This window comes from Nelumbo nucifera, chromosome 6 (genome assembly GCF_055504915.1).
Source record: "Nelumbo nucifera cultivar China Antique chromosome 6, China Antique-T2T, whole genome shotgun sequence".
NCBI classification, from domain to species: domain Eukaryota; kingdom Viridiplantae; phylum Streptophyta; class Magnoliopsida; order Proteales; family Nelumbonaceae; genus Nelumbo; species Nelumbo nucifera.
Window position 1 is genome coordinate 40,721,908 of NC_142654.1, and position 72,089 is coordinate 40,793,996.

The 72,089-nt window shown below is 38.3% G+C and overlaps 1 protein-coding gene and 1 pseudogene across 14 annotated transcripts; both read right to left on the reverse strand.

Moving 5' to 3' along the window:
• Window positions 1–7,070: 7,070 nt before the first annotated feature.
• LOC148790794 (ABC transporter G family member 10-like) lies at window positions 7,071–24,308 on the reverse strand (annotated as a pseudogene).
• A 1,725-nt stretch (window positions 24,309–26,033) lies between these two features.
• On the reverse strand, window positions 26,034–50,774 carry LOC104610643 (putative E3 ubiquitin-protein ligase RHB1A). 14 transcript variants are annotated; one of them, XR_016077663.1, is made up of 7 exons: window positions 50,595–50,773; window positions 47,577–47,733; window positions 44,479–44,655; window positions 27,237–27,663; window positions 26,891–27,000; window positions 26,637–26,745; window positions 26,034–26,419 (listed from the first exon to the last, which is right to left on the reverse strand). XR_016077663.1 is itself a non-coding variant. In XM_088890311.1 (7 exons), exons 3-7 carry the CDS (start codon window positions 47,643–47,645, stop codon window positions 26,713–26,715), a joined length of 816 nt encoding a protein of 271 aa, XP_088746437.1. In that variant the 5' UTR covers window positions 47,646–47,733; window positions 49,343–49,683; window positions 50,595–50,774; the 3' UTR covers window positions 26,034–26,712. The 14 variants fall into 14 exon arrangements, 10 of the variants coding, with proteins under 10 accessions (XP_088746437.1, XP_088746439.1, XP_088746438.1 ...); XR_016077662.1 differs by having other exon boundaries at window positions 26,612–26,745; window positions 50,595–50,772; XM_088890311.1 differs by adding an exon at window positions 49,343–49,683 and having other exon boundaries at window positions 26,034–26,745; window positions 50,595–50,774.
• Between the last annotated feature and the right edge of the window lie 21,315 nt (window positions 50,775–72,089).

The window sequence follows — 72,089 nt, forward strand, 5'->3', positions numbered from 1 at the left end:
ATAAAAAAGTGTAAATGACTTAAATATACCCCGGGTTTTTAGAAATTGTCTTAAATATACCCTGAAGTTTAAAAATAGACTTAATATATCTCATAGCCTTATCTCACTAGACGTAAACATACCCTTTATTAGTAAAACATCACATGCAAACTTATAGCAAATCTTTAAAATCCTATTTTCCCTCTTATATTCTTCCATGTGATTCTCCCCATGATATTACTCATTATATTCTTGTTTTGATGAGATAAGAGAGGAAGAAAGCGGAAGAGTAGACGGAGATAGAAAAAAAGAAGGAATAATTGGATTAGATTAGACAATTGTGATTATATGCCATTGAGTTTTTGTTCAAGGTCATTGAGACAACAAAAAGATAATTTGTGCTATGGTAAACAAGTTCCCATTAGAAAATGATCTACCATTACCAATCTAGATAATATCCTTTGGAACCTTAGTTAATGTTGAATATAAATGAAAACAACAATGGTTGGTTTTCTCTAAACAAATTAAGCAAAATCAATTTCTTTATTTGTGTGTTTTGTGGCACCTCTTAGAGTCATTTGAAATGACTAAGCATTTTGGGTTAGGTTTAGGTCACCAACAGGTAAGTCATCCTTTATCTAACATGATCAAATCAATTTCTAGATGATAGATTGGAGTATCTCATATTGTTAGACACTATCTACCCTCAACTCCAATCAAACTGATGTAATTTGATATTTGTTAATGAATAAAATCAAAACATTATTATTTCATGTGTGTTTGGAATGTTTAAGTGATTTACTCCTTAAGCTGGAGATTTATGAGACTTATGTGTTAGTTTAAAATGTTCTTAACCATTTGATAAACTTGGGAAGTTTTATCTTTCCAAGGCTAACACTATGGTAATGTCAAATTGGTGGAGGAATTTGTGTCAACTACTAGGGTTAGACCTAAGGTACAATTAGTTGGTTTTATTGAAACACTAAACATTGACCGTTTTTAGTTATGCCCTTGACTATGGAGATATATTGACAAAGTTGGAAAGTTGCACATAACCCTAAATGTGATAATGATATTACACTAAACATGGACTGTTTTTAGTTATGCACTTGACCTTGGAGACAGATGAGCAAAATTGGAAAGTTGCACATAACCCTAAACTTGATAATGATACTGCACTAAATGTTGGATTGAACTGTTTTTTATGTACCAACCAATGAGATCATCTAAGGGTAAAATACCTGGGTATGTTGAAATATTTGGAAGATCACTTGAGTGGATGATCTTTGTGATGAGATCATCCACTTTGTTAGACAATTATACACATTCAATATCAAATTAAATAAAATCATCTTTTCACTTAAGTGGCTCAATGGTCAAGTGAGACCATGGTCCTTGAAGACATGAATTCTTGGCTTCAAATCTTTATATTCTCAAAGTATTTTGGGATTTATTTTAAGGCAAGTTTAGTCCAACAAAGCCAATCAAGACTGATTTCATCAAGGTAAAAAAAGGCTAGTTTCATCAAGACCAATCAAGGTTGATTCTTTATGTAAATTTAGGTAGGGTAAGCTCCAAACCCTAGAACTATCTTGAGTTGGGTTCTATTCCAAGAATTTGGAACCAGACCCTACCCAATAACAAATTAGGCAAGGTCAGTTCCATTCGATTTTGGTAGAACTGATCCATTTGATCACCTTTAATTGTAATGTGGACATGAGATCTCTCTCTCTCTCTCTCTCTCTCTCTCCGCTTCTCATCTTTCTCATTAACTCTTCCAATTATCTTTCCTCATTAGTCATGCCATTAACACTCTCTCCTTCAATAAGTAATATCACTAATTCTCTCTTCTCTCAATTACTGCATTAAATTTCCTAAAATTCATTAATTCTATCAATATCTATATCTATTTCAATTTAATCATAATTTTATATCCATTAGATATATTTACCTTGATTTATAATTAATAATAAAAATTAAATTAAATCAAAATATAATTTAAAATGTAACTCGATTATTTAATTACAATTTATAACCCATTTAATATTCAATGGTATATTATTGTACTCTCAATAATCAACTTTCATTTAAAGATAGTTTTTAAGTTAATTAATCAAATAAGTTCCATTTCAAAATAAATATTATTTACTTGACTTAAGAATAAAATTATTAATATTTGAAATAGAAAATTGCATTTTATTATAATTATAACCCATTTAAATTCCATTCAAAACTTAACATTATAATTTAGAACCCATTTATTATGCTTCCATTTCATTATAATTATTTATAAAATATATAGTTTTTAACACATTTATTTTTTTTCAAAGATGATAAAATTAACAAGATTTAATTATAAAATAAAATAACTAAACAAAAATATCTCATGTTAAAATTATTCAATAATAAAATTTTAAATTAATTAGTACAAATAAAATATCATAAAATTTGTAATACATTTACATATAATTATTAACACATTTATATTTCTGAAATATGATATAATTATCAACAAGATTTAATTAAATAAATAATTAAATAAAAATATCTCATGTTAAAATTATTCAATAATAAAATTTTAAATAAATTAGTACAAATAAAATATCCTAAAAATCGTAATTCAATTAGGTTTCACTTGAAAAAAATAAAAATTCATGAGAAAAAGTATAATTATTTAGTACATTACTTAAATGACATAAAAGACTAATTATTTTGTTATTATTGGTAAAAATAAGTTTTTAGTAGAACAAAAATGAATAAATTAAAAAATAATAAAAATAATAAAAATAATTTTTACTAATAGAATTGATGAAATTAATAAAACTTTAATTTTTTAAAATTAATAAAACCCTTTATCTTAATAGATTAATAAAAATAGTAAAATAAATTAAAATGTAATATGCATTCAAATTTTATTTAAAATTAATACAAAATTAATTAACACTAATAAAGTAAATAAATTTATGAAAAAGTAATATAAATAATAAAAAGTTATTAATTTTAATTTATTTATTTGATTTAAATGTCATACATGTTGTTAAATCTAAACATTGATAAAATTATGGATGGGTTGGATTTGGGTTGACTCGGCCTTCTTGGAATGTTATAGAAATTGAATTTAAGAAATGAATTGACACTGTTGGAATAGAACCAAAGGACCAAGAGTTCATGGATGATTGGGGAGAGAGATTGAACTTGGGTTAATCATGGATTGGATTAGCTAGGTCTATACCCAACCCATTTGGTTCTAGGCCTAAAGCATAAGCCTTAGGCCAAGCTTGATTATGGACCTATGACTTTTATGTATAAAATATTAAATATGTATGCTGTTTTATATTATGTATGTCATACAATATATCTATGAAAATTTTATAGTTTTTATAATACAAATATTATATACTATATGTATTATAGGTATCAAATTAAAATAATTATATATAAAATACAAAATCATATACATAATTATAAATAATATATACATAAATATGTGCGGGCCATGCTTGCTGTAATGGACTCAAGCCCATCTAAAAAATTTGTGGGGTTAGGCTGAAAAATGATCAGCCCTAGGATGAAGGAAATGAGTGTTTTGCTAAAACAAATAAGAAAACCTAGAACAAGAGGAATGTTTTAGAATTGTCAGTTCATCTTGCTTTAGTTTGTTCATTTTTTGGCCAATAAAAATTATTATAATTTTTATTTAATTATATTTTAAAATTTAACTTATTTATTTTTTAATTAATTAATTGCTAAATTAACTAATAATGTCATAGGGCCAGCTAGACATGATAAAAAAAACGTTTGAATTAAACTTAGATAGTCTTGGTGATCAATTGAAAATGTCATAAAGGTCCTTCATTTTCAATTTGGTTTAACAAAGACCGTGCATCGCAGGGGTCCCTATTTGTGTTTACATACGTAAAAACTAGTAAATGTACATGTGCGTTGCATGTGGCAATTTTAGATAATAATAATAATAATAATAATAGTAATAATAATAATAATAGTAATAGTAATAATAATAATAATAGTAATAGTAGTAATAATAATAATAATAATAATAATAATAATAATAATAATAAATCAGATATATGTCTAGATTTTATTAATTTCTTGTATAATTTTTTAAATTTTTATCTATTTTTAAAATTTTATTATTTAATTATAATATCATGAGCTGTCCCATTTAACATAACACAGAAAATGGATTTATTTTTATGTAAAATAAAAAATATTTACTCCATTTTCATTACCAATAAAAAATAATTCTTTTTTATATAATGTGATGATGTATAATATCAAGGACGACTCTTAATTTTTCTATAAACTTTTTCTTTTTTTTCATAGATTTTAGTGTTTCTATCTATTTTTAATTTTGTATTATTTAATCGTGACATCATAAGTTAACCTAGGCTATTGAATTCATGAACCATTTTGTGAATGGAAAACATTTTCCTTTTCAAGACAATTTAACCTTTTGTATTCCATTTCCACCATTAAAAATAATTCTCATTTGTCACACTTATTTTATTTAATATGATGGCTATATAATATTAGAGATGTGCCAAATTTTCTATTAATTGTTTTTGTATTTCTATATTTTAAATTTTATTATTCAATTATAACATCATGGGTTAAACCATTTGACTTGGATAATTGACCCATTTGGTTTTAAATTTTGTATTTTATTACATTATTAATAAAAGCAAATATTGTTTATCACACTTACTTTTTTTTAATATGAGAATTAATATATAATGTTAGAGATGTGTCTATACTTTTCTATTTTATATATTTTCTATAAACTTTTTTGTATTTTTTTAGAAAAATATTATTTTACTATGACATCATGGATTAATCCATTGATCTGAATGGTTGAACCATTGATCCACCACAAGGAGAAAAATGGTCTCGTTTATGGATTAGTTTTAAACATTGCATTCAATCTCTATTATTAATAAAAATACTTCTTATTTATCATACCTGTTTTTGTTTAATATACAAATATATAATATTAAAGATGTGCCTACAATTTTTTAATTATGTATTTTTATCTATTTGAAATTTATAATATTTAATTATGGTATATTGGGTTCACTTGTTTGACCCACATGATATAACTATTTGTCTACCACCTAGAAAAACCAATTGTGTTTTTAGTTTTTTCTTTAATATAAGTTTTATATTATAAATATCAGTAACCTCCCTTAACATTTCATAAATACCAATACTTCCCTTCTCTTTTCAAAATGGAATAATAGTTGACATTGTTGTTCATTGGACCAAAACCTCCCTTTTAGGGTTACGTGTAAGTAGTGTTTTATAAACTGATCTAGAGGTTGAACCATTTTTGCCTCTAGGTCATAGGTTTGACCGTCTAGGTTGAATGGGTTAGATTGTGTCACATCTACAATACATAAATCATACACATATAAGTGACAACTAATTTTTTCCTTCTATTTATTAATGACCAAACTCTATCTCGTTCACTATTAGAACTAAAGGTTTTAGTAGTAGAGGTTGTATAAATTCTCCTATATCCTAATAATGAGAATTCATATATAATGTACATTTCAAATAATAAAATCATTAGCTTCATCTTATTCTATTCCAATTTCACTTTTAATATTTTCATAAAATTCAAGTAAAACATCATCTAAACCATTTTTATAATCTTAACTAAATATATATTTTAAATTTATATTGTAGCTAAATATATATTTTAAATAAAACTTCCATTACATTAATAATATTTTGAAATTTTAAATTATTTTTATATATTTTTAAAAAACATTGACTAATTATAAATAAATAATTAATTGAAATACAAGAAATTGGGTAATAAACACCAAAAATGCATTAATTGTATCATAAAAAATTTGTAAAAAAATATTTTATACAAACTACAATTTTCCAATCTCATTAGTTATAAAATCATGGGACATTTTCTCATTATAAAAATTAGTAAGGATGTGTTTATATGAAATACAACTTTTTAACATAGAATAAATGGAATTCCACCTATGCTGAATATCTAATACAAAATTTCTATATTTTAGACCATATTTTTACATAAATATCTAAGTTCTTATTTTCTAGTACTTGAACTTCTAATATACATAATACAATTTCTAATTTTAGAAATATGAGAAATAATATTTAAAGCATCTTGTATACATAAATTTAAGATGTTTCATGCACATTTATTATGAAATAATTTACCACTTAAACATAGTTTTGATTGAGATTTTAAAATATTTATTATTGAATTATCATTATTAGCATTATCAAAACTAATAAAAAAACTTTAATTTTTAATTTCATAAGTATGTAAAATATTTAATATAATAGAAACAATTGTTAAGCCAATATATGGCCATTCAAGTCTTGTAAAACTTTTTTTTTTTTTTTATAAAAGCCAATTTTCATCAATAAAATGCCCCATAACACAGATATAACTTATATTGTATTTAAAAGTCCAAATATCAAATATAAGTGCAGTTTTATAATTAAGAATTGACAAAGTAGAAATTAAATTTTGTTTATAAAAATAAAAATTTTTTTTAAAGCATCTATTCTAATTGTATTTTTAAAAACTTTTAAACTAAGGATTTACTCATTGTTGTAAAAATCTTTCTAGCCTTGGATCTTAAGCTAACAAAAACAGTTGTTCAACATGTACAATATAGTTGATTCTTGTTTCATTTTTCTTGAGAATATTCAAAATTACCAAAAATTCATGCCCAATTTTTAATTGATTTTAATTATCTTCATTTTTTAGATAATTGGTTGTATGTTTAGCTAAAATTCCAATACCATCACTGTTGTTATAACTAAAAGGGAAAATTCCTGATAGGTACCTTGTACTTTAGGCTGAATGTCAATTTAGTACCCGTACTTTAAATTGTGACAATCTAGTACCCAAACTTTCAATTTGGAACAATTTGGTACCCGACGTTAGATTTCCGTTGGTTAGAGGATAAAAAGTCTTAAATACCCCCAATGCTATTTTGATCGATTAAAATTATTAAAATAACCCATCGAGCAATGCAAGTAGGAACCACTGTTCTTGCATTTATAGAGAACCAACTCCCTCATGTCGATGGTGTCAGGCGAATGTGCCTCCAGGAAAGTTGATTTCGACGTACACGACGCCGGAAAATTATTGCGCTGCCATTTTTGGAGGGGAGGAGAGCACTGAAACATGCCACAAATGAATTCAACATCAAAATCACCATCCAAACCACCAGACAGAAGTATAGAAACCCATCAATTTCTCTTCTCAAACCCAGTAGCCAATATACGGGAACACTGTAAAGAAGAGCAAAAAATAGAAGAAAGGGGAGGAATACCAGGGTGTTGGCTACTACGTAGGACGAGACTCTGTAAGCTCCTCTAGAGGTCTCTCTCATCAAAATTCTTCTCTCCGATAAGAAAATCAGTAGCCCTTTTGTTGTTGAAGAGAGCAAGAAAGTGAGATTGAAAGCGAAGAACCCGAGTCACGTCTGCCACCTGACCCGAGTGGTGTCATTGTTAACATTCATGAAAATTGTTCCTAGTACAACTCCGGCCACTAAGGCTTGGATCATTCGGGCTGCAAAAAGTTGTTTGGTTCTGAATTTGTTGTTGCAGAATCTCTGGCTTAGAATTAAGATCTCTCGAAATCCAGAATTTGGGTAGAAAAGATGCTTTTCTTCGATAAAATCAGATGTTGAAGTTGTTGCCAACCGCTTTTCTTGTTACCCGTCTTCTTCATGATGATTTCCAATAGCTTTATCCTCAATCGACAATTGGCCTTCAAGAGTCGACGAGGTTTTTATACCCAGAGTATAACCCAGAGACCTTGCACTGCTCACCGCCTTAGATCCCACGAGCTGAATCCCCGCCAATCCTTGAATCCTTCACATGAATGATCCAACCCCAACTCTTTCAACAGCTCTCTCACTCTCGCTGTAGCCACACTACGCCCACCACATCCCCTCAGACAGGCACTGTACATGACTGTCTCTTCGACTGTTAGCAACGGGAAGAGCGCGTCGTGCTGGGTGACGTAGCCCGACACTCTTCGAAAATGTGCAACATCCATGGGCTGATCATTAATAAGAACCTGACGGGAAATTCTACCCAGTGGAATCATCCTGGCAAGATTTCCATCGGAAGCAGTGCCGTTTTTTATCGAACTAAGAAGGGTTTTTCGTTCATTCAACCCAGAACGAAAACAATAAGGGATTAGGGAAATAAGAAGGTTTTTCTAATAAAGGGTATTTTTGGTATTTTGAAAATTTTAACCCGCATGTGAGTTTCTAACTGACGAAAATCTAACATCGGTTACCAAATTCTTGCAAATTAAAAGTTTAGGTACCAAATTGTCCCAAATTGAAAGTTTGGGTACTAGATTGTCCCGATTTAAAGTACGAGTACTAAATTGACACTCAACCTAAAGTACATGGTACTTATCGGGGATTTTTTCCCTAACTAAAATCACCTTTACATTTTAGGCAAATTGGGGTGGCTTCAACAGTAGCATTAGCCATAGAACCACTAGCACCCATATGGATGTTATCGTATTGTGATAGTGCACCTTTGAAGCTAAACATATTGGAAAAGGGATTTTGAGAGAATCAGCCATATTTTTAAAATTTATAGTATTAAAATCCTAAAAAAATGAAAACTAATTGCAACTTATCTGATCTATTAGTTTGGAGTCCCAACTTGATTTCAATTGATAAAACTTTTAAGTCTCCCAAATTGCAAACTTGAGATACTTGAGCAAACATTCTTTTTGTTACTATTTGAATAAAGTTGAGATTTAAGGACTAGAGAGATAGGGAATAAGAGAATATGAGAGTGTATGAGAGAGTACACAAGTATGTGAATATACGAGAGTATGAGAATTATGTGATGAGAATAAAGGAGGGTAAGAGTATTTATAGAAGTTAGAATTAATTCAAATAACCAAAATACCCTAAAAACTAACTATTGTATAGTTGTTGGAAGGGGTAATTTGATCTTTCATAAAGTTAATTATCACTTTACCAAAATGCCCTCCAAATTATCACTTGCGTACATCTATGTGGGCAGCCCACGAGAAGGCATAGGGATTATGGATATCGACACAATCACACAACCACACAATCACTCAATCCCAGCCCCAGCCACAGCTATCCTCGGGCGGTAGACAGGACTCGTAACAAGGAGGTTGTCAATTGTCATTACTCGGCATTGGTCCAACTAACCAGCTAACTTGCAAGTAATAGGCCATGCTTTGTGTAAATTGTTCAGTGTTCACACGCATAAACCCGTGGATAGGGTTTAAGGTTCAATCGAATGACGACATGATAATTGAAGCACATTGATCTAATTACAGCTGATGTATTTTTTTAATTTATGTATTTTTATCTATTTGAAATTTTTAGTATTTAATTATGGTATATTGGGTTCATTTGTTTGACCCACATGATATAACTATTTATCTATCACCTAGAAAAATCAATTGTGTTTTGAGTTTTTTCTTTAATATAAGTTTTATATTATAAATATCAGTAACCTCCCTTAACATTTATCATAAATACTAATACTTCCCTTTTCTTTTCAAAATGGATTAATAGTTGATATTGTTGTTCATTGGACCAAAACCTCACTTCTTTTAGGATTACGTGTAAATAGTGTTTTAAAAACTGATCTAGAGGTTGAACCATTTTTGCCTCTAGGTCACAGGTTTGACCGTCTAGGTTGAATGGGTTTGACCGTGTCACATCTACGATACATAAATCATACATATATGTGTGTGTGTGTGTGTGTGTGTTCTACATGTAATACATGTATTACTTTATATTTAATTTACGTTTTTTATTCAGTTTTTAATTTTTTTATTTGTAAAAAATATTAAAAATTACAATTTGAATCCAAAAAGTGTTTTTTTTTTTTAAATAGTGGGACAAGGCACCTATGTCTCCTTAGGATGCATATCTCGAAAAGTTTCCCAAAATAAAAAAAAATCACCTCAATTAGAAATCGGACAATGGAGTGCAAAGTTATGGCCTCCCAAATTTTGCATATGCATTTTGTGTGCAACTCTTGACTCGGTCAACAGGTCAAACAAGTCAATGGTCCAACCGTCTGGGTCAGACATTTTTCTTACCAAGTCAACAATTTTTTACCATCCACATGGTTTTACTAAAACCAAATCCTGAATCTTGGTCTGGTGACGGTTCGTGTAGTTCAATTGGCTAGGTCAACTACAGATTGAAAACACTACGTGTAAGATCCACTTGCATGCTATTTCATGTTTGGTTAAATATTTTCAAAACCCAATTTTAGCCCTTTAGCTACTTATGCCAATTTCATTAAACAAAGATCTGCCACCAAAGAAATTCACTTTTTTTGCAGGTAGAGAAGACTTGTTTGATTTTGTTTGACCACCAAAAAATTTGATATTAAACTGAGTTCATAGCAATACCCAACCTAAGGATGTTGCCATTTAAGCAACTGGAGTCATTGACATTGGTTGTATTTGGTACCATTACCACTTCTATTTGCAACATTCTGTGTTGATCATCACAAATTTTTGAGAAATTGTCTTATCACATCACATCAAACAACCATTTTCACTAAAAAAATATAAGCATTGGATTAGGTGTTGGCATTTATAATGGAAACACCAAATTTGATGTTTAATAGCAATGGTACTCAATGTTATATTGATAACTCAATGTATTTGTGGTGCAAAAAATATATTCTCACAAAATTTGTATTGACCAATATAAAATATTGCAAGTAGAAGTGGCAATAGTACCAAACAAAACCCTAGTCATCAACTACTAGATCACAATGGCAAACCAGGGCCGCTACATACTAATAAAGTAATAATACCCAACCAGACCCCACTGCCATTCAAGTTAACGAGAACTCATATTTCATTCATTTAGCTTTAGTTTTTTGGCTTTTATAAGCCATTAACACCTAAATCTTCCTCTCCTTGTCTCACTAACCCACTAACCATCGACAACATTTCCTCCATCTCATCCAACTTCCAAATTGAATTGTTGAAACTTCCAACTATAGCTTTAATCTAGCCCAAAATGGTTATAACGGTTTTGAGATTAAAGTGGTGACAAGAGATTTATCCCTTCTCTTCTCATAATAATGAAGGGCCATCGATTTATAAGGTTTTACTTTCTTGCCCATAATTGATGAGAAGTTGTACAAGTAGAGATTGATTGAGGAGCACTGAAATGGCTATTAGTTGCTCATAGACCTTGATAAGGGATTCATTATGCACGTTTAATAGTTTGAAGAGAAACTCTACTCTTTTTGGGTTGCAAGAATCGATAGATGACAAACTACAAAGCATGTTAAGGGGAGGAGATGTGGATGACAATGGGGGTTTTTAATCAAATGGTGGAGTTCTATGTCTTCATTTTTAGATTAAGATTTGATTTGATAAGAATATCTCTGTCTTTCGGTTCTTTTATTTTCCCCCTCTTTACATTGCTCTGTTTTTTCTTTTCTTCATTTGTTCTTTTAATTGGTGTGGGCACTTAGAAGAGTAAAAAAATAAAAATAAAAACATTTGTTTATATTATTTTATTGATGAATAAAAAATTCGCATGCGATTCTTTATACCATCTCTCTCTCTATCTCTCTCTAGTTTTATTCCATTCTATTTTGGCCTACTTATTCTTGATCATGTGGGACTAAGGGAGCTCAGATTTGTAATGACATTAGCTCCAAGTTATATTAGTTAAATGGGTGAAGTAGATGAAGTGAAATTATAAGAGGACACAATGGGTTTTGTAAGAGATCTGAAGGTGAGATGGTAAAGTGGTGAACTGATGAAAGGATGTTTGTTCCTTTGTTACAAATGTTGGAAAAATTACTCAAATCATCGGCCATTAAAGCTTTTATTTAGCTTGTGATTGGGGTGTGGCTAACTTCCTTATCTGCAATGTAGTGTATCGTTTTTACACCTTTTACTTTCTTAGCAGACTCCATAGCTTATCTCTCACGGTCATGTTCATCGTTTACCTGTCAAAAATCAAACAAAACGATTTGCTTTACTATGTTTCTACCTACAACAAATTTTGATTTAGTCGGAGAGGAGAGAAAGGAAAAGGGGTTGGTGGAGAGAGAAGACATAGGGAGGATTTAGGTTGGTAATTAATTTTCAAGGTCCACTCACTATTAGATCAGTTTAGATGGTTTATAACTATCAAAACCAATTCATAATCATTCCAACAATCAATCTGACAAAAGAGAGAGAAGGGAAGTATTAGTCCATTAAACGTAATCCCCACATTGATTTTATAAGGTTATATTTGTTTTTTAAATTATTGAAAATAGAAGGGAAGGATTAGTATTTAACACAAAACTTATGGGAGGTTTAAGTTTTTTACTTAAATTTAAGATTTAATGAGAGAGAATGAAAATTAATGACTTAAACATGAGACTTAATTAAGGAATAAAATGTACTAAAAAGTAATATTCAAATTATAATTTCTACCCTCACAATAAGAATGACCAAATTCAAGAAGAGGGGCATTTTATTCCAATACATATGGGTCGTGATGCCATGCACGGCATGAACTATAAATACGAGTCAAAGAATATGTGTGAAAAAGAAGAGAAAATCTTGATTCCATGCCTCTTTTTCCATCAGCGATGTAACCTTTTTCGGTTGAATATGCCAACCTGCTCCGTTGAGAGGAGCTGCTCTGTCTATGCCAAAAGAGCATGCACCAACTTCAAATCATTCTTCCGGCCCAAATCTGATAAACTCTTGTACAGACATCATTAATAACTTTCCCTTTACCCCTCTCTTCCAAAGTGCTGGTTGCAGAATTCAATTCCGTATTAATGCTGGAACAAATCAGCTAATACACCAACGGATCAGCCCTCGATTGGTTACAGACCTTGCAATGTCATCGCAAAGCATTCTTCTGGGTCTTGCAGAATGCTCATGTCTCGCAAAGCACATTTCCCCAAGAGGGAGATGATTGACCAACATCGTCAAATTGTGGTCATCTCACTGTATCTACTACCTTCACACTGTCTCAATCATACCAACCATTTTGACCAAAAGCTAAGGATATCCCCTTGGAATTTTGATTCATTCCCCCACCTGTTACTTACTGTTCCAACTGCACTGAAGTTATATCAGTGTTATAACCCACATTTTTGACATACCACTAAAGTTATATTTGACATACCACTGAGTCGAAGGGGGAGGTTCACTATAGTGAATGACTACTGATAGGGAGGGTGGCGGGTGGTGACAGTGGCTAAACTAAGCTGCTGTAGATTGTAGGACTTTTCATTATGGCCTCATTCGCTTTTTGGTAAGTTATTTATTCAGGTAAATGCAATTACCTAGGTTATTCATGTTCTTTTATTTCCTAGGTAAATAAGGCAATGACCATTTTAGCAATAGAAATCCATTATTAAAAGGGGTATTTTTGCCCCAGTGTTGATAACTTTTCTCTTATGTAGAAAAGTTATTTATCCACCTAGGAGATAGGTATCACTTAACCTAGGAAAATAAACTTTCCCTGATCCCCACATAAAACTGAAAAAAGAACATGTGAATCTTGGTCAATAAGAATCGAAATTTCACTGGACAACTTTCTCCCCTCTCCAAATCCAAAAAAAGAACGCCCCCAAAGTTCAGCCACTTCACAGCCATTTTCAAATGACCCCTAAGTGAACTAAGAGTCCATCCACCTATAGTGAAATGTAGGAAAATATACGAACTGCAAATACAAACGATGCCTGTAGTGCTAAGGCCTTGTTTGTCCTTGTAGAATATTGCAGCTGATTGCACCATGAATATATGAACAAATTGCAGAAATAAAAGATAAAGGACTCAGTTTTCAGTAGAGGTGCAACGGTGCAATTTAAGCTGGCCAAACAAGTTCCTCTCCTGCTGCTCAGGTTGGGCTTTAGGCTGGGATCTTGGGTTTCTCTGCGTGACCACACTTATTTTTGCTACATTGAAGCTCGCAGCTGATCTGAACCCTTCATTAGCTAGGGGAACCTCTATTGGTCATATTTGCAGTCTACATCAGCCATGTACCCATCTTTATATGTGAATTTACCCAAATTTAAAAGTTGTGTATAAAGAAAGGGAATCATTTTGCCATGTCACAGGGTATTTTGATATGAAGTTTATTCCATGAATATAGTTAGGGTGAAGAGAAGAATCTGGTGACTCCTTTTTCTGCCTTGCCACGTGGAAAGTTTTCTAGGGCATATTGGTTATGCTAGCAGCTGCGTGGTCTAGTGTAGGAGCCGACATGACCCATGAAAGTACGAAACTACTGTCTACGGGGTTCACAACTTCAGTTTGGGGGAGATCACATTGGCGCCCCTACCACGCAAATCTCAGCGTGCATTGGGAATATCTTCTATACTTATCATAGGGAAATGTTACTAATACACAGGTGGAAGGTGCTTTGGGGTGCCAATCACATCTCAACTTAGGGCAACAAATCCACTTACTCATTTTTGTAAGTATGGGAGATGTTTCAGAGGGTAAATTCCTTATTACTATACTGTATTTTAGGCTTAGTGCCACTTTGGTCCCTAAACTTCAAAATGCAACAAGTCAGTACCCAAACTTTTAAAATGTGCCAATCCAATACTTGTCATTAACCAGCCCGTTAATCATCCATTAAGTGACATTTGAAAAGACACAAATGCCCTTTGGGTGTCATCTAATTTTCTTTATCAACCATCCATATGTTGATAAAAAATGAAGTCTCAAATCCTTGCCTCTTATTCAAGAAAGTTGGAGTTACGTCTTAGTGGACATTTTGGTGACCCCACTTTCTTGAACAGAAGAGGCAAGGATTTGGGACTGTTCACTTTTTGTCAACGTTTGAATGATAGATAAAGAGAATTAGATGACACTTGAAGTGTATTTGTGTTTTTTCAAAGGGCAGTTAACAATTAATTAATGGGATAGTTAATGGTAGGTATTAGATTGATATATTTTGAAAGTTTTGGTGTTAAATTGTCGCGTTTTAAAGTTTGAGGATCAAAGTGACACTAGACCCAAAATACAGGGTACTAATCTGGAATTTTCCCTATTTCCAATGTACGAACATGCTGTGAGGTCAGTGTGAGACGCAATATGTGAGAAAAAGATCCGGACTCATTTTTCTCTAACCACATATAAAAAAAAGTTTCGTCCCTGAAGGCGTATTGATTACTCACAATTAAGAATTTTTAATTGAAAAGAGAAAATTTGAGGAGTCATTATTAAAGGATTAGAGCCTATGACAATTGACAAATGTGGTGGGTCTTGGTGTTCACATGTAGTGGTGGCAAACTGGCAATTGGGCGAGTTGGGTTGGGTTTGGTTTGGGTTGAGTTTCAACCCAATCCATTTAACCCGCCAACTCGTTAATGACCTAATTATGTAAAATTAAATGGGTTGGGTTCAACCCAAATCCGCTTTAACCCAATCCAATCCTCTCAAACCCATTAATCTTATATTTATGTACTTAAAAAAAAAACTAACTCTATTTTAATAAATAAGTTGGTCATAGCTTAGTGGTAATAGTAGTTGCTATTTACACAAGTGGGAAGGTTCAAATCACATTACAGGCATTATTTTTACACAAGCAGCAAAGCCATTTAACTATTTTCGGGCTTCGGATTTGACAAACCACTTTGGTTCAAACCGATCAGACCAACTTGAACTATCTAATTGGATTGTCTTTGAACTAATCACATCAAGAGTGGTTGAACCATTTAGATCTGGCCAGTCTGGTCGGACCAAGTCCTGACTGAACTGGTTCGGACCGGTTGGGACCACACCAGATCGGGCTGGTTCAGCTTAGTCAGGCTAGACCTAGTTGGTCCGGTTCACTTTGATCGGACCGGATCGAGCCGGATTCGGGTCGGTCCCATGTCAGAGGCTCCAAAGGGTCTAGGTCAGCTAGCATTGTTGACCCGTGCCGGATTCGCTTCAGGTTGTATGGATACGCGCCGAATTGATGATCCAAACCGAGCAAAGCAAGTGGGGTGGTTTAGGGTTTGGACTTCACCCGTGCGACCTACTCCGGATTTGGATCAACCCGAATCAGCTTTGTGTCGGGTTGGGCCGGGCTGTGTGAATAATGGTTGGACCGGATGACCCAAACTGGGCAAAGCAAGCGATATCGAGCCATCCCGTTTGACGTCTATTTCAAATTTGAGTTGACCCAGATCGGTATATGTTGGATCGGATGCGTTGAACTAATCCGTACTTGGGTGAAATTGATTTGGATTTATGTTAGGTGAAGTGTGTCGATTCAAGACAAAACTAAATTTAGTCAACAATTAATAGAAAATTAATGCATTAATTATAAATCATTTAATTCAAATGAAGAAAATAAAAAAAAAGGCTAAGGAATTAATATTTATGTTTGTAATGGTTAACCCAACAGTTATCCCCAACCCAACCCAATCCAACCCAATCCATTTAAATGGGTGGATTGGGTGATGGGTTGATCACATAACCCGCCAAGTAAATGGGCGGATTGGGCAGATTAGATTCTGAGTGAGTTGGGCGGGTGGATGAAAAATTGTCTCCTCTATTCACATGTGGTGCAATCATGTTTCTTTGTTTTATTGAAAGTATTATACGAAAATGCTGCCACCATGGTCACAGATGATGTAATCTCTGGGTTGTGGACCTGGAAAATGAACATCTTTGTGACCTAGAGGAAATTGTGTAAGGAGCTTTCTCAACTGACCCAATTGGCTTCCTAAATAGGTGCAGTGGGAAAGATCCTCCCCTTAAGACCACCCCACCAATAGGAATCTTGTGGCTAATCCAGATGATGCGTATTAGATAATGGATTCATTCATGAGTGCACATGTTATTGTTGGAAGAACAAATATGGTTGTGGGGTTAATTGTAGAACAGAAGATAAATGGAGGAAGGACAAAGTACAAACTGAAAAGCTATGGACTATGGTTGGTGAAGAGTATGCTTTCATTTGGGGACAAATATCTACCAAATAAATCTTAAATGTATATCTCAACCCAAAAAAATCATAATTGACTTATACAACAAAAATTGAGGAAAATTTTCTATTAGTACCTTGTACTTTAGGCCTACTACCACTTTTGTTCCCCAAATCTTAAAATGTGATAATTCAGTATTCGAACTATCAAAATATGCCAATCCAGTACCTTCTGTTAATCAACTGTTAAGTGGCATTTAAAAGCATAAACGCCTTACGAGTGACATCTAATTATCTTTATTAATCATCCAAACATTGACAAAAAATGAACAGTCTCAAATCCTTGCCTCTTCTATTCAAGAAAATTGACACTTGAAGGGCATTTATGGCTTTTCAAATGCCACTTTACGGCTGGTTAACGATAGGTATTAGATTGACATGTTTTGAAAGTTTAGATACTGAATGGTCGTGTTTTATTGTTCGAGGACCAAAATGGCACTAAGCCCAAAGTACAGGTACTAATCAGGTTTTATATATATATATATATATATATTTATGTTTATATAAAAATTAGAGTAAAATATAAAACCTCCCTGAATTTTCTAACAATCATATAAACCTCCCTTGCAAAAGTATACAGTAAGTAATCTCCCTTCCATTATCTTTTTAGACAGAAAACCTAATGCAATGCTTTTATTTTTTTAAATGCCAAATTTGCCCTTAGAATTATCATTGATACTCGAACCAACTTTTTTAAATGCCAATTTTATCTGTTTTGTGGCTTAGCATAAACCTGGCGGTGAAAGCATGGAGGCAATACATTGCAATTCAAGGAGGGTAGAGTTTGAATAGAGAGTAGTGGGCAGGAAATCTAGTTTGACATTCCATCTATATTAGTGGTTCTAGCAATCCATGCCCCACCATGATTTTCTCTATGGATAACCAACATTTATAAGCAAACAAAAGGCCCTAAACCCTGAGAAAAGATGGTAGTTAGTCTTGAAAATAGAAAACAACTCTGCCAAAACTATAAACATATATAGATATTTGTAAGAGAATGGTCCCTCACTCCCTCGGATCGTTGACAACTAGAAACTCTAGAAAATGAGCTAATACCCCAATTGCGTTTAAATCAGTTGTTCCTGCCCCCCCATTTCAACTTTCATGTCTCTCATTTGCAGGGGCATGTGTTTCCTCTTTTACAGTTAAACCACTGCCAGGGTTTTGGACAAATAACGTGATTTTGTGTTAATGTAGTGGACACAAATGCCTACCGGCAAGGTTCAAAGTATCAATATGTATCATGTCGATGGTTTCTCGATATTCTCTTTTAGGGGTTGTATCGGGTCAGACACTGATTCAGAGGATAGTCGGGCCTTAAATCGATCCCTCTGAATCAGTTTCGAAAAAAAAAAAATAAATAAAACCTAAAAAAAATACCAATACAGGCCGATACGTATTGGTCTGTGTTGACGATACTTTGAACCTTGCCTACCGGCTACCACATGATGTTTATAGATTGCAAAAATCGATTGCATCATGTTGTGTTTTTTTACTGAAATAAGTAGTTTTGTTTTTAAAATGTCAAATCCAACCTCTGCCAAGTCAGCAAAATTTGATGACATGGCACTTGCTTTTATTGTAAAAATAAATAAATCATACATGATGAGCACTAGTACACTAGAGCTACTAAATTATCCGATCACCCACATAAATAAACAAAGCGTTATCTAACCCTAAATTGGCCAAGAATGGGAAACCTTCATGCCTTTTAATTAGTTTTAGCATGCCGAGAATTTTCCTTCAAACCAAATGTAGCCTCAAAAGGAAATTTTATAAACAACAGTTATAGCTCCAATGCAATCAGCTTAAGCTCCACAGAATTCTGTACCATTTATAAAAATGGGGATGGTAACAATTGTTTAGTCAAAAATCCTGATTTTACTTTCCCTTTTTACCCTCTACTATTTTTCTTTTTTCAGTATTTAACTATCATGAGGTCATATGCTGTCCATCAAAGTTTTTCCAACATAAAAAAATGAGAATGCAAACTATTAACATGGTTGTAAATTCTATAACCAATTACACACATGACACATAAGGACTGCTAAATGGTGGTTGGAGATCTCATAACCAATAATTTATCATTATTTATGTTTTTGCTGAAATCATATATCAATCAATTAATTCTATAAATTCACCCTGATGTTTAGAATAAAAATTAAAAATTCATGAACCTCACTTAGGATTAACATAGTGCATGTGAAATCATCTAAACACCAAAACTTGAGAAGAATACAAAAGACACCTCTTATTGAATTAATATTAATTTTAGTTAGATAATAAGAATCCTATTATGGGCTTAATATTAATTTAGGGTTTGTTTGGATACTTTTTCTAGCTATGGGTGAAAGATAGCAGTAGACTCAATAAGAAGGATTCAATTATATATTATAGTCATGTTATGGTTTTCTAGAAAGGGATTTCACATTCAGAAATATATATTCTCCAAAGAAGGAATCATAATTAAAATTATATGAATGTTTAATTTTGATCGAAAGTGAAATATAGAAAAGAAAAGCAAGAACTACTTACGGGAAGAAACTTTCATATGCTTTTGGAAGAAAATAAAATAATTTAAAAATCTTAAAAGCAGGACCTAGCCCTCTCCCTCTCCTTACCACGGTAGCAAAATCATCGGTGAAGAGGAAGATAACCAACTACTAAGAAGACGAAGGTGCGAATGGTGTGGCTGGATGGTTTTGGAGCAAAAAGCAAGATTAAATTTTGATCTGTTGTTTAGTTGCCCAAAAGAATAAAAGTTCGGATCTGTTTTATGATCCATTGTTAAAAAAATCAAATCATTTTATTAAACTGATGATATCCTAGAAAATGAATACCATGCCTAACCAGTGGTGTAAATCGGAAAGGCATAAACCATTTCATCACCTAAACCCAAAAGGTCTAAGTTATAATCTATTAAGAACATTCATCATTAACATGATGGTCTTGAAGATAAAAACAAACTAATCAAAGGCATTTTCGTTTGAGTGAGGGAAATAGATAAATGGAAAAGTGAAGATCATAACTAATCTTTGGAGGGAGAGGAATGGTGATGAGTGTTTTGAGGAAGAGGACAAAAGATATTCCAAAGACCATAGCTACTACAATTCAAAAGCCTAGACATTGTATTAAAAATGGTTAGGTAGAATAAAGAAATGTTTTTGGCCCTCTAATAGTATCAACTTAAATATAGATGGGGGAAGTTTTCATGAGATTAAAAGTTCCATAGTACCCCAATCAAATGTGAAAATATTATATTCACTAAAAAAGTCTAAATATTATTATACTAAAGTGTCTCCATCTTGTTACCAAAACCATTGATTAGAAGTTTTCTTTTTTTCTTATGTTTCACAGGGCTACACAAATGGGGGTAGCCCATCCCCCATTCCCTTAACCCCCTAACCCCCGGTGGCAGTGGGATATGATCATCAACAATTGAGACAATTGACAAGGTATAGAATGTCAAATGCCAATATGGGTTTGGATTAGATTGTAGCTACTAAAGACCTAACTCCAAGTCCTTCCCAAATTGAGGTCAATACCATATTTTCATCCCAAATTAGAATTTTGTTATCATACTTGATTTGCATTAGTGCATTTAATTATTGATTTTTGCATTTATTTTCACCCGTGCATCGCACGGGCTTTTCAAGTAGTAATAGTGAAAGAAGAGAACCGTCAATAATGACCATAAAATAAGCATCATGCAAATAATAACAATCAAGAAGTAGAAAATGTTTTGAAAAAGGATTAGTTTAACAAAGGATTTATAGCTCTAACAATCCTTGTAATTTGCGAAAAGGCCACTTTCACCCTTTTATATATATCCTTCTTCTTCCTCCCATTCTGTCTCCTCCGCTATAACCACCTAACTAAAAAATCAATAGAAATCACAACTCCACAGATCAAGCCCACATTACATTTAGAGGTCTAATGTGGGCTATGTCGGGCTGGCATAGCTCACTTTTGCGGGCTATTTGTGCTATAGCAAGTCGTGTTGTGTTGATACACAGGCCTGAGCGGGCCATGCCTGCCTGGCCCAGAACCCCTCAAAATACAAAATAGACAACAAATTGAATAGAAAAATTTAGAAGTTTTCTTTCATTTGAATTTAATGAATACAAAGTAAAAAAATAAACTGAAAAAAAAACTACAATGGAATTTAAATAAAATATAAAAATAATATAATAAAATTGAAAATAAAAATTTACAATGGTATTGAAAAAATTGCAAATAACTTTTAAATAAAATTGAAAAACAAAATTCACAATAATTTTAAATATGCTATACAATTAATGAGTATACAAAAAATATTGATTTCATTATTTTCTTCAACATCAACCATACAAGTCCTACCTCCTTCATTTCCTTAATCTTGATTTATATCATTTGCTTCTAGTGAAACATCAAGTGAAGTGTTATGTCCTCCCTGATCTTTTAGTTTGTCTTTAGCATCAAGGATTGGGTAATTTTTTTCATGCACATTCATTCAATCAGGCTAAAGTATGAAAATTATTTAATTCATCAGAGTTGAGTGCATTTATTAAATTAGTAAAATTAGCTTATAAATAAAAATTGAGTTTAATAAATGAACTTGATGACAAAGTGACAAATAATTTTTAACTTCTATTTATTAATGACCAAACTCTATCTCTTTCACTAGTAGAACTAGAGGTTTTAGTAGTAGAGGTTGTATTAATTCTCCTATATCCTAATAATGAAGATTCATATATAATGTACATTTCAAATAATAAAATCATTAACTTCATCTTATTCTATTCCAATTTCACTTTTAACATTTTCATAAGATTCAAGTAAAACATCATCTAAACCATTTTTATAATCTTAGCTAAATATATATTTTAAATTTATATTGTAGATAAATATATATTTTAAATTTAACTTCCATTACATCAATAATATTTTGAAAATTTAAATTATTTTATATAATTTTTAAAAAACATTGACTAATTATAAATAAATAATTAATTAAAATACAAGAATTTGGGTAATAAACACCAAAAAATGCATTAATTGTATCATAAAAAATTTGTATAAAAACATTTTATACAAACTACAATTTTCCAATCTCATTAGTTATAATATCATGGGACATTTACTCATTATAAAAATTAGTAAGGATGTGTTTATATGAAATACAACTTTTTAACATAGAATAAATGGAATTCCACCTATGCTGAATATCTAATACAAAATTTCTATATTTTAGACCATGTTTTTATATAAATATTTAAGTTCTTATTTTGTAGTACTTGAACTTCTAATATAGATAATACAATTTCTAATTTTAGAAATATGAGAAATAATATTTAAAGCATCTTGTATACATAAATTTATGATGTTTCATGCACATTTAATATGAAATAATTTACCATTTAAACATAGTTTTGATTGAGATTTTAAAATATTTATTATTGAATTATCATTACTAGCATTACCAAAACTAATAAAAAAACTTTAATTTTTAATTTCATAAGTATGTAAAATATTTAATATAATAGAAACAATTGTTTAGCCAATATATGGCCATTCAAGTCTTGTAAATTTTTTTTTTTATAAAAGTCAATTTTCATCAATAAAATGCCTCATAACACATATATAACTTAAATTGTATTTAAAAGTCCAAATATCAAATATAAGTGCAATTTTATAATTAAGAATTGACAAAGTAGAAACTACAATTTTGTTTATATAAATAATTTTTTTTAATGCATCTATTCTAATTGTATTTTTAAAAACTTTTAAACTAAGGATTTACTCATTGTTGTAAAAATCTTTCTAGCCTAGGATCTTAAGCTAATAAAAGTAGTTGTTCAACATGTACAATATAGTTGATTTTTGTTTCATTTTTCTGGAGAATATTCAAAATTACCAAAAATTCATGCTCAATTTGTAATTGATTTTAATTATCTTCATTTTTTAGATAATTGGTTGCATGTTTAGCTAAAATTTCAATACCATCACTGTTGTTATAACTAAAAGGGAAAATTCCCAATAGGTAGCCTGTACTTTAGGCCGAGTGCCAATTTAGTACCCGTACTTTAAATCATGACGATCTAGTACCCAAACTTTAAATTTGGGACAATTTGGTACCCGATGTTAGATTTCCGTCGGTTAGAGGATAAAAAGTCTTAAATACCCCCATTGCTATTTCGATCAATTAAAATTATTAAAATAACCCATCGAGCAAGCAAGTAGGAACCACTGTTCTTGCATTTACAAAGAACCAGCTCCCTCACGCCGGTGGTGTCTGGCGAATGTGTTGCTGGGAAAGTTGATTTTGACGTACACGACGTTGAAAAATTACTGCGCCGTCGAGAATCCGAGAAGCAGTGCCATTTTTGGAGGGGAGGAGAGCACTGAAACATGCCACAAATGAATTCGACATCAACACCACCATCCAAACCACCAGACAGAAGTATAGAAACCCATCGATTTCTCTTCTCAAACCCACTAGCCAATATAAGGGAACGCTGTAGAGAAGAGCAAACAATAGAAGAAAGGGGAGGAATACCAGGGTGTTGGTTGCTACGTAGGACGAGACTCTGTAAGCTCCTCTAGAGGTCTCTCTCATCAAAATTCTTCTATCCGATAAGAAAATCGGTAGCCCTTTTTGTGGTTGAAGAGAGCAAGAAAGTGAGATTGAAAGAGAAGAACCTGAGTCACGTCTGCAACCTGACCCGGTTGGTGTCATTGTTATTCATGAAATTTGTTCCCAGCACAACTCCGACCACTAAGGCTTGGATCATTTGGGCCGCAAAAAGTTGCTTGGTTCTGAATATGTTGCTGCAGAATCTCTGGCTTAGAATTAAGATCTCTTGAATTGAGAATTTGGGTAGAAAAGATGCTTTTCTTCGATAAAATCAGATGTTGAAGTTGTCGTCAACCGCTTTTCTTGTTGCTTGTCTTCTTCATGATGATTTTCAGTAGCTTTATCCTCAATCGACAATTGGCCTTCAAGAGTCAACGAGGTTTGTATACCCAGAGTCTCTATAACCCAGAGACCTTGCACTGCTCACCGCCTAAGATCCCACGAGCTGAATCCCCGCCAATCCTTGAATCCTTCACATGATCCAACTTCAGCTCTTTCTGTAGCTCTCTCACTCTCGCTGCAGCCACACTACGCCCACCACATCCCATCAGACAGGCGTTGTACATGAGTGTTTCTTTGACTGTTAGCAGAGGGAAGAGTGCATCGTGCTGGGTGACATAGCCCGACACTCTTCGAAAATGTGCAGCATCCATGGGATGATCATTAACAAGAACCTGACGGGAAATTCTACGCAGTGGAAACATCTTGGCAAGATTTCCGTCGAAAGCGGTGTCGTTTTTTATCGAACTAAGAAGGGTTTTTCATTCGTTCAACCCAGAACGAAGACAACAGGGGATTAGGGAAATAAGAAGGTTTTTTTAATAAAGGGTATTTTTGGTATTTTGAAAATTTTAACCCACATGTGAGTTTCTAACTGACGGAAATCTAATGTTGGGTACCAAATTCTTGCAAATTAAAAGTTCAAGTACCAAATTGTCCCAAATTGAAAGTTCGGGTACTAGATTGTCACGATTTAAAGTACATGTACTAAATTGGCACTCAACCTAAAGTACATGGTACTTATTGGGAATTTTTCCTAGCTAAAATTACCTTTACATTTCATGCAAATTGGGGTGGCTTCAACAGTAGCATTAGCCATAGAACCACTAGCACCCATATGGATGTTATCGTATTGTGATAGTACACCTTTGAAACTAGACATATTGGAAAAGGGATTTTGAGAGAATCAGCCATATTTTTTAAATTTATAGTATTTAAAATACTAAAACAATGAAAACCAATTGCAACTTATCCGATCTATTAGTTTGGAGTCCCAACTTTATTTCAATTGATAAAACTTTTAAGTCTCCCAAATTGGAAACTTGAGATACTTGAGCAAACATTCTTTTTGTTACTATTTGAATAAAGTTGAGAATTAAGGACTAGAGAGATAGGGAATAAGAGAATATGAGAGTGTATGAGAGAGTGCACAAGTATGTGAATATACGAGAGTATGAGAATTATGTGATGAGAATAAAGGAGGGTAAGAGTATTTATAGGAATTAGAATTAATTCAAATAACCAAAATACTCTAAAAACTAACCATTGTATAGTTGTTGGAAGGGATATTTTGATCTTTCATAAAGTTAATTATCACTTTTACCAAAATGCCCTCCAAACTGGTTATATAACTATTCAGGGACATTATGGTTATTTTTCCTCCTCCAAAGCAAAAATACACAAATACCCCCCAAGCCAATTATTTATGGCTATTGGGGGTAATGTCAAAAAACAAAAAAAAAAAGCAAACAATAGTTATTGAAGGTCCCTACCGAATATATTCTTACATTCTTAGTGGTGTAGCCCACAGCCACAGGCCTCAAAACCCAAGCCTTATGTGGCCTGGGGGTATGGGACGGGCTGTGGCACAACCCAATTGATATAGTAACCAGGCCGTGCCCGACATGGCCCATATTGTGCTGGGTCGGCCCACTTCAAAGCCCTAGGTACAATGGAAAATTTTGATCCTTGCGTACATCTATGTGGGCAGCCCACGAGAAGGCATAGGGATTATGGATATCGACACAACCACACAATCACTCAATCCCAGCGCCAGCCGCAGCTATCCCCGGGCAGTAGACAGGACTCGTAACAAGCAGGAGGTTGTCAATTGTCATTACTCGGCATTGGTCCAACTATCCAGCTAACTTGCAAGTAATAGGCCATGCTTTGTGTAAATTGCTCAGTGTTCACACGCATAAACCCGTGGATAGGGTTTAAGGTCAAGGCATTCAATCGAATGACGACATGATAATTGAAGCACATTGATCTAATTACAGCTGATGAATAATTGAAAAAAGGGAGTTTGGTGAACTCCACCAGGTGCTGTTCTAATTGAACAACTTGGTGCCCTACACAGCCGCTAAACGTTTTAATCCAAACATACAGTGACAGGTGACAACCAGCCAGACCATACCTTGTTACATTCATTTGCAGAAATTGTAGTCTATATTATAGAACCCAATATTCAAACAAAAAAAATACCTTTTCTTATTGATCATTCTATACTTCATTCACTGATCGAATACCCACCAAACCCCAGACAATACCAAGTTAGAAAAGAAAAAATGAAAAAGAAAATAGAAAGACAGTAACCATATACAATTTACAGATCCAATGCAAAAGAACAGTTCGTCCAAGCACCTGGATTTGCAGATTAAAAGAGATGCTGTACAAAAAGGGGATACTACGCTACTAAATCAAATGGTGAACAAGAAAAATCCAGAGTTTACCATTTCTTTTTCCTTCAAAAAACAATGCTTCAAACAGCTCCCTCCAATGCATGTGCAATCTGCATCATCCTCCTGCTTTTAATCTGCCCAACCCACCAGAAACCTCACAATTATCACAGGGGAAAATGAGCCATGTGTTGTGTTACGTCAGTCCCTTAAATTTGATTACTCAAAAACAACCAAGAAAAGTGTGAGGCATTTGGAATAGACACAATTCTCCCATAGAAATGACAATGACCAATATAAAGCTGAATCTGCAGTTCTGAATGACTCACTAATAAACAGAGAAACCCCTTGTACCTCCACAGTCCTTTCCTGGTAAACTTCCGTGTCAAACAGCTGAAAAATTCATTCTCCCCTCACATTGCTGCTCTTACTATGCATTAACAGTATGATTGAATATCATTTCCTGCACCACAACAGAAGCACAACCTTTTCATGGATGGAAAAAAGGATAACAAACTGACAAAGCATATCCCTGTATACAATCATGTTACTGACAGCATCACATTGTCATATTATCACCCATAAATTAGATGTTATACAAGGCAAACCTGATCACACACAGGGCAGGTATCACTTCTTTCCATCCATTCAAGAATGCAAGCAAGGTGAAAATGATGTTCGCACTTTGTGATTATTCTTGGATTTTGTTCATCATATTCTGCAGAGAGGAAACATTAAAAGGTTTATTAATATGATTGAGTTCCGATACAGTAGAATAATCTGAGATCACCCATGGTAGAATGAAACTGCAATTGATGGTTTTTGCAGTTAAAGCAATAACTAACTCAGAGAGTCCATAAAATTCTTTCACCAATTGTCATCTGGAAATTATCAAGAAGATTTCCAAAATTCACTATACCTTCTGATCAAAAATTAAAAAAAAAAAATGTATACCTTCAAGACATGTGGGGCAAACGTCTTCTTCTTCAGTTGCTGAAATGATAGCTTCACTCAACTTTGAAAGTTCAACATCCGACTCCTTTGGAGATGAAGGCAAAGACTTGGTTTCACCTTTACAATCTGATTCCTTTAGACTTTCACATGCAACCAAAGTTTCAGCACCACTGCTGATTAACATTTCTTGGACAGTCTCCGAATTTGTTGTCTGCAATTCACTCTTGTTGGCACTACTTTCTTGAGTGGATGGTGGAGTTTCCGGACGTCCCAAATCAACATCGTATGGCAGAGGTGCAGGAGGCGGACAATAAGTATCAGGGCTTGATGTTTGTAGGTTTGCATTAACTAGGACTCCTGTAGAGAGTGCAGGAGTTGCACCTTGATGGACAGTTAAGGATTCACGTTCTTCCAAAGCTTGTGGGCACTGCAGAAAGGGGTTGGTAACTGTAAATAAATCTTGAGGCAAGAAAAATCTCACGAACTAGCTCTAGTTTAATACCAACATGCCACTGAGAACATTTACAACAAAATGCCATCAAGTGGTTACATGAAAGAGGCAGTGCCAAAAGAAAACACATTTACAAATTTTACAGGCTTATATGTTTCAAATTTTACAGGCTCATTCCTTGGACAGCGAGCTCTCTACTTCTCCACCTATATTCTTTACCCCTAATCACCAAATCACCTTATTTCACCTTGCAAAGCCTGCCACTAGATCTAAAGTTGTAGGCATAGTTTGCAAGGCGCCAAGGTGATGCTAGGCGATAGTGGGGCACCTTGTCACCTTGTCGCCTAGTTGCCTAGGAGATGAATTTTTTTTAAGTAAAAAACATATATCCTAGGGTAGTTCCCTAGGTTCCATAACCATATGTCCTTAACAATTATCCATAATTTTCATAAGAAAATTATAAACTCCATAAGCATAGAAAATCAACATACTCATGAGAAGAAAAAGAAAGAAGGAAAGAAAATTAAAAAATATATATATATATATAGGGGCTGAACCCCTATTTTTGTTATAGGAAAAGGAGAAAAGAAAAGGTGGAAAAACCCCTATTTTTGTTATAAGAAAAGGAGAAAAGAAAATGTGTTGATTAGACAAAACTTTAAGTTCTTCCTTATTTATTGGTTCAGGTTTTGAAGTCTTTGAAGGTTCAATACAACATTTAGCAATGTTTGTGTTGATTAAACCCTAACAGATAAAAAATAATAAAAAGAAATTAGTATATAAACACACAAAATTAATATTTTTAATAATGTCTATTTATAATTATAATATTAAATAATCAAGAACATAAAAGTATTTTATAACACAATGTACAAAACTGCTTGGCGATTAGGCGAGGTAAGCCTCCAAGGGCACCTTCTCGCCTAGGCATCGCCTTGACAATTATGGTTGTAGGACCTCCTATCTATTACTATGGTACGTATATACTTGTACGGTTGTATCTGATACCTTTCCAGGCAAGTCCTTTGCCTAGGTAACACACATCAGAAGAACAACATAATTAGTTGCAATTAACTAATTAGTCCATGAATCCAGGAAAATCAACTTGGCTTTGTCAAAACCATCACACATGTTACAAATTTAGATTTTGTACTGTGGGGCTGATGTTAATAAAACAACTAATTACTGGGACACAAGAAACTACATTTAATAAGAAACCCAGTATCTGTTTCAGACCTGTTTAGGGGTTAGTTCATACAATTCTTGGATAAATGGGGTAGTATCCTTTGGGATGAAGATCTTTTGCTGTAATTCCTTTTTCATTGTCTTTAGTAGCCTTGTATGTTTCTGATGAGGAAGTTTCTCCCTCCTCAGCTTTTCTTTATATTGATGAAATTATTGTACCACCCACCTTTTATAAAAAGGAAACTCAATCTCATGGACTACTGATATTAAGATATCTTTTTATCATATCTGTGTGAATAAAGATTCTTTAGATGCTCTTTCTGATATGAAGCTCAAAAGGATGACTGGATGGTAAATTGGTGATCAATTAGTTGCCATGGGCCAACAGAGCAAAGGGAGACTAGGAAGAGATAAGGATCTGGTTGGGAAAGAAATGTTAGTTTGTTCTGATCATGATGATCCTCCAACATGCATGGGAACATATATTTATGGGCATTCCGATCCTCTTTGTCCCATCCCCATTGAAACACATAGCATGGACAGGTAAAGCTGACAATCTCTGCAACAATTCTTTTTTTTTTATTGTTATTTTTGAAAAGCAAATGAAATTGTATTAGAGGGAGAGCTTCCCTGAAAACAAAAAATCTGCAACAATTCTGATACAAGCCTCGAGGTAGTCAGCTTTTTCTCCACAAACACCACCTTCTGCAGGAGCCTAAGTTTCTAAGGACTAGGGAAAGAAGAGTTCAGAATCATTCTTTAACCAATTAGTTGATGACACTGCATTACCTCATTCATGAATGATCCTTATGCCAAGAAGTTATCCTTTGGGGAGTGCTACATCACCTCTATGTGCACCTCCCTTAATACCACCTGTACACACTCCATTAGGGTATATGTCGGTTTCTCCCAGAATGCTTCCCTGTCTACCAAACTTTTGTCCCAATATGTGGTGCTATAAAACGGATCATCTGATTCTGTGTGTGTGTGTGTGTGTGAGTCTATGATAGATCCCAACTTATTATTATCTTGACTTTTCCTGCCCACCCCCACCCCCCCCAAAGAAAAAAAAAAAAAAAAGAAAAAGAAAAACAGCATTCATAATTTCATAACACCACAAGGTACTGCTTTCTTCTTCTTGTTCCTACTTGGAGAAACTGGAAACAAGCAGATTAGAAAAAGGAAACTCCAGAAAGATAATAACAATTTGAAACAGTATGTTATTGTCTTATTGATAAAAAAAAAAAAAAAAATTGAAACAGTATGGTGAGGGCCATCTATCAATACTGTCAGCCAACCTTACAAACAAAAAAGAAAGCCCTTTGAATGGAAGGAAGTTCAAAGACTCAATTCAACACTATCAACACTATGAAACCAAAAAACATAAGATCAAAGACACAGATGTATGGCTAACAATGATATACTTTTTTTTTCTACTGAAAGCACTTCAATGTGTTTATAATGTAGTGAAGGCAGTGGGTTGGACTATGTGAAGGAGAGAGGGGCATTGTGCAATGTGTAGCAGAAAATGAAAGATATCTAGAGGTAATGGAAGCAAGAGAAGATGTGGTGGAGGCAAAAGAGAACTCATTGTCAGGTGCCCCAGGTACTGACCATGATAACATTAATGTATTGTTTCCAATGAGCCCCATTTATTTGATTATTTCCTACAAGAAAAATGCAGTCGTTGAAATAATATTAAGAAAAGTGGACTGCATTATTAAAAATAAAGGTGCTTAAAGCACAAATAAGAAATAATTTGGTCTTTTAAAGTTTTTATTGGCATATGTTAGAAAGAAGAAGGAAAGGAGCTACGTGCAAGGCCTGTTAGAGAAGACTATTGGCCCTACACCCTTCTCTTTTTCTATTATAATATAGATATGATTCCACCTAAATTTCTGGTTCTCTTGGATTGGTTAGAAAACAAGTCTAAATGATCCAGTAATCTTTCCATGTGGCACATGGTTGGGATCAAAAGGGTCACACATGATGGGGGAAGTTTAGTCGAAAAGGCCTTGCCTTGCCCATCATATGTCCTCTTCTTGTAGGCCATATTGAAATTGAAAATTTGAAACTCTTGATAGCTTATATAACTTGGGAAAAGCTCACTGCGAGTTGGGATACAGAGTTCAGAGACTATGAATATGTGGGCAATCCAATGATATGGATTATCCACATCATTCTTCCACATGGGAGAAGCAGGTTTGCCTATCTAGAAAAGAAGCCCAAGTCGTGTGTGTTAATTGATTGATAATTGATGAAGGAAGATTTGGCCCGACCTCGCAAATCACGCCACGTGGCAAAAAACAAGTAGCTCGGCACTTAAAACAGTGTACCGAGGGTACAAACACCAACGGGAAGAGACCAGCGGTCCGAACTCCCCTCGAGGAGACCAACTCCCTAAGAGGAGCCCGAACTCCCTACAAGGGGCCCGAACTCCCTACAAGGGGCCCGAACTCCCTACTTAGAGCTCGAACTCCCTACGAGGAGCCCGAACTCTCCCTTTGGCCCCGAGCCACGCAAAACAGTGACCCGAACTGGCCCGTCTCATGACAGTTCGGGACACCCCCCCCTCCTATCCGAACTCAAGACTTCGCCTTACACACCGCTCCAAGCACTTCGCCTCCAGAGCATTGAACTGGACGAACCACACCATACCTGACACCAAAGGAGTCCGTATCCAGGGGCGGCGCACCTGACTGACTTAGGATCTGATGCTTGACGGCCGCACTTCAACGGCCACCTGCCACCGCCATCTCCAATTACAGAGACAGCTCCGACAAAAAGAGCAGTGACGGTCCTGCCCCAGCAGAGGCAATGACGCCCGAACTGGCAGAAGCACGGAAGTAATCATTCCCGACCTGACAGAAGTCTAAGAGTGAGTGCGCGAGGTGGTTATAAAAGGCTCTCCACTCCCCCAAAGAGGAGGTATGCAAACTTTGCGCTATCTGGTTTTATCTTGCCTTTGAAGGATTCTAACTTGAGCTTCGGAGCCTTTACACCGGGTTCCCCCCAGAGTTTCCTCATCTCCCTTGTTTCAGGTTCCCTGCTACTCAGTTCAGAGGCAAGGTCGTTGACAGCTAAGACCGGCCGGATTGCGCATCATCAATTGGCGCCGTCTGTGGGAACACGCTTCAAAAAGCCTCCCTCCAAACCCTCATAACCTCTTTTCTTCAAAAAACCCAACACTCATGGCTTCTTACAGCAACGCCGGACGTGGCACGGAGACAAACACCACCGGGGAACAACTTCAAGTCCCCGTGGTGTGCGTTGGACAGTTCACCATCCCCCTTTCGGTGGATGGGATCCCCAGCTTGAATGCGCCACAAGTAGTGGCGCCCGTAAACCTTCCTGCCACGAGCATTCCCTTTCCTCCCCCTATTGAGACAACCTTTACTGAACCAACTGCCGTCCCCCTGGCAGCCAGCCAAAACCGGTTGGACGACCTGATGCAGTGCATGCGGGCAATGCAAGCCCAAATGCAACAGTTCCAGCAACACCAGCTTCACCAGCACCAAGTACTGCACAACATCTCCCAGTATCACTATCAACAGCAGTTCCCCCAACTGCCGCTGAACCAACCACTACTTCCACCTCGGCACCCTGCTCCGAGGCCGATTAAGGCCTCCCCGCAGGATGGACGCCCCCACCAAGGAAAGGCCTCCTGGCCCCAGAACCCCCCCAACAGTCAGGCCTCGTCCCCAGGCCGAAGAGAGAGAAAAATCATCCCCGCCTCGCAGCTCGCAGGCGGGTCGAGAACCTCGCCCGCAAGATCGGCACCTCGGCGCTCCAAGCCCGAGTTCCCGCTCACGAAAAACCGACTCGACGCCCTGGCAGCAGACTACCCGCATTCTGGGCCCATCGAACTCGGCAACACGGAGGCCAGCAGCGCCAGTACAAGGCCCACTCAACAACGAAGGCGCCGGCGAAGTCGCCGAACCGCCACCCGTGTCTTGTCAGAGCTCAGAGGCAAAGAAGAGACGAGCTCGGACGAGGTAGGAGCTGCCTTGATTCTCTCAGTTCCTTCCCCCCTCGCATCAGAACTCCTGGCGGTCCCCTTGCCCAGAGATTTCAAGCTCCCACCTCTGGACAAGTATGACGGGTCCTTCGACCCCAACGACCACGTTGACGCTTTCCAGTCCCAAATGCACCTCGCCAGGGCCAGCGAATCGTGCATGTGCGTGGCCTTCACCACCACCTTCAGGGGGGTAGCCCGCACTTGGTACAGGAACCTGGCCCCCGGGTCAATAAAGTGCTGGGCCCAGTTCGTGCAGGTCTTCACTGCACACTTCGTCACCAGCAAACGGTGCCCCAGAACGGAGGAAAGCATCTTCGGAGTAGTCCAAAGGGAAGGAGAATCCATCCGGGGCTACATCAAGCGATTCAATGAAGCATGCTTGCAGATACCGCGGTTAGACCCCGCGGTGCAGCTCGCGGCGGCCAAAAGAGGAGTAACACACAAAGAGTTCAAATGGCACATGGTAGCTAACTAGCCCGCAACCGTGGCCGAATTCCTCAAGCTCGCGGACAAGTTCATGAGGACAGAGGAAGAAATCAACCAACGAACCGAAGGCGGGAACGAGAAAAGAAAGAGGGAAGGCGAGCCCTCCAACCCAGTCGACAGGAAAAACCCGGCCCGGGAGCCGAAGCCGAACCAGTCGTTCCGAGCTCCCCTAGCAGTTCGGACGGATTACACGCCGTTAAACACGAGGCGGACCAAGATCTTAATGACGATCAAGGACGCCCCATACATGAAGTGGCCACCTCGCCTAAAAGGAAATCCGAACGAGAGAAATAAGAATTTGTATTGTAGTTTCCATAGAGACCACAGTCATAGTACCGAGCAGTGTAATAATCTCCGGGACGAGATAGAGGGACTCATCCGTCGCGGATACTTAAGAAATTTTGTACAGCACAACAATAATAACAATAAGGCAGGTCGGCAAGGGGAGCACGAAAAGGATGCCCTCGAATCTAGCAGCAGACCTGCCGAACCGTTGCAGCGACAGCCTCCGGAAGAGAGGCCAGTTCGGGGAACCATCCATGTAATTGTGGGAGGTTCGATGGTAGCAGGATGTACCTCGGCAGCAGCCCGGACTTCAGTTCGCGAAGCGGCCCTCGAGGAACAGAACCCCCCAAAAAGACCAAAGACCGAAGAACCAATCTTCTTCACGGAAGACGACGCGCGAGGGGTCCACTACCCCCACGATGACGCGTTTGTCATTAAACTAAGGATCAGCGACTTCGAGGTCAGACGCGTACTCGTAGATTCGGGCAGCTCAGCGGACATCCTCTTTAAATCAGCATTTGACCAGCTACAGTTACAAAGGAGCGAGCTGAAGCCCGCGAACACTCCTCTGGTGGGTTTCAGCGGAGAGGAAGTCAGGCCCCTCGGAAAAATAACAGTACCTGTGGAAGTCGGCACATGGCCATGTGCGGTCAGACTCAACCATGATTTCCTGGTGGTCGCGACCCCCTCCCCATACAATGCCATAATAGGGCGACCAATCACGCATATCCTACGAGCGGTGGTCTCCACCTACTATTTGGCCATGAAGTCCCTACGGACTTCGGTGTGGGGGTAGCGCGGGGCGACCAACTCGAGTCCCGCAAGTGTTATGTTGCCGCCCTGAAGGGAAAAACCAAGGTGGCCGACGATCTCGAACTGGAGCAGCCTGCGGAGCAAGGCGAGGAACGAGCTTCGCCCACAGAGGAAACGGTCGCAGTCCTGACTTCGGCTACGAACCCAGCTCGCACACTATAGGTCGGTGCTTCCGTCGAGGAACCACTACGAACCGAACTGGTGAGTTTTTTACTTCAAAATTTAGATATTTTGCCTGGTCTGCGGCCGACATGCCCGATATTAGCCCCGGCCTGATAACTCACAAACTTAATACTGACCCTGTAGTCAGACCCGTTAGACAAAAGAAACGCAACTTAACCCCAGAGCGCTGGAGGGCGGTCGACGAGGAGGTCGAGAAGCTCCTCGCAGCAGACTTCATAAGGGAAGTCCATTACCCGAGCTGGGTGGCCAACCCAGTGCTGGTAAAAAAGGCGAATGGCAAGTGGCGCATGTGCGCCGACTACACCGACCTGAACCGAGCTTGCCCGAAAGATTGCTTCCCCCTCCCCATAATTGACCGCCTAGTGGACGCGACCTCGGGACATGAGTTGCTAAGCTTCCTGGACGCCTACTCGGGCTACAACCAAATCCGGATGGACCAGTCCGATGAGGAAAAAACCAGCTTCATAACCGAGTTCGGCCTGTACTGCTACAAGGTCATGCCCTTCGGATTAAAAAATGCTGGGGCGACCTTCCAAAGACTTGTAGACGACATGGTCGTCAAGACACAGTTTTCACAGGAATGTTATGTAGACGACATGGTCGTCAAGACACAGTTTTCACAGGAATTAATACAAGACTTAGATTCTGTCTTCCAAATCCTGCGTCAATTTTGCATGAAATTGAACCCTAACAAATGCATCTTCGGCGTCACCTCGGGCAAATTCCTAGGGTACATTGTCAATCGGCGCGGTATTGAGGCCAACCCGGACAAGATAAAAGCCATCCTAGATATGAGACCACCCCGGAAAGTAAAAGAAGTTCAGAGGCTAAACGGCCGTATAGCCGCTCTAAGCCGCTTCATGTCCAAATCAGCAGACCGTTGCCTACCTTTCTTCAAAGCAATCAAAGGCAAGGGGTTCGAGTGGACCCAAGACTGCCAGCTCGCGTTTGACGAGCTAAAAGGTTACCTCGCTAGTGTGCCAACCTTAGCTCGGCCCGAGGAGGGCGAGATCTTAGAACTGTACCTCTCGGCAAGCGACGAGGTGGTCAGTTCGGTACTAATAAAAGAAACAGACTGGGTCCAGCGACCCATCTATTATGTTAGTAAAATTTTGCAGGGAGCAGAGACAAGGTACCCGCAGATAGAAAAGCTAGCATATGCACTGGTGATAGAAGCTCGGAAACTCAGCCCGTACTTCCAGGCTCACACCGTCATCGTCTTGGCTGACAAACCTCTGAGGCAAGTTTTACTCAAACCCGAGGTTTCCGGTCGACTGACGAAATGGGCCATCGAACTTAGCGAGTACGACCTCCAGTACAAGCCAAGAACTACTATTAAGGCCCAAGCCTTGGCAGATTTTATCGCCGAGTGCACGTTTAGCCTCGAAGCCCCTGAGCCGGTCGAGCCCGAGATCCCCAGTTCGGGTGAGCTCAGAGCTCCCGAACCAATAGAGTCTGAACCCTGTGAAGTAGCAGCCAGTGTAGCATCTCTCCTGGTTAGGCCAAACGCGAACTGGGATGGAGCCCTGGATCGTTCACGTAGATGGCTCCTCGAACCAGCAGGGCAGCGGGGCTGGAATAGTGCTACGCGGCCCAAGCGGAACAAAATTGGAATACGCACTACGCTTTGAGTTCGCAGCATCCAACAACGAGGCGGAGTACGAGGCACTGATAGCCGGGCTGAACCTAGCACAGAAGGTCGGAGCAAAGCACGTAGTTATCTGTAGTGATTCCCAGCTCGTGGTCAACCAAGTTACAGGCGAGTACGAAGCACGCGAGCTCACTATGATTGCATACTTGGCAAAAGTAAAGGAGGCTCTGCTCAACTTCTAGTCACACTTCATCAGGCAAATCCCGAGGTCAGAGAACACTGAGGCCGACGCCCTGTCCTGGCTAGCCAGCACGAGTCACAACGCCATGAGAACCGTGTACATAGAGGACTTACCTCGGCCCAGCATTCTCGATGGGGCAGAAGAGGTCGCTCCCGTCTTTGAAGCAGAGCCAATCTGGATCGACCCACTCGCGAGCTTCCTGCTAGATGGAACCCTCCCTGCGGACCGCAATGCAGCCAAGAGGGTGCAGCGCCAGGCAGCCAAATACGTCATAATAGACGAACGGTTGTACCAACGATCCTACACGCTCCCCTACCTGCGATGCTTGCGACCTGCCGAAACCGAGCTCGTACTCCACGACACTCATGAAGGCTTGTGCGGCGGACACCTGGGGGGCAGAGCCCTCGCTCAAAAGGCACTTTGACAAGGATACTACTGGCCAACGATGAAGGCAGAGGCCGTCGAGCTCGTCAGAAAATGCGACAAGTGTCAGAAGCATGCCAATATCCACCATCAACCTACTGCTGACCACAAGTACCTCACCAGTCCATGGCCCTTTGCACAATGGGGCATCGACCTTCTGGGGCCATTCCCACCAGCAACAGGTGGGAGAAAGTTCCTAGTGGTGGCAGTAGATTACTTCACAAAGTGGATAGAAGTTGAACCTCTGGCAACAGTTACAGCCCGAAACATACAGAACTTCTTTTGGAAGAACACAGTATGTCGCTTCATGCTACCCCGGATACTGATCTTCGACAACGGCAAACAGTTCGAGGATATCAAGTTCCAAGAATGGTGCCAAAGTATGGGAATTAGTCAGAACTTCACGTCGGTCACACACCCGCAGGCAAACGGTCAAACAGAAGTAATGAACAAAGCCATCCTCCGCGGACTGAAAGCACGACTAGACCGAGCTAAAGGGTTGTGGGCGGACGAGCTACCAAGTGTTCTATGGGCTCACCGAACCACGGAAAAAACCGCCACAGGAGAGACCCCCTTTAACCTCACCTACGGCACCGAAGCGGTAATCCCGGCAGAAATCGAAGTACCTATGCTGCGATTAGAAGCATACGACGAGCAGACAAACGGAGACGAGTTACGCACCAACCTCGACCTACTGGACGAGATGAGAGACCTCGCGCACATCCGAACTGCGGCCTACCAACAAAAGGTAGCTCGATACTATAACGCCAAAGTAAAGAAGAGGAGCTTCCGCGTCGGCGACCTGGTTCTCCGTAAGATCATGGTACCCGAACCCGGCGTAGGAAAACTCGGACCAAATTGGGAAGGACCCTACAGAGTAAAGAAAGCACTCGGAGGGGCATACGAGCTCGAAACCTTAGAGGGAAAGCAAGTACCCCGAGCATGGAACATTGTCAACCTAAGGCGATACTACCTATAGACCGCCAAGCAAAGTGGATAAAATCACCACCAAAACAGGCCGCATGAGTGCGGTAGCCCGGACAGAAAACAGATCGGACGTATGATCAGTTCGGCAAATATGCTCAGTTCGGGAGAAAGAACAACCAACACTTAAGCAAAAGTCATTCCATTTCAAAAGTAAGGTAGTACATAAAAAAAAAAATGTACAAGCCCGGAGCTATTTCTTCATTATCAAAAGGCACTTCAACAATACCCGAAGGCCCCGCCTCGCCCTCGGAGTCTGGCTCACCGTCAGCAGCATTGGCCATCTCCTGAGTTATGCACGAAGTGGATATGGCGCTAATATCGAGCTCGGGGTACGTATTCCGGATCATCCACCGGCTTAGTTTAAAACCCCTCCTGTATGAATCCACCATCAGATCATCAAAGCCCGGCGAAGCAATGTACTCATCGACAGCCTTCTTCTTGGCATCTTCGATACCTTGAGAAAAGATCTGCGTCCTCTCCCTGATGTCCTCCTGAAGGTACTCGACCTGATGCTGCAGATCCAGCCTCAAGTCCGCCATGTGCTTCACCACCACTCCCATGGCCTCGACATCTCTCTAAGACCTCGCCTGCCTGATCCGTGAAAAACGAGTAGTCTCTTCGGCAGCACGAGCAGCCTCATCGGCAGCGCGACGAGCCTCTTCGGCAGCTCGCGCCTGCCTCGAGCTCCTCTCCACCTGAGCCGCCAAGGCGTGAATAGAAGAATTCACCTACCAAAAGGGACCGAGTGATCAAAAGAACCAACAAAACGAAAGCACAAGAGCTCTAAAAAAGGGAGAACACTTACCACCATGGCATGGGTAACGGCACGACAGGCCACTTGATGCAGAGGGAGATCAGTCCACGCCACGACCTCCTTGGGGAAGATAGCCTCCTTACTCTTTTGAAGAGCATGGGTCGGCGACAACACACTCCTGAAATCCCCCGGGGCCTCCGAGCCCGAGAGCCCAGCTCGCGTATGAGCAGACCCGGAGTAAGCAGGAGCACCGGAGTATGTAGGAGCCCCTGTGTAGGTAGTCTCAGCATAAGGGCCCCCTGCCGGCTCCTACATTGGAGGGACCATCTCGGGCTCCCTGGGCAGATCTTCTGGCTGATAGTCCGGCACCTCGAGCTCCGCATCCCGGGGCATCTCAACGCGACTTCGCTTGGCAACCCGCTTTCTCCTCTTCATGCCTTGAAACAAGTGCCCACCCTGGGTCCCTCGAGAATCCATCACACCTGCGAAAAGGAGTTCGCCATCAGTAAAAAGCAAGAAAGACAACAAGATAAGAATCTCTAAGTGAAGAACCTACCCGAACTCAGGCCGGCCGCAATGAGCTTGGCCTCCGTCAGATACTGTTGACACTTCAGCCCAAGCCGCGCCCATTGCCGGAGGCCCTTCGCTGTCTCTTTGTCAAGCGTGACCCCGGAGTCAGGAGCGGCCATCCCCCACCCGGTCTGAAACGGCCACCCCAGCACACTTCGCACCCCGAAATAGTCCCGCTTTCATGCTGGGACCTTGTTGGGGAGCTCATGTAAAAGCTTAAAGCTCGGGGAGGGGACCCGCTTGCTTCTTAAGCATCAAGATTGAAGAAAAAATCTCCAAGTCCAACGGAAAGCTCTCTTCGCTAAATAAGGAGATTGTCCCCACCAAATTTCGAATGGAATTCGGGTGAAGCTGGCCAACCGTCACGCCGAAGTGGTTCAAGACTTTGACAAAGAGGGGATGGAAAGGCAATCGCAGCCCCGCGGCGAGCTGCTCCCGGAATATCACGATCTCATCAGGACCGTGTTCCCAAGGAAAGCTACCCAAAGGTATGAAATAAGCGTACTCCCCGGGCAAGTTATAGTAGTTAATGAGGGATTGGAGCCCCTCGGGCGTCATGGTCGAAGGACCAAACTTATCTAACATTCGACCCCGACGAGAGGTGGATGCCAAACTACCCGAAGCGCCTCGGCCTACGAGCTCAAACTCTTCCTCGAGCTCTACCTCCGGCTCGCTAGGGCTATCGGGGGATGCGACTCGGTTCGTAGAACCTGCATCAGACCCGCTGAAAGGACTATTTGAGCCATCCAAGCTAGACATCGGAGAGTGAGATGGGATCCAGGAAAGTACTCACCCGGACAAAGGCTGTAGACCACAGGAGCTCAGACGAGCGAAAGGCCTTGAACGCGAATTGAAAAAATTTGGACGCGAATTGGATGCGAGCTGAAACTCGGAAACGAGCTCGAGAGAAATACAGAAGTGACAACAACTAGACCCCCCCCCCCCCCGCTATTTATACTCACAGTGACCGAAAGGCGACGACTTAGATCAAAGCCAATCCGACGGCCTACAGCCGCACTGACCGCACGTCCCCCGAGACCGAGACGTGATTAGCGCACGTCGTTCTGAAAGTGACAGAGCGCCGGCGCACATCTTTTCGAAACTGACGGAACGCCAGCGCATGTCTCCTCAGTAAAAACGACAGCGGCACGTCTTTTTCAAATTTGAAAAGACGCCCGCTATCGCGCCCCCCAAGTGGCGCGCTTTTTCGAAATTTCGAAATAAAGCGCGCGCCGCCACATCTATCAGCGTTTGGGCAGGCCGGCATGCCTCCCGCCTAATGGACGCCCAAAGAAACCCAAGGAACCCTGACAACGCACCTCGCGCCGGCAGAACCAAGATTCAAAGTGCAGGGCAAATCTACCTGACACCTTGCGAACTCCCCGTGCCAGGGCAAGACCCTTAGCACGAGAAGTGAGGGGCAATTGATGAAGGAAGATTTGGCCCGACCTCGCAAATCACGCCACGTGGCAAAAAACAAGTAGCTCGGCACTTAAAACAGCGTACCGAGGGTACAAACACCAAGGGGAAGAGACCAGCGGTCCGAACTCCCCTCGAGGAGACCAACTCCCTAAGAGGAGCCCGAACTCCCTACAAGGGGCCCGAACTCCCTACTTAGAGCTCGAACTCCCTACGAGGAGCCCGAACTCTCCCTTTGGCCCCGAGCCACGCAAAGCAGTGACCCGAACTGGCCCATCTCATGACAATTCGGGACCCCCCCCCCCTCCTATCCGAACTCAAGACTTCGCCTCACACACCGCTCCAAGCACTTCGCCTCCAGAGCATTGAACTGGACGAACCACACCATACCTAACACCAAAGGAGTCCGTATCCAGGGGCGGCGCACCTGACTGACTTGGGATCTAACGCTTGACGGCCGCACTTCAACGGCCACCTGCCACCGTCACCTGCCACCGCCATCTCCAGTTACAGAGACGGCTCCGACAAAAAGAGCAGTGACGGTCCTGCCCCAGCAGAGGCAATGACGCCCGAACTGGCAGAAGCACGGAAGTAATCATTCCCGACCTGACAGAAGTCTAGGAGTGAGTGCGCGAGGTCGTTATAAAAGGCTCTCCACTCCCCCAAAGAGGAGGTATGCAAACTTTGCGCTATCTGGTTTTATCTTGCCTTTGAAGGATTCTAACTTGAGCTTCGAAGCCTTTACACCGGGTTCCCCCCGGAGTTTCCTCATCTCCCCTGTTTCAGGTTCCCTGCTACTCAGTTCAGAGGCAAGGTCGTTGACAGCTAAGACCGGCCGGATTGCGCATCATCAATAATCATATGAGAGAAGTCATAAGAGCAAAAGCCATTGAGGCCCTTGTGTTTATCAGGGGTTTGTAGTTGACTCAAAAATTGAAGTAGAATTTATGAACTTGTCCAAACCTGGCATACAACCAAAAGCATTTAAAGTATAATGTGTATTTCAGTAGCTTCAGCAGTTTGAACCAGAAGATAGTGAAGGAGCAAGAGAAGAAGAAGAAGAAGAACTTGGTAGCCTAAACCCTACCAATCAACCATAAGATGGATTAGGGGTTCTAATTAGAGTACAATGACTAAACTGCCCCCACTTAAGTATGGGACAGGAAGTCTACAAGAGTAATATTAGAACCGCCACATAAGCACATAACTTAAACTGAATGAAAAGACTAATCTACCCTTATTCGGCTAACTCTAACACTCCCCCTGAAGCTGGAGAATATGTCATATAATCCCAGCTTATTACATGTATAGTTCACTCTCCCTGAGCTTAAACCTTTTGTAAACAAATCTGTCCACTAATCACCTGAGCCCACATGTTCTGTGCTTATCTCTCCAGCAAGGACTTTCTCCCTCACAAAGTGGCAATCAATCTCTATGTGCTTTGTTCTCTCATGAAAAACAGGATTAGATGAGATATGAATTGCAGCTTGATTATCACAGTACAATCTCATAGGTCTATCCATTGAAAATCCAATTTCTTGTAAGTTTCTCAGCCATACTAATTCACATGTAGTGTGTGCCATGGCTCTGTATTCGGCTTCAGCACTGTTCCTTGCCACAACGGTCTGCTTCTTACTCTTCCATGTCACCAGATTTCCTCCAAGGAATGTGTAGTAACCTGTAGTAGATCTTCTATCCAACACGGAGCCTGCCCAATCTGCATCTATATACCCAACTACATCAAGTCTTCCTCCTGGTTTGTACAATAACCCACGGCCTGGAGCTCCCTTCAGGTACCTTACAATTCTAAGAACTACATCCCAATGAGGTATCCGAGGATTCTGTATAAATTGGCTCACCACACTAACTGCAAAGGAGATGTCTGGTCTTATGATAATCAGATAGTTCAGTTTCCCCACTAACCATCTGTATCTTCCAGGATCATCAAATATTTCACCTGTATCACTGCTCAACTTAGCATTTAGTTCCATGGGAGTTTCAGCTGGTTTCACACCTAACTGTCCTGTTTCATCCAGCAGATCAAGGACATATTTTCTTTGCACAGATTTACACCTTGTTTTGATCTGGCTACTTCTATACCCAAGAAATACTTTAACTTCCCAAGGTCTTTTGTTTGAAAATGGTCTTGCAAGAAAGCCTTTAGTTTATCAATCCCCAATCTGTCACTATCAGTTATGACAATATCATCCACATAGACTACTAATAAAATCTTTTTGGCTTCTGAATCATAACTAAACACTGAGTGGTCAACTTGACATTGTTTCATTCCAAAATTCTTCATCACTTCATTAAACTTCCCAAACCATGCATGGGGAGATTGTTTCAACCCATAAATTGCCTTTTTCAGTCTACACTCTACACACCTAACCATCCTCCCCCTGAGCAACAAACTCAGGTGGTTGCTACCTCCTCCATAAGGTCACCATGAAGGAAGGCATTTTCAATAACAAGGTCCAATCATACATAACTGCCAGGGAAATTAAGACACGGACTGAGCCAATCTTTGCCACTAGAGAGGTCTCCATACAGTCCACCCCATACAATTGAGAATAACCTTTAGCAACAAGTCAGGCCTTCAAACACTCCACACTGCCATCTGGCAAGTATTTAATAGTATACACCCATTTACAACCTACAACGTGCTTACCTGGAGGAAGAGTAGTGAGCTCCCACGTATGAGTATGCTGAAAAGTAGAGAGTTCCTCCTCCATTGCTTGACGCCACCCGAGTAAAGTAAGGGCCTCTTGGACATCCTTAGGTATAGAGATAGATGACAATAGAGAAACAAACTGGTGATGTGAAGTGGAAAGGTGAGAGACTGAAACAAAATTGGAAATGGGATGTAGGGTATAACTATGTTTACCTTTCTGTAAAGCAATGGGGAGATCAAGCTCTGAAGGTTAGGGGACAGGAGTAACAACAGGATCCGTAAACAAGGTAGAAGCCGGAGGAGGTGCCGGTGTTTGTCGACGAGTATACACGTGCCAACTCGGTGGTTGTTTAGTAGGAATCTGCACTAGAGGAGGTGAAGGTTCAGCCCCAAATGGAACAACCAGAATGGGATTACAGACTGGAAGAGGGAGAGGAAGCAAAGGTGGAGATAACGATACTTTAGGTCCCGAGAAGAATGGGAAGGACTCAAAAAAAGTGACATCAGGACAGACGTAGAACTTCCGAGTAATGGGATTGTAACACATACCTTTTCTGGGTCCGAGAGTAGCCAAGAAAGATACACTTAATAGAGTGTGTATCCAACTTGTCTAACCCAGGACTCAGATTGTAAACAATGCACATACAGCCAAAGACTTGGGGTGTTAATGGAAAGGGAGACAAGGTGGAGAATAAAATAGAAAAAGGAGACCGACCATGAAGGACGGAGGACATCCGATTAATAAGGAAACAAGCAGTAAGCACAGCATCACTCCAAAATCATTTAGCCACCCCATTTTGCTGAGGGGTGGATGCACATGAAGTTTGATGAATGATTCCATGTTGTTCTAAATATTGTTGAAAGGAAGTAAAAAAGTATTCGCGACTATCATCTGAACGAAGAACTTTGATTGGAACACCAAATTGCGTATGTATTTTAGCATGGAATTTTTGAAAAATAGAAAATAGTTCACTCCTTTCTTTCATTAAATAAATCTATGTCATCCTTGAACAATCATCAATAAAAGTGACAAAATACTTGTAACCATTATAAGACTCTATTTTAATCGGACCCCAAACATTTGAATGAACTAAAGCAAAATGACTCAACATACGACTATCAACCCTGGGACTAAAGGAAACCCGATGGTCTTCCCCATACTAACACGACTCAAAGATGGAACTAGTATCTTGAGTGCCTTGAGAGATGGATGTCCCAACTGACAATGCCATTGTAGAAGAGTGAGGGAAGTCTGAAGTGCAACAGGCGATCCACCACCGTCAAGATAATACAATCCACCGGCTTCATGCCCTCCGTCAATCTTCTTCCTCGTCTTGAGATCCTGAAAACACAAAAGGAAGGGAAAAATGTAATAGAGCAATTAAGGGTCTTAGTTAATTTACTAACTGACATAAGATTGAATGGAAATTTAGGTACATATAGAACAGATGATAAAGAAAGAGAAGCCATGCCAACATTACCAACACCACAGATGGGAGAAGATGAACCATTGGCAAGGGTAACAATTTGAGATGTAGAGGTTTCAGAGAGAGAAGAGAACACACCTAGAGTCCCAATCATGTGATCAGAGGCTCCAGAGTCAATAATCCAGGGAGAGGGTTTGGATGCTAGACAAGCTATACCTGAGTGTGCAAGAGTGGCTATAGTATGTTGTGAAGTAGCCTGAAGGAACCTCTCATACTCATCGCTCGGTACACTTATCATCTCCTTCCCGGAAACAAATGTGGATGTGGTAAGGTATGAGATCTGTCTGTTGGTTATCACTATTGACATCAACACGACTAGCTAATGCATGATTAGCCCATGTAGAAGGTGGACCATGGAGATCATAACAGAAATTCACTGAATGTCCTTCCTTGCCAAAGTGGGTACACTTCCTAGTAGAGTTACTTTTTTCCTTTACCACGGCCTCCCCCTGAGTCACGACCACCACCACGGCCAAATACGGAACTACCATGACCTCCTCGAGATGCATGTCCTCCCCCTATAGTACTACATTCACCTCCTCTGGCTACCACAAATCCTGATCTATCAGACAGTGTGGTACTCTCTGTAGATCCCAAAGAAATCCTGTGAAGTCGTGCAAACACTTCCTTAAGTGTAGGAAGAGTAGAGCCCCCCAATATTTGGGTTCTAACTAGTTCATACTTTGATTCCAGCCCCATTAAAAACCTAGTAACATCCAGTTGCTCCCTCTGTTGTTGCTGAACCTTAACATCTGGATTTAGGGGATGATAGACATTGAGTTCATTCCTGAGATTTTTCATATTGGCATAGTACTCTTCTAAGGTTTTATTCCCTTGCTGCAGATCAAAATACTCCTGATAGAACTGATATACCCTCGTAGTATTATCCTACCCAGAATAAAGCTTCTTGGCATGTTCCCATATGTCCTTAGCTATGTTTAAGAACATAAAGTTGGCACTTATTTTGGGCTCCGTACTGTTCCATAACCATGTCATGATTTGAGCATCTTCCTGTTCCCATTCATCAAACCCTGGAGAGTCAGTTGATGGTTTATCTTGCTTCACGTGTTTCACTTTTCTCTTTGCCTTGAGAAAAACTTCCACTGACTTGGCCCATGGCACATAATTCTCACCATTAAGTTTAATTGAAGTCATTTGCACACCCAAATAGTCGGAGGGAATCATTACACCAGGTTTCTGATCACTACAACCATCTCCAGTTACTGTCATGATGTCCTCCCAATGCTACTTCTAATGCTGAATCCCCAGTCACCAACCGAGTACTACTGTCAGGAGCTTGATGTTTCAGACACGACAGCAGTCTCCAAACAAAGATAATAGGTTCACAACCAGTTACAATCAATCACCAATATGTAAATTACCATTCAGATTAAGAGCTTGATGTTTCAGACAGGTTCAGCTATCAGTTCAGATTAAAAAAAAGGTAAACTAGCATTCAGACAGCAACAAGTCAGAAAATTGATGTAGACAATTCGGTCACTCCTTCCAGCACAAAAACACAGACTTTTGTTCTTGTGCACACCACTACTGATTACACATAACCATAAATCACCATGGCAGTAACTCAACAACTCAACTAACCACACACAAACCCTCTTGAAACTGCTCAATAGAGGGTAAACATCACAACCACCACCACACAACCAAAGCTGTCGCACATGGTGACAGCAATATGGAACTGATAGCCTAGGACTGCCGCACCTTCCTAACCACTTGAAACAAGGACTACGGCAGTCCTAAAAAAAACTTGCTGCAATAACTAGATTGAGTAGCTCAGATTTTGCAGCCTAGAGAAGAGGAACCCAGAAGAAGGAGAAATCACAATATGAACCTTGGTGCCACAGCCTTCTTCTCCTTTGTTTAGCACTCTGATACCATGTTATTTCAGTAGCTTCAGTAGTTCGAACCAGAAGATAGTGAAGGAGCAAGAGAAGAAGAAGAAGACAAACTTGGTAGCCTAAACCCTACCAGTCAACCATAAGATGGATTAGGGGTTCTAATTAGAGTACAATGACTAAACTGCCCCCACTTAAGTATGGGACAGGAAGTCTACAAGAGTAATATTAGAACTGCCACATAAGCACATAACTTAAACTGAATGAAAAGACTAATCTACCCTTATTCGGCTAACTCTAACAATGTTGAAATAGAGAGTTGCTAACTGTCCTCCCAAAATACAAGCAACCCTTTATATTTTATAAAGTAATTATACTTCCACACATAAATTTTTAATACATTATTGTCCCCTTCAAAGAAAAATGATCACCTAACGTCAGCCAAAAAGAGGGTGAAATCAATACTAAATTTATAAAGAATGGAGATGATTGCTCTTCAGAAACTAGATTATATGAGGTCTTTGACTTCATTTCCAGTTCCCAGCTGACTCAGAAAAGAATGACATAGATATGAACAAGAAAAGTAACAGATCTTCCTTTCTATCATTTCCCTTCCTTCTCAATAATTTCTTATAAGTTGTATCTTTTTCTTTTTTTTGGATAACTGAAGACAGTTGCTTCTTTATCACTTTATCATAGTAAGAAAAAGAAACAGAACTCAGGCAAAAATAAAGAGAAAAGGAATCCTAGCCACAGATATACAAAAAAGAAACCATGAAGTTGAAGCAGAAAAACATTCTTTTGGTATATAGATACAATTTTGCTCGAAGTCCAAAAGCATAAAGAAGTTCATTGACAAAGAACATGAACCATAGCAAACCAAAAAGAAGGTAATTTAATAAGGGTCAGAAACTACTGACATAATAGCATATTGGTGTCCCATCCAGTTGAGATCTTCTTGAGGAACAACAACAACAGCAACCTCCCATGTCTTTCAATTTTCTCTGCTATCCAGTGAAAGCTTTGGTCCTTTGTGCATTTTTCTCCTGTCCTTCAGCATAGCAGCACAAACAAATGCTACCAAATGAAAAGATAAGTGAAACAATTATTTGAAGCCATGACTGTCACAAAGATTCTCAAATAACAAATGCAGCCTTATTTCTAGGAATAGGAACTACTAACTTAGAAAATCATCATTTCTAGAAGCAAGAACGTAATGTATCATCAAATTTAAAAGCATAGTTTTGATAAGCAAGAAAGCTGGACCAATTTTGCTCTTTCAAATTAAAAGAAGCAGAAAATCATCATTTCTTGGACTTTTGGCATCCTAACAACACTTCTAATATGAAAAAATATCTCCAATGGTAAGAATTAGGGGTGTCAATAGTTGAGCCAGGTTTAGGTCAAGGTTTATCCAGACAGAGATCCTATCATATCCATTGGTCAAGGGTCTCGCCAGATTTAGGTCAAGGTTTATCCAGACAGAGATCCTATCATATCCATTGGTCAAGGGTCTCGCCAGGCTCAATATGCACTAATATCCTTGTTAGCTGCTAGTTTAGTAAACTCAAGGAGGACCTGATTTCTATTGGGTATCAATGTGTTGACTGAAGTATGATCCTGTCCAAGATATTGGGCAAATATCCCAACTAATAAGCATTGTTGTGTCACATGACAATGTATGCAAGGTACCACACCCTTGCAAGAAAAACACATAATATATCATGAAACATTTTCAAGGTCATGAACTTGCCTGAACACAGTTTTTTGCCATTTAGACTGCTCAAGGACATTGAGGTAACCATATCAACATTGCATACACAAATTATACACCACGAATAACAGCATGAATTGTGGAGTCCTAAGGATATACATCAGCTAGTGAGAGTTTGCAGCCTTCTTTTATCTCTAGTAATGCATTATGATAAAACATGGCATAATTTATTTGCACAATTGCACAACCAATCTACCACATTGCTTGACATAACTATATCTGAACTGAATGGCATAGTTTTTTCTTAAATAGCAATGCACATAATTACATAGAAGATCAACTTAAACATGATTACATGCAAGATTCACTGATGAAAATATGGTGAAATGGAGCTATGGTTAGCTTCCACACCCCTCCAGCAAGTGGTATATCCAGAAAAAAAAGGCAAGTGAAAGAGATCGGTCAGAATCAATTCTCAGGGAGCTCTACACTTTGAATCTTGAATCTAATGATACAGAGAAGAGCAGCTAATCAAAATTCTACTTATATGGTTCACACACAATTTCTATATTGTGGAGGACGCAAAACCATGCCAAAACAAGGAAGAAAAAGTGAACTCAAGATAAGTTAATGCTAGTAAACAAAGTACTAATTTCGAGATTTGGTATTTAAAGAGAAAGAAAACTTCACCCTACCATCTAGGCATCTACATCATTTGGGGTGGTTTAAATTCAATAGAAAAAATTTATGGACTGTAACTCAGCTTCTAAATTTTCAATAGCTTCAGAATTTCAACATAACTTGGAATTTGGGTTTTGTACAACTGGAGAGAGAGAGAGAGAGAGAGAGACTAACAAATCATATCTTCTGCCATAGTACTTCACAGGTTATTATATTATGTTCATCAGCATTGCCTATCTTCAGAAAATACATTTTCTTGTGTAGAATCTTAATCAAGTGAGATAATCAAACCTTTTTCCCCATAGCCCATTACACCTAGAGCCATAAAAGTGTCATAAGCATGGTATTCACAAGAGATTCAATGTCATCCATGGTTCGTAGGTAGAAGTATTCTCAATCCCAACACATACAACCAGAGTACTAGTAGAAGCATTTTCTCCTTTAAGGCTTTTTTAACCAGTGCCAAACCCATAACTTGCTACTTTTTCAGCATTATCACCTGTTACCAAATTTCTGCTTAAAGTATCTCCTTCACCCCCAAGGAAGGCCAATTAATTGCTCATGGACTCTTAACCCTGTAAGTCTGGTCCACCACTCTCCACTTGGAATTTGCAGTGATTTGGTGCATACAACTGAGAATTCAGATTACTGATTCAAACCACTGGTTAAGTCTAAAAATCACAATAATTAACGAGAAAAAAAAATAAAAACATAGATAGCAGGTGCTTTTTTTTTATTTCCTTGAACATTCAGTCCACCACTAGCATCTTGAAATCATTTGAAACGTTCTGCCTCCCTCAACCGAAATTGCAGTGAACACTATAACTGTTTTATCTTTAAACTAAAAAGTTCAACTTCACTTAACTAATATATTGACCATAACACAAGACAACGCAAAACATTCAATAACAAAACACAAGCTAAAAAAATCCAAAACCAGCCATCTATTTTCTAAAATTAAGGGGGTATTGGCCGATACATATGATCTTGTTTTTTAAACAAAACAACGGCTATATCAGAACAACCATATCATACATATTGGCGAACACCTCCTAGAAGAAGATTTTTCTGATTCCCAAATTAAAGGACAAAGATAATGGTATATGCACTTGAAAAGGATCACAAATGAAAACAACAAAATGCTAATAGAACTAGACGAAGACACAGACGTCAAATTTTGTTACCCTAACAAACATCAGAAGCGCATGAATCACAACAGTAAGCAAACCAAAGCACACTTGAAAATCATCAACAACCTTGTCAAATCCAATCCAGTCCAAACTGAATAGACGAATATATCCATTGAATTGTAGAAGAAGAACGAAAAGTAAAGCCACTAGACTTCGGGACTTCCGAGTGCCAACTATTCCAGGTAGAAATTACCAAAGAACATAAACCCTAACTAATGAAGAAAATATACATAAGAAAAGAAAAGCAGACAATACAGAAACAGTGGTTCATCCATGTAAGTGAACAAGCAAACAATCAATCAAGCTGCAGGGTTTTATCAGTGAATAGATGTTGAGCATAAGACAATCATTACCTCTCTGTGCAAAAGAGATCGAATTCGAGAATTTCCATTAAATTTTCATAAATTCAAGAGGATCACCCTGCTTCTACTAATTGTTTTCTCAGCAAAAGAGTTCAGTTTTCTCTCTTCTTCATCCTCTACTATCTTTCGAGGAATGCTTCACTCAACAGCAGGGGATTCGCACTCAGAGATGTGATGGAGTGCTGCAATATGCATTGAAGAATCTGTCTATCTCATGATGGACCGTTGGATTGGAATTTTTACACATGGATTGAAGATTACTGTGGGTTTTACTTCGAGTATAGTAAATCCATGGCTCCACGGACAAAATCCGTTTTGTTGGAATCATTCCATCCGAGATTAGAAGTTCCAATCTAACGGCTACGCCAGCTTCTATTCGCCATCTAGATCTAGAATCAAAGTTCTCTTCGTAATCTCGTAGATAGGAGTAAAGTAAGGGCAAAAGTTAGAAGAATCTCCATGCAACGCAGGACGAATGGACGATACTGAACAATGGTAGTATACTATCTCCAGTCAGACGGATTGATCAAAATCAATTCACATGGCAAGGTGGGGCCATGTATGGCAATGGCCCCACACAAAGAGCTCAAGGTGGGGCCACGGCAATAGATCAAAGGTTTTGATTTAGTTGTTTCAGGGCAGTGCTACGACAGCAAATGTAGTTTGATCTTTGAATCCAGTGTCTTGAACACCGCGAAATCAATTTGAATAATGTGGGAGGCAGTGTAAAATCAAAACCAATAATCCAATGTTGTCAGGCTTCGGACGAACGGAACTCAGAAATCAGAATGCTCGGTACGTCACCATTTTGCCTGTTACCCAACCTGCTCGATCGTTCAGCCAATAAGAATAGTCAAATAATCGAGAACCGTAAAGCTTTCCGGGTCATCATTTCACCGGTCCAACCTTTTCATCTGAATTGATAACAGTCACATGGCACTGACCCGGGCATGGGCATGTGGTCACTGGTCAGTGCTGTCGTCAGCATGTAATGTAAGAGCAGGCCGGTAATCCAGTTGGATTCAACATCCTGAATCTGATACGGTTATCAGAAAATCTGGATTCGGTTTGAAATCTTTTTTGAATTGGGTTTATATATTTTGGGTTTCGGATGTGATGCGGGTTCAAAGAAAGAAAGAAAGAAAAGGTTAAAAAAAGAATAAATCAATTTTTAACTTAAAAATATAGAATAGAATAGATTATTGAGATAAATATAAAATATAGAATTTATTAATATATTTAATTGGACTTGGATCTTGATCAAATCGGATCGGTCAAATGGATAATCGGAATGCAGAAAAATAATCGAATCAGATGTTGGGCTTTGTAAAAGTGATTATTCACCATTATTTATTTATTTATTTATTATTTTTTTATAATAAACGTAACGGGTTACACAAGACGGGAGTAGCACGTCCTCACAAATCACTACAATAAATAAATGCAAAAGACCAAGGCAGCTTACAAAGGTTCAGCGAAACACAACTATCACACTCGGCAACTGGGCTTCATGAGTAGGGGTGGCAATTTTCCCCGTCCCCGATGGGTACTCGAGCTTCCCGACCCTGTGGGGTCGAGTGTGGGGGGTAGTTTGGTGGGGTCGAGGTCGGGGATGGGGAGATCCCTAAATCCTCGATTGGGTTCTAGGATGGGGATGGGGAATGCAATCCCCACCCTGAGCCGGCCCCAATTAATATATATATATATAATATTATATATTATATAGTTATAATAATTATTTATTCATTTTTTAAAAGATTAAAACTTAAAAAATAGTAAAACACTAAAACCCTCGACAGTAAAACACAAAACACTTCAACTTCGAGTCTTTGATAGAGAGAAGAGAGAACTCTACCTCTGAACTCTAGCTTCGTGCCTTCGTCTTCGTTGTCGATTCGTCGACTGTCGTCGATGTCGCCACTCGTCCGTCGGACATCGGACAAAGGACAGAGATACTAGAGTGACAGAGAAGAGATACTCAAAGAAGAGTTTCAGTTCTTTAATCTTCCTTCAACCTTCGTCTATCATCACTGACCGTCGTCGCCGTCGCCCATCGGACTCTCTCTCTCTCTCTCGTCGCCAACCTCATTTCTCGCAATGATCTCTCTCTCTCTCTCTCTCTCTCTCTCTCTCTGTCTTAGACTCTCATTCTTTCTCTCAATTTTGATTAATTTCCATTATATTGTAGAATCTAGAAAATAAATTCTAATATAGTTCAGACTTCAGATAGAATGCTTGGAATGTAGTATTCAAATCAGTATGAGCCGAACCTAAATGAAACCCAAATGAAATGCTCAAATGCAATATGAGCCAAACCCTGAAATGCAGTATGAGGTTATGAGCCGAACCCAAACGAAATGAAACCCAAACGAATAATCACCCTACAGATCTCCCTAAAATGCAGTATGAGAGTCGAACCCAGAAATGCAATATGGGTCAAACTCAAATCACCCTTTAGAGTTCAGATCTCCCTATCCCGTTGTTACCAACTTACCATATGTTATTTTATCAAAATATTAGTTTTATTGGTTATTTCTATAATTTGAATAATCACTTAAATGAAAAGTTGTTTATTATTGTTTATTATTTTATCAAAATATTAGTTTTATTGTTTATTAGTGCTATGCTGTTACCAACTTACCATTCTAATTCTAGTTTTATCATATTCTGAAAATTTTTAATTCACATTGGGTTTGTGTTTTTGCATTTGATATTTTGATATAAGTTGGTAGTGATATTCATTAATCGAAGGTCAACATATTCAGATATACTTATTATTTAGGGTAAATCACAAAGACCCCCCCGGTACTATGGGGTCTATGACAAAGTCCCCCCTGTACTTTGTTTTGCGACAAAGACCCCCTTGTACTATGACCGTGAGACAAAGACCCCCTTCTATTAGTTTTCTGTTGAAATCAGCTGTTGCAATATTTTTAATCCCCATACTACCCTTGTAAGAAAAACACTGTTCATCTTCCCCGACCTCACAATACAGGAACAGCAGCGGCGGTAATCCCTTCTACGTTAGATTCCTTCACATTTCTCTCTATCTCCCTCTCTCTCTCTCCCCCCGATCTCTCTTCTTCCTCTTCCCCTTTCTCTCCTCCCCTTTCTTCAGACTCTCCTTGGTCTTCTCTCTCCATCGCCTGAGCTAAGTTGCTAGTTCTACAATCCCGCCATGAGAAAAGTCCGAAAAGGAAGCTACTCTTTAATTTTCTTTGTTTTTGGGTTTTCATGTTAATGTTTTGGGTCATGTGGGTTTTGAAACTGGCAACACGACAGTTTTCAATTAATGGGTTTTATCAAGTTTCAATTGAATTAACTCTATTCTTTCCAAATTTTACTAATTATTTTGCAGGAATATGCACAAAGTGAGTTAATTTCTTTTTTTGTTCCTCTATTTTTCCTTTTATAACCATGCCTACTTGTGATTCGTGATCTTGGTCTTGTGTTTACTGCAACTTAGATGGATTTCATACTCCAGAACTAGGTTCCCATTCCTAGATAACTAGAGTGTTGTACAATGTTTTTGTTGGGTGATCCCACAATTGGGACCAGTTTGGATTTGTCAAAGAGAAAGAATAAACCAACCATGGAATGATGGAATCTATTGATAGTTTTTTTTTTCTTAGCGTTTACTGATTGAAATTTGGTTTTGACAGTTCTCATTCGCAATTGGGATAGGAAGCAGATGATCGTGAGGTTATCATTAAGGAGATCGAAGATCAGGTGACGGGGAGAGGTTTGAATTTGATTATAAGGGGATGGGCCCCACAAGTCCCAATACTGAACCATGGAGCCATGGGCGGGTGGATAGAGAAGACCAAGGATTGCAAAACTAGTAGCTTAGCTCAGGTGGTGGAGAGAGAAGACCAAGGAGAGTCTAAAGAAAGGGGAGGAGAGAAAGGGGAAGAGGAAGAAGAGAGATCAGGGGGAGAGAGAGAGAGAAATGTAAAGGAATCTGAGGTAAAAGGGATTATCGCTGATGTTGTTCCTGTACCATGAAGTTGGTGAAGATGAATAGTGTTTTCTTACAAGGGTAGTATGGGGATTAAAAAATATTGCAACGACGGATTTCAACGGAAAGCTAATGGAAGGGGGTCTTTGTCGCAAAACAAAGTACAGGGGGTCTTTGTCATAGACCCCATAGTACAGGGGGGTCTCTATAAGTTACCCTATTATTTAATTCATGTTTGGTGTTATTTTTTTATTTTTAGATTTATAATTGATGGGATTTTTTGCTTTTTAATTTTTTTCTCTAGATTTAAAATATGGAAACTCAAGCTGAAAGTTATAAATCGGGGACACCTATTGGTAGCAATCAATCTCCAATTGGGGTTGAACTTGAACACTCTCAAACTCCAACTTTATCAACTCCAATTGATCCTCCAAGAGAGTCACCCGCTGAATCTCCTGTTCAAAATTCTAATGAAATTTTGGTTGATGATTCAGAGTCACCTAATCAAGCCCCCGATGCTAATGTTGGTGTAAAAAGGAAATTAACATTTGTTGTTTGGGATCATTTCAAAAAGATAAAAATAAATGGAGAGGATAAGGTGGAGTGTAATTATTGTCATAAAAAGATTGGAAGCAATAGTAAAAATGGGACAACTCATTTGCATGACCATTATAAGACTTGTCCAAGAAGGTGTTATGAAGATATAAGGCAACATGTTCTAGTAAAAGGACAGAGAAAGGCTGATGGGAAAGTTTGTATTAATAATTATCATTTTGATCAAGATACTTCAAGGAAAGACCTAGCCACCATGATAATTTTACATGAATACCCACTTTCAATGGTTGAACATTGTGGATTTAGGAAATACATAACTGTTCTTCAACCTCTGTTTAAGGTTTCTTCTTGGAATACTATCAAAAGTGACATCTTCAAGATATATGACTATGAGAAATAAAAAACATTGCACTTTTTGGAGAAGAATCCTAGTAGGGTTGCAATAACTACTGATATATGGACAGGTAGCAACCAAAAGAAATGCTTTATGGCTATCACGGTGCATTTTATTGATGATAGTTGGGAGATGCAAAGTTGGATTATGAGGTATTTAGTTTTCAATATGTTACTTTAAAATTTAATTTTCTTAGTACATTATCAAAGTTTTTTTGTATTATTAGTAATTTGATTTTTAAACAAATATTTGAGACTTGTTTTTATTAGTAAATTAATGTTGCATTTTAGGTTTGTTTATATGCATTGTCCACACATTTCGGAAACACTTTCTAATGTTTTAGTGGATTGCATGATGGATTGGAATATTGATAGGAAGTTGTCGACAATGACAATTAATAATTGCTCTACTGATGATTCCCTCATTGAGATTATCTTGAGTAAGCTTAAAACTAGTGCACCTATGTTAGATGGAAAATTATTTCACATGCGTTGTTGTGCTCATATTCTCAACTTGATTGTCCAAGATGATTTGAGGATCATTGGAGAAGCATAGAAAGGGTTAGAAATAGCGTGGCTTTTTGGGTAGCATCACCCAAAAGAGAGCAAGCTTTTAAAGAAGTAGCACGTTAGTTGCAAATATCAAGTTCAAAAAAATTGGTTATTGATTGTAAGACCTGATGGAACTTGATATACTAGATGCTTAGTGTTGCTTTAATTTATAAAGATGTGTTTCATCAGTTGAAACAATGAGAGCCTTTGTATAAATGTTTGCCAACTAATAAGGATTGGGGTTTAACTAAAGAGATTTGTGAGAGGTTGCAAGTATTTTATAATGTGACTGAAATATTTTTTAGGACTAAATATCCAATGAAAAGCAAGTTCTTTCCATTGATTTGTGAGATTAAACTTTCATTATCTTAATAGTTCTCATGTTCTAATGAGATTATTAGAACAATGGCATCAAGTATGTTGGCTAAATTTGACAAGTATTGGTGCATCATTCATGGAGTAATGGTTGTAGTATGTGTTTTGGATCCAAGGTTCAAGTTGAAGCTATTAGAGTATTTCTTTTCTAAACTTTATGGATGTTTTGCTTTAGATGAAATTATGATGATTCATCAACTTTATTATGATTTACTCCATGAGTATCAATCAAGATCTAACTCTAGCAAGAATACTCATCAATGGAAGGGAATTTCTTCATCTTCATCTCATTGTCCAACAATGAATGATTCTATAGATTCCAATTTTCTCTGTGAGCATGATTCATTTATTGATGATTCTGATGATATGATGATGAAATCTAAGTTGGATCATTATTTAGAGGAGAAGTCTTGCCAAGAGATCCAGATTTTGATATATTGGCTTAGTGGAAGTCCAATGGAATCAAGTATCCAACATTGCAAAAGATTGCTAAGGACATTTTAGCTATTCCCATTTCAACTGTGGCTTCTGAGTTTGCTTTCAGTACTGGTGGTAGATCAGTGAGTCCTCATCATAGTAGACTTCATGTTGAAACTTTGGAAGCATTAATGTGTGCCCAAAATTGTTTATTGAAGCAAGTACAAGGTATTGGAATTAATATTATAAACTATTAGTTTTCTTTTATGTATATCTAATTTGATACCTTTAGTTTTATTTTATTGTCTTTTCTTTTTAGGTGTTCATTCGAAAGTTATAGATGCATATTACCACACAATTGAATATGATTCTGATGTTGATGAGGTAATAAATATGCTTTTTAATTTGATTATTGATGTTCATGAATTTTGTGATTCTTATTTATATTTGTATCGATAATTACTTTAATTTTTGCAGGAAAGTGTTGTTGTAGGTTGGTCAGTTGGTCTTTTTTTTTCCTATTTTTTTCATGGTTGGTGTTTCAGATTTCAGAAACCAAACTATTCTTCAGCATTCTCTTTGTTTCTCTTACTTCGTAAGAGAAAATTTTAGTGACTATTTATGGTGGTTTGGATGGAGTTTTGCAACTCAAACAGGTTGGAGTTTTACAAAATGTGGGAACATACACATAGCTCGTTGGGTTTTTGATAAGATGGCACCACCCTTAAGCATCCCACGTCCTCTCCTTGTATTCTACTCCTTGCTTCTCAGCTTCCTTTAAGTTTAGTTCTTTTCTTCTTTGTTTTCCTTTTTCTTTTGGTAATATTCTATTTCTTGTTGAAAAATTAAGATGAATGCTTCATTAATAAAGCATCATAGAGAGTTCAAAACATCTCCCAGCTAGAGACTTTTCTTGGGTCCATCTGGGAATGTGTGTTGGATTTGATCACTTAATGTTAACCCAAGATAAGCCCCCTTGAAGTGCATTCATGTGATGTGTGTTCTTGCTGGCTACTTGATAGAATTTATAGATTTTGGATTCTATTTTTCTTTTTGGCATCTGTTTATTTGAAATTATGCTACAATGACTAGTTTGTTTGATCAAGAAGATCAGGCTCAGTTGCAGAAGGTGGTCTGCAAAGCCTAGCAATTTGTAGAGAGCAATTTCAGATGTGCCCATCTCCTTTTTAGCTATAGCTCTGCTACTCAAACTTGTTCTTGGGCATGAACCATCCTTTATCAAAACAATCTTTCACTTCTACAATTAGTATGGACGGCCATCATTACTCCGTTTGGGAAAGTCTGGCCACTCAGGATGATTCCTCCATATTCTCTTCCAAGAGGAAGTGGGATAAGCCAAAGAGTGCAGAAGTGGGCACAAGATGCGTCACAAACCAAGGATTTGTCACTGCTAAAAGCGAAGGTATTATTCCTCATATACTTGCCTTCCTCCTGTTTTTGACTTGTATGCATGTGTAAGAACGATTAATGTTGCTAAACACATTTCTAGTAGTGATTTTCTTCTTGAATTGCTTAATTTCCTATGCTACCATTTAATTTCTTCATAGAGTTTTCCTTGAAGCTCTCTGTTTGAGACTTCTATGAGTCGTCTTAGGAAATGCCAATTAATTGTAGTTTGTTATTCTCTGGTTCATGCAACTGTTTTGATTACTATAATTTGTGGCTTTTCATTTTTCGCCTATTGTAATGATGATTTTTCCTATTCCTATTATTTCACTACTTTATCTTTTTTCCTTGGTAGTAGGAAGTTGAGGATAAAGAAAGCAATCAAAGTTCCTATTGTAAGTAGCAAGTTAGCAAATATACCTCAAGATGATTTCTCATGGAGAAAATATGGACAAAAGCCCATTAAAGGGTCTCCATATCCAAGGTATGTCAGTATTTCTCATCAATCCTCCCTTAATTGAATTCTTCTATGACAAAAGGGATTGTTGGGTGTAGCATTTTGTTTCCATTTCGTAAACATATACCTTAGTTTCCATCAACAAAAGGAGTTTACATGTCATCCAGGACAAGGAGAGATGATCCTCTCTGCTCTTATATGCTTCCTATCTTTTAGATTTTTAGATATAAAGTTGGGTATCTTCAATTGTTATATATTATGTGCCATCCACCAAATGGATGCATGGAAGATTTGATCATGGAATATATAAGTTTAGTTGACAAAGAGACTATTAATAATTTAATATTTCTACTTCTTATATATATAATGATAAGATTCCAGAGTGAGGCCTACAAGCTAATAACAATATTGAAGTTCCTTTCATGGCTAATGGACCAGCTTGTAGTCGTGTCAGAATGGTGGATGAGATGAGGCTTGGAAGCTCTTTCACAGTATGATCCAAGATGTAAACATACATATCTTGTCGGGGATTTGGGTCTTTGATGGGGAATTCATCCCCATCGGGGTCGGCGATGGAGAGGGGATTCCTTTCCCCACCAGGGATCAGGGACGGGGATGGGGGGTGATTTGGGGGTCGGGGTCGGGGATGGGGAATGTAATCCCCACCCCAAACCTGCCCTGTTTCCATTTCTATTCATGAGCATGGTGAGCTAGCCAATTCGTAGCCTGATTTGCTTCACGAAAAAAATGCTTGTAGATGATCCCCTTCCCACACCTCTTCATGAGCTCTTAGCGGTCTTGAATGACACTCCTCAGGTTCCACATGCACGGACTAGACTTGTTAAGACAAGATATCACTATTTTGGAATCACCCCCAATTATGAAAGGAAAATTTTTGAAATTTAAGGCCAAATTATGGGCTTCCCAAGCAGCCCAAGCTTCCACCCTATTAATGGAGACAAAACCCAATTTATAAGCTTTAATATCCAAAACTGCACCCAAGTGACTCCTAGCAAGAGTTGTAATGGTGCACATACCATCCTCTACCTGAGAAGCATCAAAGTTAATTTTAATCACACCCAAATCAGGGGGATCCCACCTTATATACCTACAATCTTTGGTTAAACTTTCACCCTTATATTTATTTGTACACTCTTGAAATTCCATAAGCGAGCCAAGGACATTATCAATGACCTTATATTGAGGAATCAAAAGATTCTTAAAAACCCTCAAATTTCTACTCTTCCACAAATGCCATAACAAGAATACACATTTTTCCTTTTGCCATTCCTCCTCGAGCATCAAACTCTTTAAAAAGTCCAACCACCAGTCTTTTATGGACATGTCTTGATCTTCAAGCCCTTGAATAGTTAGGAGGATAATCCCCCAACAATTCCTTGCAACAGAACATTTTTTAAAAATATGATCCACATCCTCATCTTCACAACAAACATCACATCCACCATCGATATTGAAACCCTTGGTCTAAGAAGAGACTTAGAGGGAAGTCGATTGTTCAACAATAGGAACATAAACACTTGAAGTTTTGGCGGGCACTTTAGCTTCCAAATGTTCTTATTCCAATTAAAACTATTTATTGGATTAAAAATAATACCACATTTCAATCTATAGGTAGAATTTGATGAAAATTTGCCATTAGCATTAAACCACCACACAATTCATCCTTTTTTGACTCTGATGGGATGAAAATAGTTCTGATCTTCAGCCAAATATCATATGGAAAATTATTGCATTTTTTCTCTCTATTCCAAACTTTCCTATTTTGATCAATCACATCACTAAGAGTCCCTCATTAACAATGTTTCCTTGAGGAACCAAATCAACAATAGCTTTATATCCAATCCATCTATCTCTCCAAAAATTTACTAATTTACCATTACCAATTTCCCAACCCAAACCCTTCATAAGAAGTTCTCTAGCCCATAGGGACCCTCTCCAAGCCCACAAGATACCTTTCTTTGGAATTTGACAACATCTCATAACAAATTGAGGAATCATATTGACAATAGAGCTAAGAAGAGTGATTCTTCTATCCATAGAAAGAGAATTCTTTTTTCAATTAGCTAACTTACTAACAATTTTCTCACAGAGATCATGAAAAGTGTTTTTTTTTGTGACCCTGCCCTTATAATGGGGGCTCCTAAATGGGATTTATATTTTGCTTCAAATGGAATTTTTATAATTTTAGCTAAAAGTTTCCTGAATCTCATGGGCATGTTTTCAGAGAAAATAACTGAAGATTTTGCAAAATAATTGTTTTTAGATATTTACTTTTAATTATTTTGACCCACAAATTATTTTCATTAGTAAGAATTTTCCAACCTGCAAGGTTGGCTTCATTAACCCAAACAAGGTTCTTAAGGCCTAAACCACCCTTATCTTTAGGAGTACAAACTCTTTCCCACTTCATTAGGTGAATTGGCTTCTTGCCTTCAGAGCTAGACTAGAGAAAACCCCTTTGAATTCTATCAATCTCAATATATTTTTTGGGATTTGAAAAGATCTCATAACAAATTGAGGAATCATATTGATAATAGGGTTAATAAGAGTGATTCTTCTATCTATAGAAAGAAAATTCTTTTTTTAATTAGCCAACTTACTAACAATTTTCTCATGAAGGTCGTGGAAAGTGTTTTTTGTGACCCTACCCTTATAATGGGGGCTCCTAAATAGGATTTATATTTTGCTTCAAATAGAATTTTCATAATTTTAGCTAAAAGTTTCTTGAATCTCATGGGCATGTTTTTAGGGAAAATAACTGAAGATTTTGCAAAATTAGGGCTTTGACCAAAAGCCTTAGCAAAGTCCTTAAGGATTCCTTTGACTTTAAGACCCACAGGGATAGTAGCTTCAGCAAAAATAAGGCAATCATTAGCAAATTGCAGAATGGAAATCTTAGGAGCACCTCTAGCAACTTTATAGCCAATAGGGTTTCCCAGCTTCAACACAAAGAACAAAGATGTAAGGAAAAAGAGGGCCCCCCTGTCTTATTCCTCTAGTGGGGTGGATTTCTCTTGTGGGCTTCCCATTAATTAAAATTTGGTAAGATACTATTTTGATACATTCCATAACCCAATTTACCCATTTCTCATGGAAACCAAATTTCCTTAAGACTTTCTCAATAAAATTTCATTCCAATCTGTCATAAGCTTTCTCCATGTCAATCTTGTAGGTCATCACCCCAACTTTACCCTTCTTCTTTCTCATAGAATGCATCATCTCATGATCAATAAGAATGTTATCATTGATTTGTCTGTTAAGAACAAATGAACTCTGATAAGGGGAAATGATTTCATCCAACAGAGGTTTGATTCTATTAACTAGAATTTTGGAAATAGTTTTATAAATAACATTACATAGACTTATAGGTCTAAAAAAAATCCACTGATTTTGCATTTTTCTTCTTAGGAATAAGTGAAATGAAGGTTTTGTTGAGAATCCTACATAGCTTTCCCGAACGAAAGAAAGCTTTCACCACTTTGCACATAGACTTCTTAACAATAGTCCAATATTTTTTAAAAAATAAAACATTGAGACCATCACATCTCGAAGCTTTAAGATCTTTCGTAGAGTTGAGGGCATAGAGAATCTCCTCATCAGTAACATCCCTCCCAATGTCATTGTTTTGATCATCGCTTATACAAAGAGTGATTCCACTAATGACTTTTTCAATATTACAAGTCCCCTCGGCCCAGAATCTTTTATCAAATTGCTTACAAAAATAATAAGCAATTTCATTCTAATCATTTATTAATATTCCATCCTCGTCTTTGATATAGACAATCCTATTTCTAGCCCTCCTGATTATAGTCATTGTATGAAAAAATTGTTATTCCTATCCCCTAGATTGATCGAATCAATTCTAGATTTTTTGGCCCAATAAAACTCCTCTTGCTTAAGGATATTATTTAATTATTTATGAAGAGCCCTCTTTAGGTTGGGTAGTGAGGGATTATTCATTGAGTCAACTTGTTGCCTTTTCACCTCCTCCCGTCTCCTGAGGATATCCTCTTTTCTTTTGAATATTTTACCAAATTTATTTCTATTCCAATCTTTAAGAACTTGAACTAGTTTGTTTCTTCTCCTTACAAATTGCATAGCTCTATTAACATTCGTCTCAAAGTTCCAAGCATCTTGGATAGTTTTTTCTAAATTTGGGTCTAAACACCACATAGACTCAAATATAAATGGCTTAGGACCAAATATCAGTGAATCCATATTAAGTAATAAAGAGGAGTGATCAGAATCCAAGAAAGGGAGATTAATGAGACTAGAATTAGGGAACATCATCCTCCAAGCCTCATTAACAAGCACCCAATCTAAACACTCCCACATAGTCTTATTTTTTCAAGTAAACTGCAACCCTTTCATTTTTAAGTCCACGAAGTTATAGTCATCAATAATGTCATTAAAACTTTGGACTTGGTTTTATCGAACTTCTTTTCCCCCTCTCTTATCCTCTCTTCTTCTATATGAGTTAAAATCAACAATGACAGACCATACTTCATTAATATTGTTGGAAATATCTCTTAACCAAATCCAAACAATTCTTTGATCTATTTTACTAGGGGGGGCATAGATAAAGGTGCAAAAACAAGATTTGTTGGAATCAAAATTAGTCACAAAAGTATGGATCATATGATCATTAGAAAAGATAACTTGGAGATTACATAAACTTTTATTCCAAAAGAGCCACAAACCTCCTGAAAACCCTATAGAATTAAAAATCATAAAATCATCAAAAAGAAACGATTTGGCTATTTTGTTAGATCTTTCTGGTTTTGTTCTAGTCTCCATAGAAAAGCAAACACTAGGCTTATGGATTCTACTGAGATCCCTAACTTGTCTCTGCAAAGATTGCCTCCCTGCCCCTCTCACATTCCAACTAATTACCCTCATTGACAACAGTTTTGATATTCGGACCTATATTGTCTATTTCCAGAAGGGCAATTTCCCTATCAACATCAATATGTTGTTGCACCATAATATCCTTACCTCCATGGCTAAGCGAATCAACTCCAAAGTTCATGGAGTTATCTTCAGTATCACCACTTTGTTGGTCATTCCATATAGTCTCCATATCTTGCCCACTGTTCCCCTCTTTATTATGTTTATTTGGGGGGGGGGGGGGTAGGTTCGGTTGGTTTGATAGTGGCAGGGCTTGCATTGATGAATCAGGTTCTACTCAGCTCAAATCTATTGGAGGGGTCTCTTGATCTCTTAGCCACCCAGGATTTGTTCTTGTTCAGCCCATACCTGTCTTTTTTTCTCTTTCTAACTGCTTGAAATTCTGGGAATGAATCCCAACGCTGGCAGCTTTGTGACTCTGAAACCTTCTTCGTTTAACCACAGTCCATCCCTCCTCTCTTTCATACTGGAAGCTCTTTGTGCAATCCGGAGCCTTATGCCCCATCCACCCACAGTTTAGCGGTGGCTGGGTAACTAAAGAATTCATATCTACGCCCCACAGCTCAGCATGTATTGGGAACATCTTCCATTGACAACTTTGGGAGATGTTCCCCATGCACGCTGGGATGCATATGTGGGGCACAGATGTGATCTTGTAACTAATGATAAAGGGGTATTTGCACAAGTTCCACATCAGCAAAATGAATTACTTATCCATATGGCAAAAATCAAAACAACTTGCGAACACCCCCTAATAAGGTGAAATTTGGTACTGGTTGTTTTCTAGTTTTGAAATGATGGCACATCAATGGTTCAACACCACCTTGGTTGGGATTGTTTTGAGATAAAACAGTTATAAAACAATTCTACTATAAATAAAAACTAGCGGTGATCCATACGATGCATAGGAAAATCTGAAAGATTTAATAATTTTATTTACTATTAATTAATATTAAATTAATAATCAAAATTTGTTGTTAATTAACTAAAAGTATTCAAAGTTTTTGTTAATATCTAAAATTTTAATAATTGTATTTTCATTTAATGTTGATTTACAGAAAATAATTATTATTAATTAATAACTAAATAAATACCATAGTTAATAAAAGATACAGCTAATTTTTGATATTTTCAATAAATTCTGGCTTGGGTATTTTTTAGTAACAAAATACTCTTAATTGTACTTTTTAATTATTTTTGTTAAATACCCTTACTAATAGAAAATATTTTTCAATATTTTTTAATTATTTTTAGTTCTTTAATTATGTTTAGGTTTTTCAGAATGTTTCGAATTTTTAATTAATTGTTGGTATTTTAAAACTATCAATTAATATTTTTATATTTAAATTTCTTATTTTTATTAGCATTTGTTAAGTTGGATTTTTAAGTGGAATTAAAACACATTTTTAATATTTACAAAGTTTTGTTAATATTTATTTTTAGTGAAAGTTTAGTGGATTTTTAAATTAATAATTTTTTGATTGTTTAACCTCAACCTATTGATATTATTTGATTTATATAATAGTTTTCAAAACCGGGCCAGACTGGAAAAATTGGGAATCGATTATGTGACCGGTTCCGTTTTACCCTAGAACCGTTATTTTGCCAAAAAACGTTGATTTGGTCAGCAAATCACTGACCCGGGCAGTCAAACCATTTGAACCGTCCAACGGTTTTGGCCATTTTTTTATTATTTTTATTTTTTTGTCAGAATGTGCCATCTATTCAGTTCGAACGATCGGACTGTTCGACCTGGGAATTGGACCTCTGACCGATTCGTTGTTTGGTTTAGTTTTAAAAACCTTGATTTATATTATTACTATTATCTCTCTCTCTCTCTTTTAAATGTAATAATAATATGCATTAAAATAAGAGGCCTTAGAAAACCCAAAGGTCTCTCTGTCTTAAATATCTTTTTTAAAATGTAAGAGGCCTTGGAAAACCCAAAGGTTTCTGTCTAATAGTGTGCAACTTTATTAAACTAACCAAGATAAGCAATGATTACTATTTTATATTTTTAAAACAAAAAAATGCAAAAAATGTGGAAAATAGATAAAATTGCTTTTCTTAAAGGAAAGGGTGCTGACATGAAACCTCCCCTGAAGCTTCTAGTTGTTGCTAAAATTTCTCTTGAAGTTTGGTAATTACAATCACCACCCCGAACTTTCTCACACAATTGCAACTTGTAACTTGCAACTTGCAAGTAGACCCTTTCTAGTAGAATTTTTTGAAAAGAGACGTGAAAATGTCCAAAATAACCATACAATTACTTTTAACAAAAATGTTTGTTTTCCAAAGTTTTTCTTCATATGAATCACTACCCCAAACCCTTCTTGTCACTTTTTTGAAATTTATTTATTTTTCAAATTTGCCTTCATATTTAGGGGTGCAAATGGATCGGATTTTGATCCAATTCGAATTTAAATCTGATCTGATAAATGTCAAATTCAAATATATTATTAGATCGTCGATCAGAAAATATGATCCATTTGCTCATCGAATTGAAATCAGATATAGCCCTGATTCGATCCGAAAAATTCTGATTTGATTGTATATACTGTAGGTACATGTTGATCACCACAACCATAAAAGCACAGAAGGTGCTAAACCGATGCCACAAGGGTACCCATGACGAGTTCAAGACTCGGCATAAACCTGCGATGAGCTCTAAGCCCCCATAGATTTGCAATGAGCTCAAAGCCTAAAATGATCTTTCGATGAGCTCAGGGCCACCACGGACCTACAATAGACCCAAAGCCACAATACCAAAGATAAATTCAAGGCCATCACGAGGCTATAATGAGCTCAAAGCCATTGCAAACCTGCGATGGGCTTACGACCATCGTGTATCAACGACGCACGAAAGAATACGATGATTGACCAACATCACTCATGATAAGATGCCCAATAGGATTAAGAGAGACACGTAAGATTGGTAATGACATCATCCATGCCATGTCAGTCTAGTAAACTCACAAAAGGAAGTAGCATATGTGAGAATCCTTAGGCGAAAGGAAACCTTATCCTTGAGATATCTCATAAGACACATGGCAAAAACCTAGCGGTGTTCCTTGACAATTAACACCGAATCAAAGATTCCCTATCCTAGTGGGAATAAAATACTTTTAGCTCATTCCTTTCAGGACCTCGGGATCTCTCCCTATAAAAGGTGGTCTAACTCATAATGAGAACAACATTCTGTCAATCATAACCTTTAGCCTACCCTTTTCACTCAACCTTCCTTCGTCCTTAAAGGAGACCCTCATACGTAGCCTTACCACACTACTCACATTAGAATCTCTGGTTGTTCCTTGATTACAAATGATGGCTGCTCATAGAATTAACCTTTCTCCCATCCCTGAAAAACAAATTAATGAGCAAGAGAACACCAACCTGAAGATCGGAGACCAATCCGTATAAGAGTTAGCTGAGCAGGTTGACATCGAGATCCTCTCCAACAAAGTGTATGAGTTCGAGACTCGTTTCAACCGTATTAATGCAAGCCAAGATAAGAAGCACCTTGTAGTTACTCCTCCAAAGGTCATCTGTGGCCGAGCACTCCCCCTTCACCCCTGTCGTCCCTTCCATATCCATCCTTGCTAACAATCCCATAAACTTAAATCTTTCCATGAATTAACAACCTTCCAGAACCAACCCCGTGCCTACACAAGATACAGTACAAAGAATCCGCTTCTTCACCACTGAACAACCTCGTGTGACCCCGCAAAACAACGCAATGACAGAAGCACCCATCAGCCACGATGAACTGAAGGAGTATGTCCAGGGCCTGATGGAGGAGAGGCAGAATAGGGCCCAATCCTCACTTATCCTCCAAAAACCCTACTCTGACCGAATCCTATACAAACCTTACCCCTTTGGTTATGTCCTGCCTCAGTAGTGGCTGCAGTGTGATGGGTAGAAAGGGAGTCCAGAGGAGCATGTGAACAAATTTGAGGATGCCTTGGGATCGTTTTCCCTGGACGGAGATTTGAAAGTTAGGGAATTCTCCAAATCTCTAACCAGACTTGCATATACCTGGTTCTTCAATCTGACCGCGAATAGCATAGACTTGTGGGAAAAGTTGGCGAATAGATTCTTGTTCAAGTGGTTCACCATGGAGCGAAGACTAACAATGGCATACCTGCGCAACATGGAGCAATGCGCCGGCAAGGACCTCTTGGCCTATGTCATGAGGTTCCAGTAGTTGACACATTCAGTCTTTGATGAGCACGCTACTGAAAAGAGTTATGTTGAATAGTGTGTGCAAGGGATGCATCCAGCCTACAAGATAGGCATTGAAAATGTTGAGATTGAAACCTTTAGTCAGTTGTGGAAGTGAACGGAGAGGACAACGCGCACTATCAAGAGCACCACACCCTAGTCTACCTCAATGGCATTGTAGTATGGTAGGAACAAAGCATATGCTGTTGACCGGAGGCCTCAGAACACCAGGGGGCCTAACCAAGGGCCTTATTACTGCAGCAACAACCAAAATCGACAGAATAGCCTACTACCTCCACCCCCTCCTCCTTTTTCCTGTAGAAAAGAAGAGGTGATAATGATAATGAACAAAGTGGTGGAGGATCATGTGATCAACCTGCCACCACTTCTACCAAGAGTTGACCCTAAAACAGAGAGGCATGGGGGCAGGTGGTGCAACTTTCACTAGTCACCAAACCATGACCTAATGGACCACTTCACACTCTGGCGTCTGTTTGAACAGAAGGTAAAGTTGAACGACTTTTTGTCAAAAGGAAGCTAGCTCAGGTAGAGACCAATCCCCTCCCAACACATGCCCAGGGAGGAAGTATCAATGTGGTAGGAGCACCAAGTCAAGACCACCTCGATATGCTGATCCAGCGGTTCAGACAAAGTACATACATGTAGCAGTTCTTCAACAAACAGGGAGCTAGCGCTGCGACAAGGCAACTTGCCATTAGGGCACTGGCAAAAGCATTCAGAAGGCCATTGGGGCCCCATCGATTGGACAGGTCCCATGTAGAGTTTACCCCATATGACATGATGGCCACTGACCCCCATGAAGGGATGAGAGATCCATCATATGGATGGCCGAACCCTGTAGGAAGGTTGGGCGAAATTTCAAAAATTTTTCTCTCTCATATGGAAATCGCATCCCTATTTTAGAAAACTGCATTTTCAAGGATCAATCTTGAACCCAAAACCGGACCAGATCTGAAACCAAAAGAGAGGAGAGGGATATACCTGATACGAAGTAGCAGTAACTCCCAATGAAGGTGTTCACGCCCAAGGAGAATACTAAAACCCGCTTCCACCGAATATGACACAGTGTGTAATGAAGCAAGATCAGCAGAATGGCTCTTCAGCAAGAACCAAGATCCTTCAGCAAGAATCAAACAGGGGCTGGTGAGCATGACTTTAGATTGTTTCTTTAGCCAAGAAACAATATCAAGAACCTTTCTTGATCAATTCCTCTAGAGGAGATCGAACTGGGTAGGGATGGCAAGAATAGGAGAGAATTCTACAGATTGCTGTGTTGTGTTGTATAACTGAGGATTTCACCCCCTTTATTTATAGCCTTCTTAGGATCAGCCTCCTAACCTAATTAGGAGAGAGATCCTTAATCCAAATCTGATATTTGGATATGGACTCTTGAATGGATAAGACTTATCTTATCCTTCAGCTAATCCTAATCAGATTATAAATCATATCTTGCCTCCTTTCTAATTAACTAACTTAAGCCCAACTCGAATTGGGCTTTAGGCCCATTAAGCTTATGTGCTCACTTACCCCTTTAACCTGCTACCCAGTTGGTTCTCTTTGTATGGCATGGGACCCAAACATTGATCTATACATCGGCCACATGGGTTCAGTCTAGCCTTTGTTACAAGGGCTCTTGATGCGTGCACAATTTATACATAAAATTCTAATGTTTATGCTTAGTTTTTATGATGATTTGTGTCAAGTTTTCCCCAATTCAGCATAATTTCAGGAAATCTTCAAGGGAAACCAACTGAGGAGAAAATGAGCATAAAACAAAGGAAAAAGGAACTGATTTGAGGGAAATCCAGCCCAGCTAGAATAAGAACCCAACTGAGAAGTCAAGAGAGGGCCATTCGGCCCATGAAGCTCATGCTGCACTCTTGGGGAGAGCCCAAGGAGAGAGCCTAGTTGCAGCCTTCCAAGGAGCCTATTCGGCCCAGCAAGGAGGAGGCCCATGTGCAACCCATTTGCAGCTCCTAAGCAGCCCAAATTGCAGCCCAAGAGAAACTAGGGGCGACAACTTCTAGAAGGCTCAAGAGCAGCCCAATGTGTAGCTCAAAGAAGCTAGGGGCGACAGCTTCTAGAGAATTCAAGAAGAAGCTAGGGGTAGCTACTACCAGAATGTTCAAGAGAAGTTAGGGGCAGCAAACTCTAGAAGGTTCAAGAGAGGCTAGGGGTGGCAGCTTCTAGAGAGTTCTTGGAGAGCTATTTAAGGAGGTCTCTAGGAAGGGAGAAGGGGTCCAATACTTGATCTCAAACTCTCCTTGAGTTCTTGAGTTCGAATTCTAAGAGAGTAGAAGAGAGAGATAGGTGCAAGAGAAGGAGAAGAGAGGAGAAACGAGCAGCTTTAAAAGAAGAAGAAGCTGAATTCAAAGGGGGAGAAAGCAATTGGAGATCAAGATTTCATCCTCACTTGATTTCTGCACAAATTGGTAATCGAATTCAGCTAAGATTTATGTAATTTCTCCATCAAATTTTCCTCTTGCTGTAATCAAAGCTCGTATTATGTAAATTCAATTTTGTAATTTGTTTTCTAAGTTCATTCGAGTAAAGTAGATTCAATCTTGAAGTTTCTTGTTTGGAAATTCAATTGTTGACTGTTGGCCGAACTGCTATTCTGAAATCTCAGATCTGAAATTTCAGATCATGAATTTACAAGGTCTGAATTGCAATTTTGCAATCTCAGATCTGTAAATTCAGATCATGAAATAGTGAGATCCAAACTGCTATTCTATAAAATCAGATCTGTGATTTCAGATCAGGAACTTGTAATACCTGAATTACTTGAGAAAGAATTCAAGTAGCTTTAATTCTGTCTGGCCGAATTGTTCATATTTCTTGGAATTCCTAGAGTGCTTGAGAGAGACTCTAAGATTTCAGATTTGCCAATCAAGAGCCGAATTGAGTGCAAGGTTAGAGATAACTTGCACAATTCAGTTGGTGTTCATTCAGCTGAGTTGATGATCATCCAGCTGAAATGAAGTCCTAGAATTGCTAGATGTGAATGCATGCATGGTGATTAGATCCTTGATAGAGATATAAGGACCATCACTCATGCATAGATTGAACATGCGCTCGAGGGAGGCTGTTCATTGCTTTGGGATTTCACCAAACCAAGGCTGAATCCTATTCTACTCGAATTGCCTAGAAAATTAGTTGCTGAATTTATTTTTCTATGCATCTTTAGCTTGTCTCCTCATTTGCATACAAGGTGTTTGGTCCAATGTGTTAGAGATAGCTTTGTAGTTAGAATTTCAGATTTTCATTAGTTTTACATTTCGACTGATTAGATAACAGTAGATTGATTTATTACTAGTAGTTGCTACATAAGTCCTCGTGGGAACGATACTCTACTCACTACTCTATTACTTGAGCGGCTAGTGCACTTGCTAGTGTCACCAAGACGCACCAGCTCTTAATGGGCCCAACATTTACACTAAATGGTCATTGGGTCCAGCCACCTTATGAAAACCCCAAGGACTATGGGCAGATGCAAGATTAGCCCATCAGGTATTACCCTCAATGGTCTTACACTTAACCTCTCAGCCCATAATGATCAAACACTGCCCGACAAGAGAGGACCTTTCCCTCGGCTGCAAGGAACAGTGCTGCACTCTCTACTCACATTGATCTCAGGAATTAAAACTTTTCGCAAACATTTTGAAACCATAATGTATATCTCTATATAAATATATTTTGCAAAACAAATCTCAACGTTTGAAATCAACTGCTGGCACTTTAGTTTTCCATCAGATAGAATGCATTCCCCGATGATCACCCACGTAGGTGAATTCTCTAACTGTCCCAACATACACAGGTTTTGACCCCCTCTAAGGATCTCACTGATTGGCATATCAAAGACAGCCCAATCTGACACCTAGTGCAGTACCATAATCGAGTCTAGGGGTCAGGTGTAACATTCCAGTTTTGCCCATCTATCTCCAAGGTCCAAGGCAATACTGGAATTAGGTCTGGTTCAAGGTTTCAAGAAAAACCCACACTGCATGTACCTCAGGTCTCACCCTGGCAGCTGAGACAAGCCACCCCAACCAACTTGGCGGCACATTAGTGTTAGCCTTGGCAGGATAAATCTCCCCAGATCTATCCAACGGCTGTGAAGATTCTAAACTAACACGAGTCCCATAAGTGTCCAGTTTAAGGGTATTACACAGAAACACACCACAATGACATGAATCAATTA

Bases quoted from the DNA above. Each gene is read 5' to 3' on its own strand.
- LOC104610643 (XM_088890313.1), bottom strand. From the start codon at position 47,645: ATGGGAGGTTGCTGTTGTTGTTGTTCCTCAAGAAGATCTCAACTGGAT. The intron at 44,656-47,576 runs GTCAGTAGTTTC...TTGTGTTTTCAG, and splicing joins GGACACCAATATGCTATTAT to GATCTCAAGACGAGGAAGAA. The intron at 27,664-44,478 runs GTTAGTATGGGG...CCCTTTCTGCAG, and splicing joins TAGTTCCATCTTTGAGTCGT to TGCCCACAAGCTTTGGAAGA.